This window comes from Thermobia domestica, chromosome 17 (assembly GCF_964235325.1).
Source record: "Thermobia domestica chromosome 17, izTheDome1.hap1.1, whole genome shotgun sequence".
NCBI lineage: Eukaryota > Metazoa > Arthropoda > Insecta > Zygentoma > Lepismatidae > Thermobia > Thermobia domestica.
Genome location: NC_137470.1, coordinates 61,138,518 through 61,210,606, shown reverse-complemented (window position 1 = coordinate 61,210,606; position 72,089 = coordinate 61,138,518).

Genomic DNA, 72,089 nt, shown 5'->3' with positions numbered 1-72,089 from the left:
TTTGGTAAACTTAATTCTTAAAGTTAAAGAAAAGATGGCGAATTCCGATAAATTAGAAAGATTGTTGGTTGAAATTACAAGAAACTGGGCTCATGGGATACTTGTTATGCACTTTTATGCCTTTACCATGTGATGATAAACATCCAACTTCGATAAGTGAGTTTTCCAGTTATATGTTAGGCTTATTATGTCAAATTATTTGCCAAGTAACATCTTCCAATTCCCGTTATTTTATTTGTAGTTTCGTCATGGAAACAAATTTAAAGCAAATTCAATTTCCTTTAACTTACAACCTTGTTCCCTATCTACTCTTACTTTAAAATATCATCAACACTATGCTCATCTCGAGCTATCACAATCTTCGTCAGTTCATCTGTAAAATAGATTAAAGTAATAAGTATTTAAGATTTATCTCATTGAGTAAAGTAGCAATTTCATGAAAACAACCATAGGAAATTACTACATTAATTTTAGAAAATGTGAAAGGTATGTAGTAAGTACAGTATTACTAAATATACAAACAAATATATAGGGAACTATTTTCAATGGCCAGAGAAGCAAAGCTTTTTAAATATATCTTCCAAGAGAAAGAGAGTAAATCACTTTTAATAATAATACTGCACTGTTATTTGTTAAAACGATTCTTTGCTACTTAATATTTCTCAGATTATGTAGATGGAAAAAATGAAACTTCACTCTTGTACTAACTATTCATGTAAGTGGTAAAGTTCTATTATACGTTTGGGTTCCGGGAATTCATTCTTTTTGTATTCTCTTGGGGTGAAAATGTGGAATGTGCATGAGATTTTCGACAGTTCCGTACCTCTGTAGACGGTCTCAGACATTGGCATTTGTAAATCACTGACTGAGGTGTTTGTCACTCGTCGAAGAATGTCTAGCTCCACACCTAGAACCATTCTAATCAGAATAATGTGACACAGAAATATTATTGACGTTTTCAGCAGTACTCTATTATACTTTACCTAATTTACATGTGCATGGTTAATTGAATTTATCATCCTTTATGCTAAATTCTTTGCGAGTCCAACGCCGTACAATACAGTTTATTCCATTTGATTTTTGTTGTATCACTAACATACTATGTAAAGGTAAAGGTGTTACTACTAATATGCACTTTTCTTTAAGTATTTAATTTAACTTCAAGTATAGTATTCTCATCCCTACCCATCATGACATTCAATTCGTCTGCAGAATAAGTAGAGAGAATAACAACTATTTAAAACGTATTAAATTGAATGAAGTAGCATTTGATACAACTATCATTCAGAAAAGTAATCTATTATCTTTAACCCTTTGACAAAACATGTAGTAAATATTATGTTACAAAATATATACACCAATAAATAGGGTACTACGTTTCGTGGATACAAATGTATGCCTTACTAAATGCATTTTCCAGGAGGAAAAATCAATTTTGGTTCTAAATCCTGTTCACTTCTTTATGAAAACTAACCATTTCTATATAATATTCCTCAAATTGTGTTGTTGCGTCTAACGAACATGGAATTGTGTACTAAGTACTCGTTTCACTTGTTAAGCTCTGACGCAACTTTCGCTTCTGAACATCCAATTTCTTCTATCCTCATGTGATAAACGGCTCCAATATGCAAAACATTTGAGCTGTGTTTGAAATATCCCGTAACCGTAATAAGTGTTTCATTAATTTTTAACACAATGTCTTAGATTTTGCAGTTTTCCCCAACATTGTTTCAGAGATTTACCTTAGTTACACGCAGTGCCAACCCGTAACCCAACAAAACGGGTGTGCAATACATTAATTTTCATTCAGCCACTTCTGATACACACTTGAAAAATTGAAATATCTTTGGAAACTGAGGAGTAAGCAATTACGTACCCAGTGGCGTTCCTCTTTGATCGTTTGAATCTATAAAAGCTGAAAATCATCCTACTCCAATATCGGTACACTATCACCATTCAAAAATAGAAGATATGTCTGTAGTTTCGTCCGGAGACTCGAGAGGTCAATAAATTTGACATAGTTACAGTTACGTACTTGAATCTAGTCGCCCGCAAGATTCAATATGAACGTCAGGTACAATATAGAACCAACGCAGGCTATTGCTGGAGACACATGTACGACTCGCGCGGGAAACTTATGTAGCTGAAATTTTATGTTAAGCTGTACGTTGACGTTGTTTTGTACGCCAAAAGTTAAGTTCAATACTCGTATTCGGTAAATATTGCCAGAGAAATGCGTAATTACTGAACAAGGTCTCCAAGCTACATCACGAACCAGTAATGATTCGTCTTGTCTTTTCGGTGCTCTACAACCGCATATGCTAATAGTATACAACTGTGCTGGACGTCTGTACCTCGGCGAGTGAGCTATGATAAAATTTTCCTTTCTGTCGGAACGTCAAATAGAGATAAAATATTTTCAAGTAACTAATAAAAAATGTGTATCCCTTTTTATCGCAGCATTCAGTATGAACATGCGGTATATATAAAAAAAAAGCCACGCAGGCTATTGACGGTGACACAGGTTCGAAATGCGCCGGGAATTATGTAGCTGAAATTTTATGTCAAGCTGTAGGTCGACGTCGTTTAGTACGTCAAAAGTTCTGTATAATATTCGATTAATATTGTACATAAGAAAATGCGTAATTACTGAACATTGTCTTCAAGATCCATCACGTACCAGTAATGTCTCGTCTTGTCTTCTTCGGTGTCCTAGATTCGCATGTGCTAATAATTTACACATGTGCTTGATGATTGCACGTTGACGAGTGAGCTATGTTTCAAACATTCGGTCTGTTCTATACGGGTGTGCAGTAGATTATGCTTAATCCAGCCTTCTCTGATACACACTCGGAAATTCGAAATGTCTTTGGAAACTCAGGACTAACCAATTATATTCCTAGTGGCACTCATCTTTTTGACTGTTTGAATCTATAAATGAACAAAACAATCCTACTCCACATATCGCAACACTATGACCATTTAAAAATGAAAGTTATGTCTGTAGATTTGTTTCGAGGTTCGACGGCTCCATAAGATTTCACCCAGTTACAATTACAGATTTCAGTGTAGTCTATGACAATTTTTGATACTCCATTGATTTTAAATTTTACTTTCTCTCCATTGATTTTAAATTTACTTTCTCTCGGAGCGTTAAATGGGGATACAATTTTTTCAAGCTTGTAAACACAATTAGTATCGCTTTTCCCCGCAAGCTTCAATACGAACATCAGGTATAACATAAAAAGAACAAAGGTTATTATTGGAGACACAGGTTCAACTCATGCTAGGAACTTATGTAGCTGAAATATGTGTTAAGCTGTATGTCGACGTCTTTTTATACGTCAAAAGTTCCGTTGAATATTCGACAATATTGTACATAGAAAAATGCTCGGTTACTGAACAATCTCCAAGCTTCCTCCCGTACCAGCAATGATTCCTGTTGTCTTTTTCGGTGTTCTAGAATCGCATGTGCTAGTAATTTACATATGTGTTCGACGATTGAACCTCGACGGGTGAGCTAAGTTTAAATTTTACTTTCTCCAGGAGCGTTAAATGAAGATAAAATATTTTCAAGCTTCTAAACAAAAATTTGTATCGGATTTGCTCGCAAGATTCAACATGAACAATAGGTGTAATATGAAACCCATGAGGGCTCCTCATTTCCATTATGGTGATGTGTTTAACACATTCGCCCTCATGGTTGGAGACACAGGTTCGACTCGCGCTGAGAACTTATGTAGCTGAAATTTTATTTTGAGCTATAAGTCGACGACCTTTGGTATGCCAAAACTTCATTTCATAATCAGTTAATATTGTACATGAAAAATGCGTCATTTTTGAACAATTTCTTCAAGCTCCCTTACGTACCAGTAATGACTTGTCTTATCTTTTCGGTGTTGTAGAATCGCATTTGCTAGTAATTTACATATGTGCTAGACGATTGCACCTCGTCGAATCAGCTGTGTTTGGAACACTCGGTCCGTTCCAAACGAGTCTCCAATACATCAATTTTTATCCAGCCTTTTCTGATACACACTCGAAAATTTTAAAAGTTTTGGAAACTCAGCAGCAGGAAATTACATACCCAATTGCCCTCATCTCTTTGACTGCTTGAAATTATAAAAGAACAAACCCATTCTACGCAACATATAGCAACACTAACTACATTCAAAAATAGAAATTATGTCTGTAGTTTCATCCGAAGGCTCTAGGGTTCCAGAAAATTTGACACAGTTATAATTACTGAATTGAGTCTAGTCTACGACCAATTTTGACAATTCATTATTTTTAAATTTCGCTGGCTCTTGGGCGACAAATGGAGACAAAGTGTTTTCAAGCCTCTAAACTCAATTCGTATCGCTTTCCCGCAAGCTTCAATATGAACATCTTGTATATTATAAAGCTCACGGAGGTTATTGTTGGAGAAATTTGTTCTTATGCTGGGAACTTATGCAGCTGAAATTTTATGTTAAGCTGTAATTCGATGTCGTTTCTTACCCCAAACGTTCCGCTCAATATTGGGTAAATACTGTACACAGATAATTCGTAATTACAGAAAAATGTCTTCACGCTTCCTCACGTACCAGAAATAATTCGTGTTGTCCTTTTCGGACCTTTGGAATCGTTAATAATGTAGAAAGTATGTCTGCAGTTTTGGCAGCAGGCAGATGGCTCCATAAAATTTGACATAGTTTCAGTTACTGACATGGGTCTATTATATGACAAACTATGACGCTTCATTGTTTTTAAATTTCACTTTATCTCGTTACGTTAAATGGAAAAAAAGAAGCAGGTTATTGTTGGAAAGAAAGGGTCGACTTATGCTAAGAACGTATCAGCTTAAATTTTGTGTTATGCTGTAGCTCCACGTCGTTTTATACGCCAAAGTTCCGTTGATTATTCAGCAGATATTGTACACAGAAATGTGTAATTACTGAACCATGTCTCCAAGCTACATCAGGAAGCAATAATGATTCTTCTTTTATTTTCGGTGCTCTAGAAACGCATGTGCTAATAATTTACAACTGTGCTGGACTAATGCAGGTCGGCGAGTGAGCTATGGTGTAATTTTACTTTTTTTTTTCGGAGCGTCAAATAGAGATAAAATATTTTCAAGTATCTAAAGACAATTTGTATCGCTTTTTATCGCAGCATTCAATATAAAAAGCGATACAAATTGTCTCTAGATACTTGATATCGATTTTTATCGCAGCATTTCAAGTATCTAGAGACATTATACTGCACAATACAAAAGCATGGCAGATGGCAGGCAGATGGCTTCATAAAATTTGACATAGTTTCAGTTACTGACATGAGTCCATTATATGACAAACTATGACACTCCATTGTTTCTAAATTTCACTTTATCTCTTTACGTTAAATGGAATAAAGAACGCTGGTTTTTGTTGGAAACACAGGGTCGAATCATGCTGGGAACTTATGTAGCTTAAATATTGTGTTAAGAAGTAGTTCGACGTCGTTTTATACGCCAAAAGTTGATTATTTGGTAAATGTTGTACAGAGAAATGCGTAACCACTGAAAAATGTTCCAAGCTACATCACTAATCAGTAATGATTCGCCTTGTATTTTTGGTGCTCTAGACCCGCATGTGCTAATAATATAGAACTGTGCTGGACGATGGCACCTCGGTGAGTGAGCTATGATAAAATTTTACTTTCTGTCGGAGCGCCAAATGAAGATAAAATATTTTCAAGGATCTAGAAAAAATTTATATCGCTTTTTATTGCAGCATTAAATATGAACATGCGTTAGAATACAAAAGCCACGCAGGCTATTGGCGGTGACAGAGGTTAGAAATGCGCCAGGAATTATGTAGCAGACATTTTATGTTAAGCTGTAGGTTGACATCGTTTTGTACGTCAAACGTTTATGTAATATTCGATAAATATTGTACATAGGAAAATGCTTAATTAGTGCACAATGTCTTGAAGATCCGGCACGTACCATTAATGACTCGTCTTGTATTTTCTGGTGTTCTCGATTCGCATGTACTGATAATTTTGCACATGCGCTGGACGATTGCTCGTCGTCAAGTGAACTGTGTTTGGAACACTCGGTCCGTTTCATACGAGTCTGTAATACATCAATTTTGATCCAACCTGTTCTGATACACAATCGAAAAATTGACATGTATTTCGTAAGTCAGTCGTAAGAAATTACATACACAGTGGTCCTCACCTCCTTGATTGTTTGAATTTATAAAAGAGCAAAACTATTCTACTCCACATATTGGAACATTATCTCTGTTCTAAAAAACATTATGTCTCTACTTTCGTTCGGAGGCTCGATTCTTCAAGAAAATATGACACAGTTACAGTTAGTGACCTGATTTTAGCCTAGGACCAGTTTTGACACTTCATTATTCTTAAATTTCACTTGGTCTCTGAGCGCTAATTTGAGAAAATGTGTTTTCAAGTTTCTAAGCTCAATTCTTATGGCATTCCCGCAAGCCTCAAAATGAACATCTTGTATATTATGAAACTCACGAACGTTATTACTGGGTAAACTTGTTCTTGTCTTGTGAACTTATGTTCCTGAATTTTTATATTAAACTATAGGTCGACGTCGTTTCGTACGTCAAAAGATCCGTGTAGTACTCTATAAATATTGTACACACACAAATGCGTAATAAGTGAACAATGTCAAACTCATTCACGTACAAGTAATGACTCGTCTTTTTCCTTCATCTAGAAACTCATGTGCTACTAGTTTACACGTGTGCTGGACAATAGCACGTTGAAGAGTGATCAATATTTCAAACACTCGGTCTTTTCCATACGGGTGTCCAATACATATATTTTTATCGACGCTCTGCTACACCCTCGAAAAGTTGAAATGTTGGAAACTCAGGAGTGAACAATTACATAATCAGTGGCGCTCATCTCCTTAACTGTTTGAATTTAAAACAATAAAACCATTCTACTTCACATATCGGAACACTATCACTACTCAAAAATAAACGTTATGAGTGTTGTTTCGTCCGAATACCCGACGGCTTCATAAATTTGTTACCGTTTCATTTAATGACTTTTGTGTAGTCCATGACCAACATTGACGCTCCATTCTTTATGAATTTGGTTTTCTCTCTTTGCGTTAAATGGAGATAAATTGCTTTCACGTTTCTAAACAAAGTACGCATCTCCCCTCTCCGCAAGACTCCATACGAACAACAGGTATAATATAAAACTAACTCAGGCAAATTATTGAGACACAAAATCGACTCGCGCACTGAGTTCTGTAGCTGAAATTTTATGTTAAGCTTTAGGTCGAAGTCATTTTGGACGTCGAAGGTACGGTTCAATATTCGGATAATATTGTACACATAGAAATGCGTAATTTCTGAACAACGTCTTCAAGCTCAATCACGTACCAGTAATTATTCGTCTTTTATATTCGGCCTTCTAGAGCCGCCTTTCCTAATAATTTACACACTTGCTTGACGATTACACCTCGCCGAGTGGGCTATATTTGTGAAGACTTGTTCTGTTCTATACGGGATTGCAATACATTTATTTTGATCGAGCCTCTTCTGAGACAGATTCGAAAAATTGAAGTGTCTTTAGAAACTCGGGAGTAAGGAATTACATACTCACTGGCGCTTATCTCTTTGACTGTTTGATTTTATAATAGAATAAAACCGTCCTACTCCACAAACCGGAATATTATCACCCTTCAAATATAGAAATAACGTTTGTAGTTTCGTCTGAAGGATTGAGGGCTCCACGAAGTTTGACATAGATATAGCTGCTGACTTGAGTCTAGTCTATGACAGTAGTAGTGGCCCCGTTATGCGCGAATGACTCATCCTCACTCTCTTTTATGACCGGGGTGAAAGGTCAATGACCTGGCCCGGGTCAATGACCTAGGGGTACCTAGGACCACCCCCTCTAAATTTTGGCAGGGGTACCTTGGCCCACCCCCTAATTTTTGGCAGGGGTACATAGGACCACCCCCCTTAAATTTTGGAAATTGCCAAATCTAAAAATTTGGTATGGTAGCCTAGGACCACAGTATGTATCTCTATTAGTATTGGGTGTCTATGTCGTTCCCTTTCATGGGTAAAAAATTGCCAAAAATTCAAATTTCGGGGTTTTTTGACCTAATTTATCCCCTTTGATGAGGTGTTATTACCTTATATAGTTATATGGGCGTATACAGAGGTCCATTACCTATCATAAGACATGGGTATATTAATGCACCCCTTGAAAAATTTGGGAGGGGGTACGTTGGCCCACCCCTTAAATTTTGGAAATTGCCCAATTTCAACATTGGGTATTATAGTATAGGACCCTAATATGTATTAGGTTAAATTTGGGCGGTTCACCTAATTCCCTTTTAGGGGTACAAAATTGCCAAAATATAAACGTAAGCAATACGTTATACCACGTGTTTAGTTTTTGGTCGATTTTATCCCCTTTGATGAGGTGTTATTATCCTATATAGTTATATGGTCATGTATAGGGGTCCATTACCTTTCATAAGACATAGGTATATTAATGCACCCCTTGAAAAAATTTGGGAGGGGTACCTTGGCCCACCCCTTAAATTTTGGAAATTGCCAAAACTAAAAATTGGGTGTGGTAGCCTAGGACCATAGTATGTACCTCTATCAGTATTGGTGGTCTATGTCGTTCCCTTTCATGTGTAAAAAAATTGCCAAAAATTCAAATTTCGGGGGTTTTTGACCTAATTTATCCCCTTTGATGAGGTGTTATTACCTTATATGGTTATATGGGCATATACAGGGGTCCATTCCCTTTCATAAGACATAGGTATATTAATGCACCCCTTGAAAAAATTTGGGAGGGGTACCTTGGCCCACCCCTTAAATTTTGGAAATTGCCAAATCTAAAAATTGGGTGTGGTAGCCTAGGACCATAGTATGTACCTCTATCAGTATTGGGGGTCTATGTCGTTCCCTTTCATGTGTAAAAAAATTGCCAAAAATTCAAATTTCGGGGGTTTTTGACCTAATTTATCCCCTTTGATGAGGTGTTATTACCTTATATGGTTATATGGTCATGTATAGGGGTCCATTACCTTTCATAAGATATGGGTATATTTGTGCACTCCTTTAAAAATTTGGGAGGGGTACTTTGGCCCACCCCTTAAATTTTGGAAATTGCCCAATTTAAAACATTTGGTATTATAGTACCGGACCCTAACATGTATCATGATAAATTTGGGTGCTCCACCACGTTTCCTTCTAGGGGTACAAAATTGCCAAAATATAAACGTAAGCAATACGTTATACCACGTGTTTGGGTTTTGGTCGATTTTATCCCCTTTGATGAGGTGTTATTATTCTATATAGTTATATGGTCATGTATAGGGGTCCATTACCTTTCATAAGATATGGGTATATTTGTGCACCCCCGGGAGGGGGTACTTTGGCCCACCCCTTAAATTTTGGAAATTGCCCAATTTAAAACATTTGGTATTATAGTACCGGACCCTAACATGTATTATGATAAATTTGGGTGGTCCACCTCGTTCCTTTTAGGGGTACAAAATTGTCAAAATATAAACGTAAGCAATACGTTGTACCACGTGTTTGGTCTTTTGGCCCAATTTATCCTCTTGGATGAGGTTCTATTACCTTATATGGTTATGTATAGGGGTCTATTCCCTATCATAAGACATAGGTACATTTGTGCACTCCTTTAAAAATTTGGGAGGGGGTACTTTGGCCCACCCCTTAAATTTTAGAAATTGCTCATTTTATATATTTGGTATTATAATACTGGACCCTAACATGTATTATGATAAATTTGGGTGGTCCACCTCGTTCCCTTTTAGGGTACAAAATTGCCAAAATATAAACGTAAGCAATACGTTGTACCACGTTTTTGGTTTTGACCTAAGTTATCCCCTTGGATGAGGTCCTATTACCTTATATGGTTATATGGTTATGTATAGGGGTTTATTCCCTATCATAAGACATAGGTACATTTGTGCACCCCGGGAGGGGTACCTTGGCCCACCTCTTTATTTTGGAAATTGCCCAATTTAAACATTTGGTATAATAGTATAAGACCCTAATATATATATATATATATATATATATATATATATATATATATATATATATATATATATATATACTATAAATTTGGGTGGTCCACCTTGTTCCCTTTCATGAGTAAAAAAAATGCCAAAATATAAAGGTAAGCAATATGTTGTATCACGTGTTTGGTTTTTGGCCCAATTTATCCCGTTTGATGCAGTCTTATTACCGTATATGTTTATATGGTCATGTATATAGGTTCATTTCATAAGACATGAGTACATTGATGCACCCTTTAAAAATTTGGGAGGGGTATCTTGACTCATCCACTCAGTTTTAGAAATTGTTTAATATAAGCATTTGATATCTTCGTACAGGTCTTCAATATGTACCACTATAAATTTGGATGGTCCACATCGTTCCCTTTCATGGATAAAGAACTATCAAGAAAAATCAAATTTCGGAGGTTATTGACTCCTATTTAATACGTTATATGGTTTATTATCTCTATATGTTTATGTTCTCTTTTAAATTTGGGAATTATAAAATAACATAATTTGGTAAACGTTTTCTAGGACCCATTGGTGTTCCTCTTATGACCAAATATTCAAAATTTAAAGGTTATTGACCGGCTTTATTATTAAATGAGTACAGGATTTATTACTTTTTCATAAGACACAGGTGTATTTGTGTACCAATCTTAAATTTTGGGAGGGGTACATTTCTTATTGTCATATCAATAATTGGTAATTGTTTTTTGGGTAAATCATTGTGAAATATTAGTCTGATCACGTGATCAGTTATTGACCTATGATGGGATTAGGAGTCCAGGACATTGGTGCATTTAAACTTTGTAGGATAATTTGAGAATGCGTCATTGGTATTGATTATTACAGCCAAATATAAACGTAAGCAATACGATGTACCACGTGATTGATCTTGACGAGGTAGTGTACAGGGATACATAGCTAACCTTATTGAATCTTATGACTCATAGTCTTAAGGGAATATATGCTACAACACTGGCAAAGTTATTGTTGATGCAATTTGATTGGTTGATCACTATCTTTCGTGCAATCTGATTGGCTGATCACTATCTTTCGTGCAATCTGATTGGTTGCTGATTTTCAAATCTTTGCTGCATTCAGTTTTATTTTAACATTTAAAAAGTTTGAAACTTTGGTTTGACATTTTTTCGTTTGAAATTTTTCGTTTAAAAATTTTTGTTTCGAAATTTTTTGTTTCAAAATTTTGTTTGAATTTTTTTGTTTCAAAATTTTGTTTGAAAATATTTTGTTTAAAATTTTTTGTCTGTAAATTTTTGTTTCAATTTTTTTTTTAAATTTTTCGTTTGAAATTTTTCGTTTCCAAAATTTTTTTTCTGTTTCAAGATTTTTGTTTGAAAAAATTTTTCGTTTCCAAATTTTGTTTCAAATTTTTTGTTTGAAAATTTTTTGTTTGAAATTTTTTTGTTGCAAAATTTTGTTTGAAAATTTTTTGTTTAAAATTTTTTGTTCGAAATTTTTGTTTTGAAATTTTTTGTTTCCAAATTTGTTTTGTTTAAAATTTTTTTGTTTCGAAAGTTTTGTTTGAAATTTTTTGTTTCAAAGTTTGGTTTGACATTTTTTAAAAGTTTGTGCACTCATTAGTAAAGAACCGGAACTGTTAGAACTTAAACCTCTGGCAACATTGTGATGCAATAGTACACGTCAGAACATAGGGTTGTACTTGAAATGAAAAAACAATTCATTCAAATGGATCATTTTATTACACTCCACATACATCCATACCAGATAGTGGTTCTGGATATTGTCGACACAATGTATTTTGAACTTCTTGCACTAGTTTGTCTTTAGTATATAATTTTAATTCCAATTGAAGTCTTTTAAGGTCTATTGCAATATCAATTGGTGGAAACTCAATGTCCATTTGATCACAAATAAACTGTTTATCAATACAGGTATGCACCCACGAACGATGCTGACAACCATCACAATATCTAGATACATGTTGTACAATATGCATAACACATTTTTCAAAATAGTACTTTTTCAGGAATATACTTGTTTTGTTGCACACTTCCACTGCATGTTTCACACACTGAAATACGCTGATGAATTTGTTCCATTCCGTTTGTGTTAGATACACCATGTTGCTAGGGACATGGAATGTACTCTTTTTACGTAACAGCACCATCTTCAATTCGAGGACTGTACGCAGCACCACTTCATGATTTGAGCCTAATGATTTGACTATGGTCACATTTAGCTCATCATGAAAATAATCATTCATTTGGTCGATTCGTGCCATTCTTCACAGGTCAGTTGTACACCAAATTGTTCTGCTTTGCCCAATCGAATCAGTGGTTTAAATGTTCTAGCACTGATACCAATCATCACATGTTTTGTTTGAAATATATTTATTGGATAATAGCTTGCGAAGATGAACTCTTTATCGTTAGAAGTACACATCTTTCCTCCTGAAAAGCACTTGCTCAAATGATTTCGTGGGATGACAGTGTATTGGTTGATTTATAGAACAACAGCTGACGTCATTGGAAATGAATGTGCTGACATTTGAATTTATGGTTTCATCACAGTTGCTGACGTCATGCTGACCAACCAAATTCATACAACTATGTCTGATGTGCTGTCGTTTGAATTCATGATTTCATCACAATTGCTGACGAATCTGGCTGTGTACTAAATTCAAATTGATGACTTTGAGCCAAGAATCCTTTGTAACATAAAGATACAGATCCAGTATTTAAGAAACGCAGCAGTTCTTCTTGTTTTGATGCTTCCATGGGTAAATATCTTGCTGGTAAAATTATATTCTTATCATTTTCAAGCTTCACTACGATTCTTAATCCAAACTTTGTAGGGATCATTTGGCTAGCTAAGATTCTATGAGGTACATTCTGTTGTAAATCAGTAATCTTGGTAAATGATTTCATCACATCACGTGTGTTTAGAAACTGCAGACAAGTAGCCATGATGACGTTATTATGAATACTAACTCGAACGATACTTATATATGATGCAAAACTGATGACGTTGCATTATCGTGTTCTGACGTGTACTATTGCACCACAATGTTGCCAGAGGTTTTAGTTCTAACAGTTCCGGTTCTTTACTAATGAGTGCACAAACTTTTAAAAAATGTCAAACCAAACTTTGAAACAAAAAATTTCAAACAAAACTTTCAAAACAAAAAAAAATTAAACAAAACAAATTTGGAAACAAAAAATTTCAAAACAAAAATTTCGAACAAAAAATTTTAAACAAAAAATTTTCAAACAAAATTTTGCAACAAAAAAATTTCAAACAAAAAAATTTTCAAACAAAAATTTTCAAACAAAAAATTTGAAACAAAATTTGGAAACGAAAAATTTTTTCAAACAAAAATCTTGAAACAGAAAAAAAATTTTGGAAACGAAAAATTTTAAACGAAAAATTTTAAACAAAAAAATTGAAACAAAAATTTACAGACAAAAAATTTTAAACAAAATATTTTCAAACAAAATTTTGAAACAAAAAATTCAAACAAAATTTTGAAACAAAAAATTTCGAAACAAAAATTTTTAAACGAAAAATTTCAAACGAAAAAATGTCAAACCAAAGTTTCAAACTTTTTAAATGTTAAAATAAAACTGAATGCAGCAAAGATTTGAAAATCAGCAACCAATCAGATTGCACGAAAGATAGTGATCAGCCAATCAGATTGCACGAAAGATAGTGATCAACCAATCAAATTGCATCAACAATAACTTTGCCAGTGTTGTAGCATATATTCCCTTAAGACTATGAGTCATAAGATTCAATAAGGTTAGCTATGTATCCCTGTACACTACCTCGTCAAGATCAATCACGTGGTACATCGTATTGCTTACGTTTATATTTGGCTGTAATAATCAATACCAATGACGCATTCTCAAATTATCCTACAAAGTTTAAATGTACCAATGTCCTGGACTCCTAATCCCATCATAGGTCAATAACTGATCACGTGATCAGACTAATATTTCACAATGATTTACCCAAAAAACAATTACCAATTATTGATATGATAATAAGAAATGTACCCCTCCCAAAATTTAAGATTGGTACACAAATACACCTGTGTCTTATGAAAAAGTAATAAATCCTGTACTCATTTAATAATAAAGCCGGTCAATAACCATTAAATTTTGAATATTTGGTCATAAGAGGAACACCAATGGGTCCTAGAAAACGTTTACCAAATTATGTTATTTTATAATTCCCAAATTTAAAAGAGAACATAAACATATAGAGATAATAAACCATATAACGTATTAAATAGGAGTCAATAACCTCCGAAATTTGATTTTTGGTAGTTCTTTATCCATGAAAGGGAACGATGTGGACCATCCAAATTTATAGTGGTACATATTGAAGACCTGTACGAAGATATCAAATGCTTATATTAAACAATTTCTAAAACTGAGTGGATGAGTCAAGATACCCCTCCCAAATTTTTAAAGGGTGCATCAATGTACTCATGTCTTATGAAATGAACCTATATACATGACCATATAAACATATACGGTAATAAGACCGCATCAAACGGGATAAATTGGGCCAAAATCCAAACACGTGATACAACATATTGCTTATCTTTATATTTTGGCATTTCTTTTACTCATGAAAGGGAACAAGGTGGACCACCCAAATTTATAGTAATATATATATATATATATATATATATATATATATATATATATATATATATATATAGGGTCTTATACTATTATACCAAATGTTTAAATTGGGCAATTTCCAAAATAAAGAGGTGGGCCAAGGTACCCCTCCCGGGGTGCATCAATATACCCATGTCTTATAATAGGGAATGGGCCAATATACATAACCATATAATCATATAAGGTAATAGGACCTCATCCAATGGGATAAATTGAGCCAAAAACAAACACGTGGTTGTACTAAAATTTGGCAATTTCGTAGCCCTAAAAGGAACGAGGTGAACCACCCAAATTTATCATAATACATGTTAGGGTCCAGTACTATAATACCAAATATATAAAATGAGCAATTTCTAAAATTTAAGGGGTGGGCCAAGGTACCCCTCCCGGGGTGCACAAATGTACCTATGTCTTATGATAGGGAATAAACCCCTATACATAACCATATAACCATATAAGGTAATAGGACCTCATCCAAGGGGATAACTTAGGTCAAAACCAAAAACGTGGTACAACGTATTGCTTACGTTTATATTTTGACAATTTTGTACCCCTAGAATGAAACGAGGTGGAGCACCCAAATTTATCATAATACATGTTAGGGTCCGGTACTATAATACCAAATGTTTTAAATTGGGCAATTTCCAAAATTTAAGGGGTGGGCCAAAGTACCCCTCCCAAATTTTTAGAGGAGTGCACAAATATACCCATATCTTATGAAAGGTAATGGACCCCTATACATGACCATATAACCATATAAGGTAATAACACCTCATCAAAGGGGATAAGTTAGGTCAAAAACCCCCGAAATTTGAATTTTTGGCAATTTTTTTACACATGAAAGGGAACGACATAGACCCCCAATACTGATAGAGGTACATACTATGGTCCTAGGCTACCACACCCAATTTTTAGATTTGGCAATTTCCAAAATTTAAGGGGTGGGCCAAGGTACCCCTCCCAAATTTTTTCAAGGGGTGCATTAATATACCTATGTCTTATGAAAGGGAATGGACCCCTGTATATGCCCATATAACCATATAAGGTAATAACACCTCATCAAAGGGGATAAATTAGGTCAAAAACCCCCGAAATTTGAATTTTTGGCAATGTTTTTACACATGAAAGGGAACGACATAGACCACCAATACTGATAGAGGTACATACTATGGTCCTAGACTACCACACCCAATTTTTAGTTTTGGCAATTTCCAAAATTTAAGGGGTGGGCCAAGGTACCCCTCCCAAATTTTTTCAAGGGGTGCATTAATATACCTATGTCTTATGAAAGGTAATGGACCCCTATACATGACCATATAACTATATAGGATAATAACTATATAGGATAATAACACCTCATCGAAGGGGATAAAATCGACCAAAAACTAAACACGTGGTATAACGTATTGCTTACGTTTATATTTTGGCAATTTTGTACCCCTAAAAGGGAATGAGGTGAACCGCCCAAATTTAACCTAATACATATTAGGGTCCTATACTATAATACCCAATGTTGAAATTGGGCAATTTCCAAAATTTAAGGGGTGGGCCAACGTACCCCCTCCCAAATTTTTCAAGGGGTGCATTAATATACCCATGTCTTATGATAGGTAATGGACCTCTGTATACGCCCATATAACTATATAAGGTAATAACACCTCATCAAAGGGGATAAATTAGGTCAAAAAAAACCCGAAATTTGAATTTTTGGCAATTTTTTACCCATGAAAGGGAACGACATAGACACCCAATACTAATAGAGGTACATACTGTGGTCCTAGGCTACCATACCAAATTTTTAGATTTGGCAATTTCCAAAATTTAAGGGGGGGTCCTATGTACCCCTGCCAAAATTTAGGGGTGGGCCAAGGTACCCCTGCCAAAATTTAGAGGGGGTGGTCCTAGGTACCCCTAGGTCATTGACCCGGGCCAGGTCATTGACCTTACACCCCGGTCATAAAAGAGAGTGAGGATGAGTCATTCGCGCATAACGGGGCCACTACTACTATGACCAACTCTGAAGCTCCATTGTTTTTAAATTTCTCATTCTTTCGGAGCGTTTAATGAAGATAAAGTGTTTTCAAGTTTCTAATATCAATTCGTATGACTTTCCCCGCAAGCTTCAATTTGAACATCTTGTATATTATAAAACTGACGGAGGTTATTGTTGGAGAAATTTGTTCTTATCATGCTAGGAACTTATTCAGCTGAAATTTTATGTTAAACTTTGTGCTGTCGTTTCTTACCCCAAACGTTCCGCTCAATATTGGGTAGATACTGTACACAGATAAATGGGTAATTACTGAACAATGTCTTCGCGCTTCCTCACGTACTAGTAGTGATTCGTGTTGTCCTTTTTGGACATTTAGAATCGTTAATAATGTAGATAGTTATGTCTGTAGTTTTGCCCGCAGGCAAATGGCTCCATAAAATTTGGCATAGTTTCAATTACTGACGTGAGTCTATTATATGACAGACAATGAAGCTCCATTGTTTTTAAATTTCACTATATCTTGTTTCATTAAATGGAAAAAAGTACGCAGGTTCTTGTTTCAAACACAGCGTCGACTCATGCTGTGAACGTATATAGCTTAAATTTTGTGTTAAGCTGTAAGTCGATGTCGTTTTATACGACAAAAGTTCCGTTGATTATTCGGTAAATATTGTAGAGAGAAATGCGTAATTACTGAACAATGTCTCCAAGCTACTTCACGAAGCAGTGATGACTCGTCTTGTCTTTTTCAGTGTTCTAGACTCGCATATGCTTATATTTTACACGTATGCTGAACAATAGATCGTCGACGGTTATCAATATTTGAAACACTCGGTCTTTTCCATAAGGGTTTCCAATACATTAATTTTTATCGAGGCTCTTCTGTTACACACTCGAAAAGTTGAAATGTTGGAAACTCAGGAGTGAACAATTACATAATCAGTGGCGCTCATCTCCTTAACTGTTTGAATTTAAAAAGAATAAAACCATTCTACTCCACATATCGGAAGACTATCACTACTCAGAAAGAAACGTTATATCTGTTGTTTCGTCCGAATACTCGAGGGCTTTGTAAGTTTGTTACCGTTTCATTTACTGACTTTAGTGTAGTCTATGACCAACATTGACACTCCATTGTTTTTGAATTTCCGTTTCTCTCTTTGCGTTAAATGTAGATAAATTGCTTTCACGATTCTAAACAAAGTTCGCATCTCCTTTCTGCGCTAGATTCAATTTGAACAACACGTATATTACAAAACTCAGCCAGAATATTTTTTGAGACACAGGTTCGACTCGAGCACTTCACTTACGTAGCAGAAATTTTATGTTAAGCTTTAGGTCGACGTCGTTTCGGACGCCAAAAATTCTGTCCAATATTCGGATAATATTGTACACATAAAAATGCGTAATTACTTAACAACTTTTCCAGCTCCCTCACGTACCACTAAAGATTCGTCTATTTTTTTGCTTTTTTCAGAATCACATGTGCTAATAATTTAGACATATGCTGGACGATTGTACCTCGACGAGTGAGCTCTGATTAATTTTCGCTTTAGCTCGGAGTGTTAAATGTAGGTAAAATATTCAACAATCAATATGAACATCAGGTATAATACAGAGCCCATGGAGACTATTCGTTTAGGCAGAGGGCCGACCCGCGCCGGAAACTTGTGTAGCTGGAACTATATATTATGCTGTAGGGCGACGTCGTTTTTAAAGCAAAAGTTCCGTTCAATATTCTGTAAATATTGTTCACAGAAAAATGCGCATTTACTGAACAATGTATTCATGCTCTTTGGAGTACCAGTAGTAATTTCCCTTGAATTTTTCGGTCTTCTAGAATTGCATGTGCTTATAATTTACACATATGCTTGACGATTGCACCTCGTCGAGTGAGTTACGTTTGAATCACTCGGTCATTTCCATGCGTCTGTGCAATTCTTTAATATTCACCAGCCTCCTTTGACACACATTCTAAACATTGAAATAACTTCGGAAACTCAGGAATAAGCTATTACATACCCACTGGCGCACATCTCTTTGTTTGAATTTATAGAAGAACAAATCCATCCTACCCTACATATCGGAACACTATCACTATTCAAAAATAGAAGTTATTTCTGTAATTTCGTCCGGAGGCTAAAATTTGACGCAGTTTCGGTTACTGATTGAGTCTAGTCTATGACAAACTATGAAGCTCCATTGTTTTAAAATTTAACTTCCTTTCGCAGCGTTAGAACGAGATAAAATATTTTCAAGTTTCTTAACAAAATTCATATTGCTTTCCCCAACAAGCTTCAATATGAACATCAGGCGTAATATATAACTCACGCTGGTAATCCTTGGAGACACAGGTTCAAATCATACTTGGAACTTAGGTAACTGAAATTTTATATTAATCTGTAGGTCGACGTCGTTTTGTACGCCAAAAGTTCTGTTCCATATTCGGTAGATTTTTTACACAGAAAAATGCGTAATTTCTGAACAATGTCTTTAAGTTCCCTCACGAACCAGTAATGATTCTTCTTGTCTTTTTCGGTCATTTAGATTCGCAAGCGGTAATAATTTACACATGTCCTGAACGATTGTACCTCGTCAGGTGAGCTATATTTCTAACGCTCGGTGTGTTACATGTGTGTGTGGGATACTTCAATTTTGATCCAGCAACTTCTTAATTACACTCGAAAATTTGAAATGTCTTTGGAAACGCAGGAGTAAGCAATTACATATTCAATGGTGCACATCTCCCCGACTGTTTGAATTTTAAAAAGAACAAAATCATTCTACTCCACATATCGGAACCCAATTTTCACTCAAAAATAAACGTTAGGTCTGTAGTTTCCCTGGACACTCGACATCTCCATGAAATACGACCCAGTTGCAATTACGGACTAGAGTCTAGTCTATGAACAACTTTAACACTCCATTCTTTTAAAATTTCGCTTTATATCTGAGCGTTAAATGGTAAAATTTTTTCAAGTTTCTAAACACAATTTGTATCGCTTTTTCCTGTAAGCTTCAATATGAAGATAAGGTATAATATAAAACCAACGCAGGTTATTGTTTTAAAAATTTGTTCGTCTTATGCTGGGAAATTATATAGCAGAATTTTTTTGTTAATTTCTAGATCGACGTCATTTTCAATCCCATCCCGCAATCTCATCGAAAGTTCCCTAGAATATTCCACAAATGTTGTACACAGAAAAATGCGTAATTACTGAACAATCTTCAAGCTCGCTCACGTACCACTAATGATTCGTCTTGTCTTTTTCGGTCTTCTTGAATCGCATGTTCTAACAATGTACACATGTTGTGGATGACTGCACCTCGGCGAGTGAACTATTTTAAATTCCACTTTCTCTCTCAGCATCAAATGTAGATAAAATATTTTCAAGCTTCTAAAAGCAATTTCTATAGCTTTTTGCCACAACGTCCAATATGGCCATCAGATATAATACAAAACCCATGCAGACTATTGGTATAGTCAGAGGGCCAACTCGCGCTGGGACTTTGTGTAGCTGGAATTTAATGTAAAGCTGCAGGGGGACGTCGATTTGTAAACCAAAAGTTCCGTTCAATATTCGGTAAATATTGCACACAGTAAAATGCGTAATTACTGAACAATGTCTTCACGCTCCCTTAAGTACCGTTATTCATTTGTCTTGATTTTTCGGTCTTCTAGAATTACGTGTGCTAATAATGTACATATGTGCTGGACGATTGCACCTCGTCAAGTGAGCTATGCTTCAATCACTCAGTTTGTTCCTTGCGTCTGTGTAATACTTTAATTTTCATCCAGCCTCTTTTGAAACAAATTATAAAATTTGAAATGTCTTCGGAAACTCAGAAGTAAACAATTACATACCCAGTGACGCTCATCTCTTTGACTGAATTTATAGAAGAACAAATCCAACCACTCCATATATCGGAACACTATCACTATTCAACAATAGAAGTTATGTCTTTAGTTTCGACCGGAGGCTAGAAATCTCCATAAAATTTGACGCAGCTACTAACTTGAGTCTAGTCTATGACAAACTTTAACGCTATTTTTTTCTGCGGGCCGGCACAATAGGCCCCGCACAACACTGCCCTTTAAATTCACTATTTCTCTGCACAGAATTAAAAGAAATTGAGAACATAAGCTTATAAAGCAAATAACTTTCTGTGCTATCAATTCACAAGCATATAACACACTCTCAAAGAAAGCTTTCACTCTCCGATTCACTTTCATAACTTAGTAGCCACAAAAAGAGGAAAGAAAAAGAGCCCGTTTGACTTGCCACTAAGTTAGCTTGCGAGAATTGAATAATCAAGCAATAAAACATTCCTTATTCCACTGATCACTTTGTAATATATAACTGACATATCACCAATATGATTTTATCGATAGACGTCGATAATACACACATCACACTAACAAGAAGAACAACGGTTAACTATTCTCAATAAAGAGAAACCCTGTCGAAACGAAACTACAATCCATAGACTGAACAATCCTCTGGCTGGACAATCTTCCGGTTATACAATACGAATACAAGTAAAGTAGACACTGAACCTACTTTAGCTTGTAGAGTCGGATACGTTGACCACGCCCCCTGTCGCGACTGCAATCTTTTCCTCTAACAGTCTTTCCAACTGTTATTACTTCAATTTTCCACATATTTTTATGATTTTTTCTTCCTTCTTTTTTAACATTTTTTACTTTTTCTTTTCTTTAAAAAGAAGAACATAATAAACCAAACCAATGATTCTCACACATCCTATAGTGACTCTTCAACAAATTGGGGGCCGCGGTTACTCAGTGGTAGAGCGTTCACCTCTGGTGCTTGGGGTCCCGGGTTCGATCCCAGCCCCCGCCAAGTGAACTTTGTGGTGGACAAACACCGTGTGCGTGGGTTTTCTCGGGGTTCTCCCGTTTCCCCCACTTTCTTCATTCCACCATTTCATTCATTACTCATCATCACCGTCTCCTTTAGCCTAACCGGCATAATCGTGGGACGTAAAACTCAAAGATTTCATTTCTTACAACAAATTATGATTAACTCAATCTATTTTACAGTGTTTTTATCCTTTATTAGATTGATTACTCTTGTGTCGCGTCCATATTCGTCGGCCTCATTCCGCACGAAGACGACACGGCACATCCACCAGCCCTATACAAAAAAATTCTGCTCCAGAATTTTTTAATAATAATTGAATCTATAAATACAGAAAAATATCATTAACATACAAAATACAGTTAAGTATCTCATGAATCTACAAAAAAATATAAGTCAAACTACTACATTATATAATATACAAAGATAAAATTAATTATTATATACAATACTCTATTCACAAGAATTTTTGATAATCACGGCCGTGATTAAAATATATGAATAAATATTTACAATTGAGTAGTAGCACTTATATGAAATTTCATTATATACAAATATTTAATATTTATAATTTTCTTTACTATTGTTTCCAATTTTCGCTTCCAGAATTTCATTTGAATTATTAATTCCATTGGATCCGATAAATCTTAATCTCGGAGACGTGACTCTGCATGTAAGAATCAGGAGTATCATTCTCGTCCGAAATTAGAACAGTATTTGGTGTCAATAATCTCCCGACTATAAATGGTCCATTCCATCTATCGCTGAATGATTTAGCAATCTTGTCTTTCAAAGAATATTTCACATGCGATCGAATTAATACTTTGTCGCCTACCTGGAACGCTACTTCTCTTCTTCTTTGCAAAATAAGTCGTTTTCTTCTAATCCAGATTTTTTCCGTATTCTTTATGGCATCCATCCATAAAGCTTTTGTTGACTTTCCGGCAATGTCCCATCGATCTTCTAATGGGTTGTAAGAAGGACGTCTTAAAAATATTTCGATAGGGCACATCTTTAGACCGGAATGCTCGCTAATATTGAGCGTATACTGTAGGTCTGGTATTAGAGACGACCAAAGATGTTGCTTGTCTGCAAACTAAGCTCGAATGGAGGATTTTAACGTTTTGATAAAACGCTCCGCAGCGTTCGCTTCAGGGTGGTATGGACTTAACCATTTCCGGATCCATGGTACAATTTGGACCATAAGCGTTTTTCATGGCACATTGCGTTATTTCTTTTCTATTTGGTCTTTTTCGTCCGTTTTTTTGTCTTCCAAGGCCAGAGGCTATGTAGAAAACATTACGTATGATTTCAGACCGTCCTGCGTCAAGACATAGGAGGTGATGACGTCATAAGTCAAGAATTTCTTTTCTCATTTTCTAAGCCTATGTTCAATATTTTTTGGCGGGCTTATTTTTCTACGTAGAAGATTGAAATTTTGCACAAACATTCAGCCACAGAGTAGTATTTACCAGATTTTTTGTTCCGATGTCAGTGCTAAAACAGGGGGGGAACCAGAGGGGAAAGGGATAAAAAAGGCTTTTTAACCCAAAAAATCCCGTTTTTCATCATTTTCCCGCCTTACATACATGATAGGACCACGTGAGTCATACCGTCTGAAAGGCAGTTCCATTCTAAAGAGAACGACGGTCGAATTATTATCCTAGGGTAATTAGGGATGTCTCAGGGAATTTTTAAAAAATATACTTCTATATAGGGAAAAATGGGGAATTGTCGGTATATATATTTTTGGCGGGCTTATTTTTGAACATATAAGATTGAAATTTCGCACAAACATTCAGTCCACCGAGTAGTGTTTACCAGATTTTTTCTTCCGATGTCAGTGTTAAAACAGGGGGGAACCAGAGGGGCAAATTGTTAAAAAAAGGGATATTTTTACCCCAAAAATCCCGTTTTTCGTCATTTTCCCGCCTCACATACATAGGACGAAGTGAGTCATACCGTCTGAAAGGCAGTTCTATTCTGAAGAGAGCGACGGTCGAATTATTGTTCTAGGGTAATTAGGGCAGTCTCAGTGAATTATTATCCAAATATACTTCTGTATAGGGTAAAAGTGGGGCATGGTAGGGAAATTTTTCTGGTGGGCCTATTTTTTCACGTAGAAGATTGAAATTTTGCACGAACATTCAGTCCACCGTGTAGTATTTACCAGAATTTTTTTTCCGATTTCTGCGTAAAAACAGGGGGTCCAGAGGGGCAAAAGTTGAAAAAAGGGATTTTTAGACTCAAAAATCCTTTTTGGAGAATTTTCCCCCTTTACATACATGATAGAGACACGTGAATCATACCGTCTGAAAGGCAGTTCTGTTCTGAAGAGAATGATGGGCGATACATGACCCTAGGGTAATTAGGGATGTCTCAGGAAATTTTTTCCCTGAGATCATGGCGTTTTGCGGTCGTTTTGGGTATGGTAGGAATTCCTGATAAAATTTCTCCCGCCTTAGTATTCAAGATAGAAACTTGAAATTTCGTACACACATTTAGTTTACCAAGTGCTATTCATCAAATTTTTTGGAGGTCTCTACGTTCACACAGGGGGCGGGGCAGGGGGCCCAAATTTGGACAAAAAAAATCCCATCAAAATTTTCCCTTTGACATCAATTTTCCCTCTCCTGGTATATGGCATGGGCATGGAAGTGATACCATTTGAAAGCCTGCTCTATCCAGAGAGGGTTAAAGTAATATACTTTATCCCCAGTCCGAACAAGAATTTCTTAAAGAATTCTGAAATAAACACAGAAGAATTATCGGTGGAAATAGCTTCTGGATATCCTATACGACTGAAGATATCAGACATTTTGTCCGTTATCGAGGCTGACGATAACTATCTCAATTTCTCTAGCACTATAAAGCGGTTAGCGTTATCAACCCCAATTAATATGTACTTATATGCCTTTGAATTAGGCAATACACCGATAATGTCAAAGTACCAGTGTGATCCGATCCTCTTACTATATTCTGATATCAGTAACCCCATTTTCCTTTTATTCTCTTCCTTTGAAAGCTGACACCTATGGCAACATCTTACAAATTCACTACTACACCTACAAACTCGCTACTTCTTCTTTCATATTTCCCCACGTGAATCTTTTCATTAACTTCTTTAGAGTCCGATATGTACCAACATGACCTCCTACAAGCTTATCATCATGGTAGTACTCTATCAGAACTCTTCGTAGAGCCCTCGGGATAAAGATCTTAAAAGGGTTATGGACTGAATTAGTTTTCTTCATAAGAATCTTTTTGTTTAAAACAAAACCAGAAATGATGTCGCCATTTTCTAATCTCTATATTATTGCTTTCAATTCTGGGTCTTCTCTTTGAAGATCTACGATTGGTTCCTGAATCAGAGGCAACTTCCATCTATGAGCTAATCTCAAGTTGCTATCAAAGGCCGCTAACCCCAAAGGTCCGTCTACTAAACTAAACTCAAAAGGGTCGTAAACTCCTGTGAGAGTGTCAGCTATAACGTTATCTGCAGATCTAACGTGTTTAATCTTAAATGAAAACTGATATAAGGTCTCGACAAGCGGGCCATACTTTAATAGACGCTTTGGGTTGCTAAAAATCCAAATCAGGGCCTTATTATCCGTCAGGACGTCAAATGCTTTAACTAAATTATGTTTAAATCGGGACATAGCTTTTACTAGGCTTATAAACTCTATTTCGTATATGCTTCTATGTTTGTCTGCTTCTGATAATTTTTTACTAAAGAAACAAACATTTTGAAGTTCCCCGTTACTGTTCTCTTGAGACAAACAAGCAGCTATGCTTTTTCCTGATCCGTCCACATTTAATACAAATCGCTTATTTAGATCTGGGGTCTTTAATACAATATTTTCCACCAATATGTATTTTAATTTGTCTAGAATCCTTTGGTGTTCCTGACTCCAGACAAATTTATTCTTAGGAGATTTTAATTTACTGAGAGGTCCCATCAGTTCCTGGAACTCAGGAGAGAATTTCGCATAATAACTGAAAAGCCCCAAGATCTTCATAAGACCTCTCCTATTCCGTGGAGGTGGTATATTTCTAATTGCTGAAACCCTAGCCGGGTCGATTTCCATCTAATCTCCGGTAATAATATAACCTAGATAGTTAATCTTTGTCTGAAAGATCAAACATTTATCCGGAGATATGGTAACGTTAAATTCCCAAAATCTTTCTAATACCTTTAGTATAGTATTTTTGTGTTGTTCAATAGTATCTGAAAATATGAGAACATCATCAAAATATGATCGTACTCCTTCCCCTTCCAAATCTCCAAGTATTTTATGCATCACTCGGTTAAGAATGTTTCTACCAGTTTTAATACCTACTGGGACTCTCGTAAACTGAAAAAGACCCTTTGGCGTAACAATTGTAGTGATGTCACGTGAGCTAGAATCTAGTACAATTTGAATATATGCTTTCTTTAGATCTATCTTTGAATAGAAATGCTTGCCTGATAGGCCAGCTAAACATTCCTCTATGTTCGGAGACAAGAAAGGATCATTTACAATAAGTTCATTACCTTTAACAAATTTCCCTACAATTCGATAACTATTATCCTTATTCTTAACTAAAAAACAACTACTGGCGTAGTTCGAATGGTCAACTTCAATAAAAATACCCTGCCTAACTAATTTTGAAATTTGAGCATCAAATTCTTTCTCTTTATTCTTAGGAACAGGGAACGGATTTTGCTTAAAAGGTTTGTTTTCAGCTAGATGCAATTTGCCTATACAACCCTTAATACATCCGATTCTATTGATAATTACGTCAGAGTACCCAAGAAAGAATCTCTTATCGAACCCATGAAAGAATCTATATCAGGATTCCGAAAACTCCACGATTCTCGATTACAGTTTTCACCTGTATGTTTTCTGGGTTTCTCACCTGCGGGAATCGATCATAATAATAAACTGAATCTCGATTAATTTCCTCCCCAATATATTTCTTATTCTTCTTTAACAAGTCGTGGAATTTCTCTGACTGCTCGACGTTCACGTCAGAAGCTTCCGAGGAACTAGATGGATCATTGTTCTTAACTTTAGAAGTCGCTGTAGGAACTAAGACAGCGTTCTTCTTTTCCTTTTCACACACAACACTACGATCGCGCTTAATCTGTTGTTCATTTGCACCATCCATAATGTTTATCTTCTTCTTTTTATTTTGCTTCTTCTTCTTTTTCGATTGTTTCTGTTTCTTAACTTTGAGATCCTCCTCTGAACGGTTTAAATCTGGAACAGTCTGATAACCGGTGTCACACTTTATATCTTCTTTGGAAATATTCTTATCTCCTATGTCACCAACATTTGTCGAAACCATCGCTAAGTCCACTGAAGATCTACGATGTAAGCAATCTTGATCACTATCCACTGACTTATGCGTAATGGAAGAGGTTTCTGGACAACCCCGATCACTATCCAACCTCCAAATTTGCTGGTCCACACTAATGCTGTCTCTCGATAACTCTCCCTCAATTAAATTTCGTAGCCCAAGAAGCTGCGTAGCATCAGGAACATTTATAGTCAATAAATATTTTTCCAGATGTTGAAGATCGAAGTCACATTGCACACCCTTTTCATTATGACGGATTGAGTACGAATCTGCCCTAATAAACAGAAGATATTCCAGTTGATTTGGTTGATAAGTTCTTCTTTCGAAACTTTCCACCAGTCCATTCTTGTTGACTAAGCTGTTTACCAGATCTAAATCCCTTTCGGAATGATTCAACATAATCCCTGCACACGTTTCTTTCCATTACACAGAACGAACATATGTTTATCGTAATCTACTATCGCCGACGTTAAACGCAGATATGAAGTTAAGACCAGAATGCGGATTGATGGTTCTTTCCTCCACCTTACGAACATGTTCTTCCACATTGCATCTTTTCACTAAGTCTCGATTAACTAAGTTAAAGCTAGAGCCCCCATCGACACAAATATTTGTTAAAATTTTATTTATTTTTCCAATGACGAACGTTGCCACAAATCCGTCCATTTCTGATGGGACACTATTATTCTTTTTAACTGGCGGAACAAATTGATTTCTATTAAATTTCCCAGAAAATCTTGAAGCATCCGAAAACCTAAAACTATTCTTCATGAGATTCGATTGTACATTAGGTAAAGTAGAATTCGGATTACTATTACAATATTCTTTCTTATTTATTGAAGAACCTGTATTCGAACAAGACATTTTCTCTTTGCCTTTGTTATTCCTCAATAATTTAACATACTCCATTTGTTCTCTATTTTGTGAAACATATTGTTCGGATATTTCTAACAATTCCTGTCTATTAGCTGGACAATAATAATTTAACATCCGAAATCGTTGATTCGGATTCATGCCATTTAATATGATACCTACTAGTTGACCTTCATTTAAACCGAGTTAAAAATATCCATAGATATCATTACGGATTTAACATAATCGTTAATTAATTCTGTCAACCCCTGTTTTCTATATAACTTTTCACTTATTTGTGATTGCAAAACTATGGGTGTAATATATCTATACATAATATTATTCCTAAAAAAATCCCAAAGTTATTATTCAATGCTAATGTAACTTCCTTTAATATAATACCATCACACTTAGAAAGAAGTACTGATAGAAACATATTAAATGAATAGCTAGTATCCATTAATATTTCTTCGATTTTAAATAACATATCAAAACTTTGAATGCTATTATATCCACTAATGATCTTAAATTCTGACAGTTTATTCTCTAAATATGTTAAGGATTTATGATAGGTATATTTAGTCATAAGCTTGTGTTCTAAATTAAGATCTGAATACACATGATCTTGTCTATTCACAGGAAAATTATTAATCCTATCACCTTCAGAACTATTCTCGTTTCTATAATTCGGATTACGACCATGCATTCCAAGATTAGGATTATTTAAACCCACTTTCGGAGTCGAACTCAAAGCATTAGAAACTCTTTTATAATAGTTTCCTAGATTAAGATATTTTTTCTGTATACCAACTCGTTCTCAGTTACTACTAGAATAAGTATTCGGAATGTTTCTACTTAAAGGCGGTTCCGAAAAAGTCACTCTAGGATCATTTCTCGCAATATGACTATTGGATGAATTAGCCATACGACTGGCTCTATCTAGACCAACTGAGTTCATCAATGATTGATTATTATTAATAGGAACACTAAACGATCTTACATTAAAACTATTTGCTAATGGAGGAGTCAGCTCCATACTCATGATCAAAACTTGAATTTTGATCTAAACTAGGATAACCAGTAGCATCTACTGTTAAGAAATCTGTATTCGACATATCAATACTAACATATTCTTGTCGAGACTCCATTATTTGATCAGGATTTAAATAAACAATGTTATAAAGAAAAACAAAATAATATAAGAATAGTATACTATTACTAAACATATACAATACTACTATTTTCTACTCAACAATAGTACTAAGATGGAAATCTACTCGACCAAAGCAACAACACTGGAAGGAAAATCGAAATTGTTAAAAAAATATTCCAGTAATTATAATAATACATACAAAATTTTTCAAAAGCTGTAAGAATATTTCTGTCATAAATTCTTAAATTCAATGAAAAAACAATTTTATATTCAATTGAATTAAATTGATTCAGTCACTATAATTTTCAAAAAGGAAATATAAATTTAATTCTTTATTCGAAATTCAAAAAAATTTTTGGTAGAATTATTTTTTTCAATTTTATTTTTTCTTGTTATGTTATTTTGTTAGTGTATCTACATTATTCTAACGCAATAGTGTAAATACACAACCCTAGTTTTGTTAATAAAATTGTTATATAAAATTGCATTTCTTTTGTGGTTATTTATTTTATATATAATATTTCATTTCTTATATATGTTTGTATTTTCTGTGGTATTTGGAAATATCGGAATAATAATTAACTTTCACACTGACGATTATTATTATTCTTTTCATTATTATTATTATTATTATTATTATTACATTGAATGGTATTAGTTGTCGGACTGGAAGCTTTCTGTGGATGCTAGGTGGAAGATGCGTTACAGATTTCATGCAAACCTGCACAAAGCAAGGGTAAACTCTCATCTTGTCTAAGCGGAAGAGACAATGAACGTAGAACATTGAGTTCATCCTGTAGTTCACTGTTTACACAAGTTTCGTCTTTCCTATTGTCTATATCATCTGTGTTTTCATCTTCCCTGACAAGGATCGTATGGAGTTATGATTTACACCTTTGTCTTACGGCATTTCAAATATCCCAAAATCCCTTCTGTCATTCTTATCCATTTTCAGTTCTGAAGTTTCTTCAATGCTCGGTTTCAAAAGCCGTAAGCTTAGACGTTTATTATTTTGATATCATACTCATCAAATTCACCATTTTTGCAGTCAAGTCATTCTTGAAAGGGTTATTTTCAATCTCATCGTAAAACATTCTACCACCGTGCAAAGCCAATAAGTCTTGAAGTGTGTCATTGCAGATGGCATAAAAGGCATATGAGGCATATTTTAGTTGAAAGACTATCATCGTTCGTAAAAGTATATCTCGAGGTGTCTTCTATTAGTTGGAGATACTTCTGAGCTTTGCGCCAACATAAGTATACATTCCTTGTTTCACAATTGGGCATAACTTGCCGTTTTATCAGAATGCGCAGTTTCATAATTTAATTATTCGTCAATTGTCATAAGTTGTTGATTGAGTTGATTTTTAGTTTACCCTCCCTTTCAGCAACGAGATAAATGAGACGCGGACCACCTCATTAACGTGGAATGAGAACCACATGAGCTTCCGCCGGGAATCGAACCCGAATCTCCCACGCCGAAAACGGGTAAGCTAACCGCTTCGCCACGGAGGAGCTCACGTCAATTGTCATGCAAGTCCACTTTTCACATATTTTCAACATCACATACTTTCAAAAGCTCACGCTTTTCGGCATCACGTGTCCACTATACCTATGACAGTCACTTTCATAATTTCATTAATTTCAGTAATGTCACTGTCAACAACAAACGTTTCTACAGTTTGCATTAAAGTCAATGAATATTCGCGGGAAATTGAACTTATGAATCTTCAACCCGGGGAATGGAACATATGTCACTACTTTGTCCCTTAGAGTTCATGCAAACCTGTAGAAAACAAGGTTAACTTTCATCTTGTCTAAGCGGAAGAGACATTGAACGTAGACCATTGAATTCATCCTGTAGTTCAATGTTTACACAACTTTCGTCTTCCCTAATGTCTATATCACCAATGTTTTTATTTTCTTTGAGAAGGATCGTATAGAGTTATGATTTACACATTTGTCTTATGGCATTTTAAATATCCCAGAATACCTTCTTTCATTCTTATCCATTTTTAGTTCTGAAGTTTTTTTCAATGTTCGGTTCCAAAAGCCCCAATCTCGGATGTTTATTATTTTGATAACATACTCATCAAATTCACCCTTTTTGGAGCCATAGCTGACCGTACAAGGGTTATTTTTCTTATCACCGTGAAACTTTCTCCCATCGTAGAAAGGCAATTTGTATTTAAGTGTGTCATTGCAGATGGTATAAAAAATAAGATGAGACATATTTCGTTGAAAGTTTATCACTGTTCGTAATAGCATATCTCCAGGTATATTCTATGAGTTGGAGATACTTCTGAGCTTTGCGATAAAATAAGCATACAGTCCTTGTTTCACAATAGGGCATAACTCGTCATTTTAACCGAATGCGCAGTTTTATAATCAATTTAATTATTCGTCAATTGTCATGCAAGTCCACTTTTCACATACTTTCAAAAGCTCACGCTTTTCGACACCACGTGTTCACTATACGTATGACTGTCACTTTCATTAATTTCATTAATTTCAGTAATGTCACTGTCAACAACAAACGTTTCTACAGTTTACACTAAAATCAATGAATTTTCGCGGGTATTGGAACATATGAATCTTCAACGCGCGGAATGGAACATATGTAAATACTTTGTTCCTCAGATTTCATGCAATCCTGTAGAAAAGAAAAAGTAAAATCTCATCTTGTCTAACCGGAAGAGATAATGAATGTAGACTATTGAGTTAATCCTGTAGTTCACTGTTTACACAACTTTCGTCTTCCCTATTGTTACAATCAGCTGTGTTTTCATCTTCTTTGACAAGGATCGTATAGAGTTATTGTTTACAATTTTGTCTTATGACATTTCAGATATCCTAGAATACCTTCTGTCATTCTTGTCCACTTTTAGTTCCGAAGTTTTTTCAATGTTCGGTTCCAAGAGCCCAAATCTTGAACGTTTATTATTTAAATGTGATACTCATGAAATTCACCCTTTTTGCAGCCAGAACCGACCGTAAAATTGTTATTTTCTTATCACGTAAAACTTTCTCCCATCGTGGAAAGGCAATTGGTCTTGAAGTGTGTCATTGCAGATGGTATAAAAAGCAGATGAGACATATTTTCGTTGAAAGATTATCATCTTTCGTAAAAGCATATCTCGAGGTGTCTTCTATGAGTTGGAGACACTTCTGAGCTTTGTGGGGAATGGAACATATGTCACTACTTTGTTCCTGGATTTCAGGCAAACCTATAGAAAATAAAGGTAAACTCTCATCTTGTCAAAGCGCAAGAGACAATGAACGTAGACCATTGAGTTCATCCTGTAGTTCACTGTTTACACAACTTTCGTCTTCCCTATTGTCTATATCATCTGTGTTTTCATCTTCCTTGAGAAGGGTCGTATAGAGTTATCATTTACACCTTTGTCTTACGGCATTTTAAATATCCCACAATCCCTTCTGTCCTTCTTATCCATTTTCAGTTCAGAAGTTTCTTAAATGCTCGGTTTTAAAAGCCCCAAGCTTGGATGTTTATCATTTTGATATCATACTCTTCAAATTCACCCTTTTTGCAGCCAGAGTCGTTCTTGAAAGGGTTATATTCGATCTCATCGTAAAACATTATACCACCGTGCATAGCCAATAGGTCTTTAAGTGTGCCATTGCAGATGGTATAAAAAGCAAATGAGACATATTTTCGTTGAAAGTTTATCATCTTTCGTAAAAGCATAACTCGAGGTGTCTTCTATGAGTTGAAGATACTTCTGAGCTTTGCGATAAAATAAGTATAAAGTCCTTGTTTCATAATAGGGCATGACTCGTCGTTTTAACCGAATGCGCAGTTACATAATCAGTTTAGTTATTCGTCAATTGTCATGCAAGTCCACATTTCACATACATTCAAAAGCTCACGATTTTCGACATCACGTGGCCACTGTACGTATGAGTGTCACTTTCATTAATTTCACTCACTTTAGTAATGTCACTGTCTACAACAAGCGTTTCTACAGTTTGCACTAAAATCAATGAATTTTCGCGGGGAATGGAACATATGAATCTTCAACGCGCGGAATGGGACATATGCCACTACTTTGTTCCTGAGATTTCAGGCAATCCTGTAGAAAATAAAGGTAAACTCTCATCTTGTCTAAGCGGAAGAGACAATGAACGTAGAACATTGAGTTGATCCTGTAGTTCACTGTTTACACAAGTTTCGTCTTTCCTATTGTCTTTATCATCTGTGTTTTCATCATCCTTGACAAGGATCGTAAAGAGTTGTGATTTACACCTTTGTCTTATGGCATTTCAAATATCCCACAATCCCTTCTGTCATTGTTATTCATTTTTAGTTGTTAAGTTTCTTCTCTGCTCGCTTTCAAGAGCCCCAAGCTTGGACGTTTATTATTTTGATATCATACTCAACAAATTCACCCTTTTTGCTGCCAGAGTCGTTCTTGAAATGGTTATTTTTATTCTCACTGTGAAACTTTCTTCTATCGTGCAAAGGCAATTGGTCTTGAAGTGTGCCATTTCAGATGGTATAAAAACACATAAGACATATTTTTTGAAAGTCTATCATCTTTCGTAAAAGTATATCCCAAGGTGTCTTCTATGAGCTGGAGATACTTCTGAGCTTTGCGCCAAAATAAGTATACATTCTTTGTTTCAAAATAGGGCATAACTCGTCAGTTTAACCGAATGCGCAGTTTCATAATTCATTTAATTATTCGTCAATTGCCATACAAATCCACTTTTCACTCACTTTCAAAAGCTCACGCTTTTCAATATCACGTGGCCACTACAAGTATGACTCATTAATTTCACTTACTTCCGTAATGTCACTGTCAACAGCAAGCGTTTCTACATTTTCCACTAAAATCAATGAATTCTTGCGGGGAATTGAACATATGAATCTTCAGAGGGGGGAATGGAACATATTTCACTACTTTGTTCCTGAGATTTCATGCAAACCTGTGAAATCAATGAAATTTCGCGGGGAATGGAACATATGAATCTTCATTGCGGGGAATGGAACATATTTCACTAATTTGTACCTGAGATTTCCGGCAAACCTGTAGAAAACAAAGGTAAATTCTCATCTTGTCTAAGCGGAAAAGACAATGAACGTAGACCATTGAGTCCATCCTGTAGTTCACAGTTTACACAACTTTCGTCTTCCCTATTTTCTATATCATTTTTGTTTTCATCTTATTTGACAAGGATCGTATAGATTTATGATTTACACCTTTGTCTTAAGGCATTTCAAATATCCCAGAATCCCTTCTGTCATTCTTATCCGTTTTCAAATTTTGAAGTTTCTTCAATGCTCGGTTTCAAGAGCCCCAAGCTTGGACGTTTATTATTTTGATATCATACTGATTAAATTCACCCTTTTTGCAGCCAGAGTCGACCTTGAAAGGGTTATTTTTAATCTCATCGTGAAATATTCTCCCATCGTGCAAAGGCAATTTGTCTTGAAGTGTGGCATTGCAGATGGTATAAAAAGCAGATAAGACATATTTTCAATCAATGAAAGTCTATCATCTGTGGTAGAAGTATATCGCAATATGTCTTCAATGAACTGGAGATTCTTCTAATCTTTGCGCCAAAAAAAATATATATATATTCCTTTTTGTGCAATGGGGTATGAGGTATAACTGGTCATTTAACAGTTTCATAACCAATTTAATTGTTCGTCAATTGTCATACAAGTCCTTCACTTTTCACATACTTTGAAAAGCTCGCGTTCTTCGACGTCATGTAGGCGAATATACGTATCACAGTCACTTTTATTGTTTTCACTCACTTCACTAATATAACTGTCCATAACAAGCGTTTTTCAAGTTTGCACTGAAGTCATTGAATTTTCGACAATGTCTTCCAAAATAGTGAACAAATTTTGTACCATTTCTTCCTTCTGTATACATGGTTCCTGTGTTCAGTTAGTCTGATGCATTTCTTCACCAGTGATTTTTGCAACGTATGCATTATTACGCCGGTTATTTTTGGAGACACAGGTTTGAATCATACTTGGAACTTAGGTCTGAAATTCTATATTAATCTGTAGGTCGACGCGTTTTGGACGCCGAAAATTCCGTTAAATATTCGGTGGATATTGTACATAGAAAAGTGCGTAATTATTTAACAATGTTTTCAAGCCCTTTCACGAACCAGTAATGATAGGTCTTGTTTTTTTCGGTCTTCTCGAATCGGATGTGCTAATAATTTACACATGTGCTGGACGGTTTCACCTCGTCGAGTGAAATATGTTTGATACACTCGGTCTTTTCCATACTTGAGTATAATACGTCAATTTTGATCCAGCCTCTTCTGAATCACAATCGAAAAATTGAAATGTCTTTGAAAACTCTGGAGTAATCAAATACATATTCAGTAGCGCACATCTCTTTGACTGTTTGAATTTATAAAAGAACCAAACCATCGTATTCTACATATCGGAACACTATCACCATTGGAAAATAAAAAATATGTCTGTAGTGCCGTCTGGAGGCTCGAGAGCTCCATAAATTTTCACACAGTTACAGTTACTGACTTGAGACAAATGTATGACCAAATTTCTCGCTCCAGTGTTTATGAATTTCACTTCCTCTCTGAGCGTTAAGTGCAGGTAAGATGTTTTCAGGTTCCTGAACACAATTCGTATCGCTGTTTGCCACAAGCTTAAATATGAAGATCGGGTATAATACAAAACCAACGCAGGTCATTGTTGAAGAGACTTGTTCGTCTCAAGCTGGGAACTCATGTAGCTGAAATTTTATGTTAATCTGTAGGTCGACGTCGTTTTGGACGCCGAAAGTTCCATTCAATACTCTGTAAGTATTGTACACAGATAAATGCGTAAGTTTTGAACAATGTCTACAAGGTCTTTTTTAATGATTCGTCTTGTCCTTTTTGGCCTTCTAGAATCGCGTGTGCGAAAGGTTTATACATGTGCTGGACTTTTTCCCCTTGCCGTGTGAGCTATGTTTAAATTTCACTTTTTTTCGTAGCGCTAGCGGAGATAAAATGTTTTCAACCTTCTAAACATAATTTGTATCGCTTTTCCCCACAACATTCAATATGAACATTAGGGGTAATACAAAATCCCACGCAGGCTATTGGTAGAGACACTAATTCGACTCGCGACGTTGAAATTTTATGTTAAGCTGTAGTTCGACGTCGTTTTCTACGCCAAAATTCAATAATCGATAAATATTGTATATAGCAAAATGTGTAATTGCTGAACAACGTCTTCAAGCTCCCTCGAGTACCAGTAATTATTCGTCTTGTCGTTTTCTTTGTTTTAGAATCGCGTGTGCTAATAATTTACACACTTGTTGGACGATTCCACCTGGACGAGTGAGCTATGTTTAAATTTCACCTTCTCTCGGAGCGTTAAATGGAGATATGTTGTTTTCAATCTTCTAAGCAAAATTTATATCTCTTTTCCCCACAAGATTCACATAGAAATATCACTTACAATATGAAAGCCACTCAGGCTACTAATTTCTACTGTTATTATGTGTTTTACACATTCGCTTTCATTGTTGGAGACACAGGTTTGAGTCTCGCTGGGAAGTTTTGTAGCTGATATTTTATGTTAAGCTATAAGTAGACGTCGTTTTTTTACGCCAATTGTTCCGTTCAATATTCGGTAAATATTGTACAGAGAGAAAGAGCGTAACTACCAAACACTGTCTTCAAGCTTTCTCACGTACCAGTAATGATTCTTTTTGTTTTTCTCTGTCTTCTAGAATCGCATATGTAAATAATTTACGCATGTGCTGGACGATAGAGCAGTGTTTGAAATGTTTGGTAATGGTTTCCTTAATTTTAGATGCAGTCTGTTTGTCTCTTTTAAAAGCCTATAGATTCTTTGTAAGATTGATATTTTTACAGGGTGAGTGAAGCATATGTCGCTTGTCAAAATTTGTCTAGGTTTTAATCCTACGGTCATTTCATAGTAATCTAGTTTACATATATTCATATACATTTGCCATTGTTGTCCTTTATGGTCTTAGTACAGAAGCTGCCTTATCACGTTACACATACTCAGCTGTCGTCCACCATCTTGTTACTCATGATGGTGATCAGATAACAACTCTCTTTACCAAACATCTCCTCATTTATCGTTACATCGATGCATTTGTTGCAACAGATCTCATTACAGCTCAATTTTGTTTTGCAGTTATCTAATTGGTGAAGTTATTCCACACCTTTATGTTGCGAAAATCGGCCTTCTGGTATTCTCTTGCGGTTTTACGTTTAGTTCTTTGTGAAACATACCCTAACAGTAGTAAGTTTTCTGTCATTTTCCATGTATTCTGCATCAAAGTTTATACACGCGCGTTGATTCTTTGAAAAATTGACTTTTGTTACTCTATGACTGAAGCGTTTGTAACTCGCCGAAAACTGCGTAGGCAGTCGAATCACAATAAGGTAATGCAGACATATTATTTACATTTTCAGTAGTTGCCTGTTATACTTTATTAACAACAAGTGAATGTTCAATTCGATTTTTAGCATCCCTCATGCTAAACGCTTCGCTAAACCAGCACTGTGCAATAGAGTACATACCATTTTATGTTTGTTGTGCTAAAGGAACCATATTTTGTAAAAGTAAAAGAGTTACATCTAATTTGCAATCGTGTTTACACATTTATTTTACTTCAAACTATTATCACCACTATTCTTATCCTTAGCCATCATGACATTCAATTCGTTTACGGAATATGTAGAGGAAATAACAAGTATTTAAAGTTTTCCATTAAGCCAAGTAACATTGCTAGAAATATCATTGAGACAACTAACGTATTAACTGTAACCGATAGTATAAAATGTGTAGTAAACATTTGGTTACAAAACATGTAGACACATAGATAAGGTACTATGTTTAATTCCCTCGTAAAAGTAAACTTTATTAAATATATTTTTTCAAGATAAAGGAAAACACTTTTCTTGAAACTAATGTACTTTCCTGTATTAAACCTCATTCATTTATATTTAATAATTCGCAGATCGTGATGTTGCGAATAATGAAACATTGAATTGTGTATTAAGTATTCATATAACTCGTGAATCTCTGCCAAATCTTTATCTTCTAAATAATATAATTTCTTCTATCCTCTAGCGATAAAAGTATGGAATATGTAAAACGATTGAGCTATGCTTGGAACATCCGGGAACCGTAATAATTGACTCCCCCATTTCTGATGTAGATTCCTTGACACTTTCATACGAATGTAGATTCTTTGAAGGACTGACATTTGTCACAAGAAGACTAAAACATATGATTCTCGTCAAAGTTTATGTAGTTCTTCATCCAACAGTTCTTTCGCATCTACTTTTATTTTAAAATATCAACATTTCTCGCCATCATGGCCTTCGTCATTTACTTCTGCAGAATAAGTTAAAAGTAATAAGTATTTAATGTTTATCCCATTGAGCGAAGGTGCAACTTGATGAAAATAATGGGACTACTTTTGTAATAACTATTCAGTAACTGGTATAATTCCAGTAAACGTTTGAGTTCCGAACATTCGCCTTCTTGTATTTCCTTGTAGTAAAAGTCTCGAATGTGCAAGACTCTTGAGATCTTTGACACCTCCATATGCCTGTAGATTCTCTCAAACACTGATCTTTGTGAAACGCCGATTAGAGCAGTCGTCACTCTACCTTCTGAACCTATAGCTATTTTCGTCACAGTAACGTGATACATATATACTTATTAACGTTTTGAGTAGTTGATCATTATACTTTATCTACCAAAAGTTCATGTTTAATTGAATCTTAGCATCCTTCATGAAAAACTCTTGGAAGTCCAAACAATTTACTGGATTTGATGTTTTTTCTCTAGCACTAACACACTTTTGAAAATTAAGACCGTTAGTACCAATTTGCAATTTTATTTACGTAATTAATTTCAGTTCAAAATATTTTTATCAGTATTCTTATCCCTACCCACCCCTAACTTTAATTCGTCGGGAAAAGTACAAAAAATAACATCTACTTAAAATGTATCCTGTTCAATCAAGAAGCATTTAATACAAATATCATTCAGAAATGTAACCTATTAACCTTAACAGAAAGTATAAAATGTGTAGTAGATATAACTAAGTATATGCACAAATAAGTAGGGTACTATATTGAAAGGTTACAAAAGTACACGATGTTAAATGTGTTTTCCAGCGAAAAAATACTTTTGGTTGAAAATGCTGCACTTTTCTTAATTACACACGATGATTTCTATTTCATATTTCTCAGATTGTGTTGTTGAGATTAACGGAACATTGAATTCTGTATTAAGTATTCAAGTAGCTCGTGAAATTCTGCCGAATTTATGTTTTCCGAATATCCACTTTCTTCTACCCTCTTGAGAGAGAAGTTTGGGATATGCAAAATGTATGAGGTATGTTTGAAACAACCCCTAACCGTAGTGATTCCTTCATTTCTGATGTAATGTCTTTGTTACTTCCATACACCTGTAGATATTCTGGAAGGTTGACATTCATCACTCTCTAACTGAAGCATTTGATGCTCGTCGAAACTTGTATAGGTCTTGATTCCACAACCATTTTAATCATAGTAATGTAATGCATATATGTTTTTGGAGGTTTCCATAGTTGTCCATTATGTGTTTATAACAGGCACCGAATTACCACGCTACATATACTCAGCTGCTGACCACCATCTCGTTAGTCATGATCGTAATGAGGTAACAGCTTGCTTTAACCCTCTTTATCAATATTATCATCGTCATCCATTGATTTGTCACATCGTATCTTATGGCTTTTTACCTTTGATTTCACTAACAGGGCTTTCACTATCCTAACCCGCTCTCAGTAGCCCCAGAGCAGATGATTAACAACCTCGTCGATACTAACATACCTCCTTGCGTACTGGAACTGTAATTTACTTCCATCGTCATTTCATTTCTCATGTAGTAATGAATTGCAGAAATCAAAATAGATTTAAATCTTGCAGTTCGTCTCAAACAACCCTAATTGCGAAAATTCCTAAAAATTGTGCTGGATAATTCTTTCCGAATGAACCACAGACGTTGTGCATCATCATTTCCTTTATATCATTAACATTTTTGCATCTGTGACATGTCAAACAAAATAAAATTAAACATTACATAGAAACTTTTAACTTTAAACAGTATAAATTACTGTATTACCACACAACCGTTACCTTTATTATGTAGTGATGTACACAATTAGTTTGCCACTATGAAAGATAGGTTGTAGACAAACAAGTTACAAAATAGTGCATTTTCCAAACTGTGTATGAAACGTTATAACATAAAATAAAGTATAAAATACAGTGTACAGAACGTGATAATTTTTCGTCTCCCTAAACATACTTTGTAATAAAAATTGAACTTTTGTATTGCTTAGTAAAGTAAGTTTCCTGTTACTATCTTATAAGCATTTCTGTTGCCATGACTACGGATGTTTCATTGTTCACACTTTTCGAAGATTGACATTTGTCATCCGCTAATTGAAGCATCTGATGCTCTTTAAACTTTGTCTAGATGCTGATTCTATAGCCCTTTTTAATCATAGTAATGTAATGTGTGTATGCTTATTTAAGTTTCCATAGTTATCCACTATGGCCTTACAACAGACACTGCCTTATTACGTTACACATACTCAGCTGTTGACCACCATCTCATAACACATGATCGTGAACAGGTTATAGCTCTATTTAACCCTCGACGTCACATTTATCATAGCCATCGATTCATTTATTGCATCATATCTTACACCTTTGTTTTAACTAACATTGCTTCCACAGCCAAAACCTGCTCTGATTAGCCTTAGAGCAGAAGATTAACAACGTCGTCGGTACTAACATATCTCCTTGTGTTCTTTACTTCCATCATCATTTCGTTTTTGATATAATAATGTATTGCAGAAAATAATAAAGGTTGAAATCCAGCAATCCGTCTCAAACAACCCTAACTGTAGGAATTCCTAATACTTGTGCTGTGTAATTCTCTCTGAATGAACTATATACCACAGACGTTGAACCTCAAGACGGCATAAATTACTGTATTACCACACAACTCTTGCCGTTTTTATGCAGTGATGTAAACAGTTAACTTACCACTCTGTAAGAAAGATTGTCTACATGGAAGGCATACAACACTGCAATTTTGCAGAATGTCTGAAATTAGCCTCTATAACATAAAGTATAAAATTCACAGTGTACAGCATATGATACTGTCTCGACCATCCCAGTATACCTAAAAGTGAAATTTGAATATTTGGACTACTCAATAATGAATGTTTCCCTGTTACAATTTTAAAAATATTACTATTGACATGACAACCGATGTTTCATTGTTCATATTATGAAACCTACTCATGTGATCACTGCTATGACCAATCATCTTCAGTCAGCTAATTTTCAACACTCTAATGTTAGAGACACATTCCTACAGTATTACAGATCCCCTTCCTTAGGAATATATAGGAAACTTACTTTCGGTTGTCTATATCTTGAAATCAGCAGAACGCATAACCTCCATAAAACAAGTCGATCATTAACTTTTGATTTTTAATAACTTCCTCAATTTATGGTGATCCATAATGTAGTTATTGGGATTTTATATCTCCCGGATGATTACATACACGCACGCAGTAAAGGAACGCACACAATAATAATAATAATAATAATAATAATAATAATAATAATAATAATAATAATAATAATAATAATAATAATAATAATATTCTTCTAATTGTTTCAATACCGTCTTTTAAAAAATAATTTCCTAAATACGATATTATTATAACCTCTTGTGGTAAACAGGGATAAAAGTGCGGTAAAGGAGAGGGTATGCCGTACCCTCACTTCCCGAAAATGTCTGTGGCGTCCACCCACTTTCTAAACAAATACAATGGGCAAAAATAGGCACGGAGGATAGCGTGACGTCGCCCATTTTTGTGTATTACAATTAATATTAAATAATGCAGGAGTGGTTTACCAATTTTAAGGATGGTGATGTCGCATTTGAGACACCCCAAGACGCATTTGAGGAATTGAGACAACAAGTTGGGCAGATGGATCCCAAATGATTTGAATGTGAACTAGAAGGCAACGCGAACAGACACCTATGTTTGCTGTCTTGTCTGAGGAAGGAGAAATTTCCGGACAAAGTGTTTTGAACTTTCTCTCCGTCTTTGCCCGTTATCGAACCCCACCTTTATTCGTACTTTTCGTCTCGGAATCACTCCTCCTTTCCCGTGGTCTCTGATGCTTCCAATGTTGACATCAGGAACTCGTTTCTTTGGATCAGGATCAGTTGTTTATAGAGAACAACTTATCCGTGTATTCACTGGGCATGCACTCGCCAATTATCTCGAAAACTTTTAAGAGCTTTTTTCTTCTTTTTCCCTTTCCCATAAACATTTTCTTCAAGGGATTCAACTAATTATACCTAATTCTTCGGGGGAAAAATATTTACTTCTCATTTTTAGAACATACGCTTCAAATTGTGTCACCTCTCTAGTAGCAGGATGAAACAGGATTGTAGGAACATTGAACACCTTTTTTACTTTTTCATGTATTGAGTTTGAATGGACGATTCTTTGCTTGTGTGTCTCAGTTTGTCATCTGTATTGTCTGAAACAAATAGAAAATGAAATATTAAAATTATAGCAACAACATACTGGAAACAAGAATACAAGGTTGCTTTGTTTTTTTCTGTTTTTCCTAGTTGGTGTAACCCCAGATGACATTAAAGACACGAAGAAGTAATTTTCTATCCGGAAACAATCTTCGTGGTTCTAATATGCATGTTAAAGACGCGGCTCAGCTCCGGCTGACATACTTGTAATGAGTCACAAAGGAAAGAACCAAATCAATACTACGACTTACCTAATTCCAATCGCCACTGTAAAGGTGGGATTTTTTTTTCGCATGGAGCCGGAACATTTGCCGGTCCACGAATGGTCCTATTCCCGGAAACCAGTCTTGGAATTGACGAAAGCACACAGAGAGTTACCACCTAACGATGAGAAACCCGACATTTATACAAAAATGTGTTCAATACGCGCGAGAGGCTCTACATTGTTAGTCGAAACTGCCCGATGAGTTGTAGTGCCAACCACATTCGCAAACGCCGCCAGCAATCTGCAAACAGCTCTAATTGTGTCTGGCGACGGGCTTAAGCAGATGTCATTATTAATTTACTGATTACTACCTAGACTATGGTTACTTACAACTATAGAAAACCTTAGCTGTTGTCCCTGCGGATATGCACTGTCCTCGTACTCACATCATGTTTTCGTAAGAGGAGCTCCGCCATCAAGGCCAACAGTCTTAAGTTCTCTAATGAAACTGCGAACATTGGATTAATTAAGATCTTTCAATCTTAACTTGGTATCCTTCTATGTGATTATACCAAAATTTTGGCTCCAATATTAAGGGTCACTGGAGTTATTCCTTGCAACATACGTTCAGTTTTGTTCCCAAACTTTTCTCCATATTAGTCAGAGCTTTTTTGAAAAATGCAGCGGTTTACTTACGTCCTAAATCAGCTTCAAAAATGCTCAACTATTTTCCAACAGGGTGTTATAGTCTCCAACATAAAAGTATTGGTTTATTCTGAAGTGAACTTGCAGAATTACACTCGACCCTAGATGATGGATATCATCCTCAACGACGCTTCCATAGTCTTCATGTACTTCTCATTAGCTAAATTATCACCGTCATATTATAACTTAATACGAAAACTTTTTAGATACATCAGAAACTAATGCGAAAACTTTATTATTAGTAGACATGAGCTCGGGAACGAAAATTCTACTTAAGATATCCGTTGCTTTATTCGTTGTGATGGTTGAACTAATGTTCCTAAAAAGTTATAAAACAATCATTCAGCTAGCGTTATCCACGGGAACAAGTATAGAATTATATTCGTTGGAGCTGGGCAAGGAACCGACAAGATCATGCATCCAGTGAGTATTAATACGTTTATTATACTGATAACAGTCGTCCCATTTTCCACTGATTTTGCTCTTCTGTATGCTGGCAGATGTCACAGAAGGAAACAAAACCTATTTCATCCTCGGTAACCCTGTCCAAAACTTAACAAGGATGATACATTTCTATTTCGTAAATGGTCCGATGTTTGTCCGTTTCATATAGTTTTGAGGTTCGTGTGATGACAGTAAAACAACGCGTAAATCGCACTCCAAATGTAAAGTAGTCAATGTCAGCAGCAACGAAAATAAAAAATTTAGGAATAAGGTACCTTGGATCAAGTCAGTGTTGTTCCGCACATTTCATTATATATTGAGACATAATCCCAGAATTTCAATGTCACAAATGTAAGCCATCATCATCTGATGAACCGATATATAAAGTTTCGTCAAAAGAAGAAGTTTATTTTATCTGGATATGCAGAGAACATCAACCCAAAGAAGTTTAAAGGAAACGATATATCTGAAGGAAAACCTGCTGTTATAACATTGACGTATACAGATCGGCAAATATTGTCGCTATGTCAGTACTTGGTAAAATACATTCTTCCGTTTATAATCATAACTCACCGTGTTTGTGAGGTCATAACTTCCTATTTCCACCGCCTAGAAAAAGAAGAATATTTTCTTTCAGAGTAACAAAATCAAAACCTACGTTTTGCGCCGGGATGTAAAACAAGTCTGTGATAATGCTAATCACGTCTCGGTAATACATTATGCGAATTCAAAGCAAGTAACTAAGGAAGGAAGCGAAGAACCACCACTGATCAATTCTGTCGTTCTACAAACGCATTGTTCTTCCGAAGTAACTAGAGTAATTTTAAGACCAATTCAAGTGCTGAATCATTATGATAATCATTCCTTCAAAGCCTTGCAACCCTCAGTTTGCGAAAGTTACATGCTGAGTGAAATGGTTTTCGTAATAACAATTAAGTTCATGAAATAAAATACAAATTATTTTTATCCATTTATAAAAACATTTCCTAATTAACTCTTAAGTAATCAAGTGGTTTCTGTGACGTCGCCAGTCCAATCGGTACAAATTAGACAATCATTCGGTTGGCGTTATCAAATCCAACAAAGATATAATTGTATTCGTTGGAGCTGGGTAAAGCACAAACACCTCCATTCCGTGTTTACCATCAACGCCGGGAATGGAACATATGTCATCCCTTTGTTCCTGAGATTTCAGGCAAAGATGAAGAAAAGGAGGTAAATTCTCATATTGTCTAAGCGCAAGGGACAATGAACGTAGACCATCGAGTTCATCCTGTAGTTGACTGTTTTCCCAACTTTTGTCTTCCCTAATGTCTGTATCACAAGTGCGTTCAACTTCTTTGACAAAGGATCGTTTAGTTATGATTTACACATTTGTCTTAAGGCATTTCAAATATCCCAGAATCCATTCTGTCATTCTTAACCATTTTTAGTTCTGAAGTTTCCTCAAAACTAGATTCCCAGAGCCCGAGCTTTTACGTTTATTATTTTGATATCATATTCATCAAACTCGCCCTTTTTGCAGCCAGAGTCGACCTACAAAGGGTTATTTTCATTCCCATCGTGAAACATTCTCCCATCGTGCAAAGGCAATTGGTCTTGAAGTGTGCCATTGCAGATGGTATAAAAAGCAGATGAGACATATTTTCGTTGAGAGTGTATCATCTTTCGTAAAAGTATATCTCAAGATGTCTTCTATAAGTTGGAGATACTTCTGAGCTTTGCACCAAAATAAGTATACATTCTTTGTTTCAAAATAGGGCACGAAATATAACTCGTCATTTTAACCGAATGCGCAGTTTCATAATCAATTTAATTATTCGCCAATTGTCATGAGTAGTTGATTGAGTTGATATTTAGTTTAGCGTCCCTTTCAGCAACGAGGCTATATGAGACGTGGACCTACTGATTAACGTGGAATCAGAACCACATGAGCTCCCGCCGGGACCGAAACCAGGATCTCCCACGCCGAAGACGCGTACGTTAACCGTTTAGCCACGGAGGAGCTCTCATCAATTGTCATGCAAGTCCACTTTTCACATACTTTCAACATCACATACTTTCAAATGCTCACGCTATCCGATATCACGTGTCCACTATACGTATGACTGTCACTTTCATTAATTTCATTAATTTCAGTAATGCCACTGTCAACAACAAGCGTTTCTACAGTTTGCACTAACATCAATGAATTTTCGCGGGGAATGGAACATATGAGTCTTCAACGCGGGGAATGGAACATATGTCACTACTTTGTACCTGAGATTTCAGGCAAGCCTGTAGAAAACAAATGTAAATTCTCATCTTGTCTAAGCGGAAAAAACAATGAACGTAGACCATTGAGTCCATCCTGTAGTTCACTGTTTACACAATTTTCGTCTTCCCTACTTTCTATATCACCTGTGTTTTCATCTTCTTTCACAAGGATCGTATAGAATTATGATTTACACCTTTGTCTTACGGCATTTCAAATATCTCACAATTTCTGCCATTCTTATCCAATTTAGTTCTGAAGCTTCTTCTGTGGTCAGTTTCAATTGCTCCAAGTTTGGACGTTTATTATTTTGATAACATACTCATGAAATTCACACTTTTTGCACCCAGAGTCGACCTTGAAAGGGTTATTTTTATTCTCATTGTAAAACTTTTTCCCATCGTGCAAAGGCAATTGGTCTTGAAGTTTTCCATTGCAGATGGTATAAAAACACATAAGACATGTTTTCTTTGAAAGTCTATCATCTTTCGTAAAAGTATATCTCAAGGTGTCTTCTATGAGCTGGAGAAACTTCTGAGCTTTGCGCCAAAATAAGTATACATTCCTTGTTTCAAAATAGGACATAACTCGTCATTTTAACCGAATGCGCAGTTTCATAACCAACTTAATTGTTCGTCAATTGTCATACAAGTCCTTCACTTTTCACATACTTTGAAAAGCTCGCGTTCTTCGACGTCATGTAGGCGAATATACGTATCACAGTCACTTTTATTGTTTTCACTCACTTCACTAATATAACTGTCCATAACAAGCGTTTTTCAAGTTTGCACTGAAGTCATTGAATTTTCGACAATGTCTTCCAAAATAGTGAACAAATTTTGTACCATTTCTTCCTTCTGTATACATGGTTCCTGTGTTCAGTTAGTCTGATGCATTTCTTCACCAGTGATTTTTGCAACGTATGCATTATTACGCCGGTTATTTTTGGAGACACAGGTTTGAATCATACTTGGAACTTAGGTCTGAAATTTTATATTAATCTGTAGGTCGACGCGTTTTGGACGCCGAAAATTCCGTTAAATATTCTGTGGCTATTGTACACATAAAAATGCGTAATTATTTAACTATGTTTTCAAGTCTTTCACGAACCAGTAACGATTGGTCTTGTTTATTTCGGTCTTCTCGAATCGGATGTGCTAATAATTTACACATGTGCTGGACGGTTTCACCTCGTCGAGTGACCTATGTTTGATACACTCGGTCTTTTCCATACTTGAGTATAACGTCAATTTTGATCCAGCCTCTTCTGAATCACAGTCGAAAAATTAAAATGTCTTTGAAAATTCAGGAGGAAGCAATTACGTATTCAGTAGCGCACATCCTTTTGACTGTTTGAATTTATAAAAGAACCAAACCATCGTATTCTACATTTCGGAACACTATCACCATTGAAAAATAAAAAATATGACTGTAGTGCCGTCTGGAGGCTCGAGAGCTCCATAAAATTTGACACAATTACAGTTACTGACTTGAGACAAATGTATGACCAAATTTCACGCTTCATTGTTTATGAATTTCACTTCCTCTCTGAGCGTTAAGTGCAGGTAAGATGTTTTCAAGTTTCTGAACACAATTCGTATCGCTGTTTGCCACAAGCTTAAATATGAAGATCAGGTATAATACAAAACCAACGCAGGTCATTGTTGAAGAGACTTGTTCGTCTCAAGCTGGGAACTCATGTAGCTGAAATTTTATGTTAATCTTTAGGTCGACGTCGTTTTGGACGCCGAAAGTTCCATTCAATACTCTGTAAGTATTGTACACAGATAAATGCATAATTATTGAACAATGTCTTCAAGGTCGTTTTTAATGATTCGTCTTGTCCTTTTTGGCCTTCTAGAATAGCGTGTGCTAATAATTTATACATGTGCTGGACTTTTTCCCCTTGCCGTGTGAGCTATGTTTAAATTTCACTTTTTCTCGGAGCGTCAAAAGGAGATAAAATGTTTTCAAGCTTCTAAACATAATTTTTATCGCTCTACCCCGCAACATTCGATATGAACATCAGGGATAATACAACACCCACGCAGGCTATTGGTAGAGACACAGGTTCGACTCGCGACGGGAACTTATGTAGCTGAAATTTTATGTTAAGCTGTAGTTCGACGTCGTTTTCTACGCCAAAATTTCTGTTCAATATTAGGTAAATATCGTACACAGCAAAATGTGCAATTGTTGAACAATGTCTTCAAGCTCCCTCGAGTACCAGTAATTATTCGTCTTGTCTTTTTCGTTGTTCTAGAATCGCGTGTGCTAATAATTTACACATGTTCTGACGATTGCACATGAACGAGTGAGCTATGTTTAAATTTTACCTTCTCTGGGAGCGTTAAATAGAGATATGTTGTTTTCAATCTTCTAAACAAAATAGGTATCGGTTTTCCTCACAAGAGTCATATAAAAATATCACTTACAATATAAATGCCACGCAGGCTCGTGATTTCTACTGTTATTATCTGTGTTACGCATTTGCCTTCATTGTTGGTGACACAGGTTTGACTCGTGCTGGGAAGTTTTGTAGCTGAAATTTTATGTTAAGGTGTACGGTAATATACGTTGTTTTGTACGCCAATAGTTCCGTTCAATATTCGGTAGGTATTGAACAGAGAGAAAAGGCGTAATTACTTAACACTGTTTTCAAGCTCTCTCACGTACGGGTTACATGCACAGGACCGACACGGCGTAGGATCGACACGGCATAGGATCGACACGGCGTAGGATCGACACGGCATAGGATCGACACGGCGTAGGATCGACACGGCATAGGATCGACACGGCACAGAACCGAAACGGCACAGGATCGACACGGCATAGGATCGACAGCAGAACTTTCATACGATCGAAATAATAAAAAATACATTATTTTATAATTACGCAATATTAAGTAACAATTATTTTCTCAAGGATATATAGGAGAGAACCGTCATACGATCGAAACGGCATAGGAACGAAACGGCGTAGGATCGACACGGCATAGGACCGAAACGGCACAGGACCGACACGGCACAGGATCGACACGGCACAGGATCGACACGGCACAGGACCGAAACGGCATAGGATCGACACGGCACAGGATCGACACGGCACAGGATCGACATTCTGTAGGGTGGTCAACACTTTCTGAAAATATCAATATCGCATATCCCTCACCTTGAATTTGTGGATATAAAAAATTGTAAGAATAAATAATTCTAAATGGTCTATTTTTTTAAAAAAAAATATATATATATATACAAATTGTATAAAAATATTGTGCGTAATATATCCATGCCGTAATAAATACACCTTTAATTTTGTGATATTAAAAAAAAAATACGCTAAATAACTCCAATAGTTGATTCGAGGTTTTCAATACCGAATAAATAATATTATTTGTCTGATATTTTTATAATGCTGTAATTTTTTATGTATACTAAGTTGAAGTATGTACATGTAACTGCAATTTTAAAAGTGTAGGCTTAGAATTTGCGTTTGGATTTTTTTTTTTTTTTTAAGCGAAGCAATGCATCTATGTTAAGTTGCCTCCTTTCAAATTTCGAATTGAAATCGGAAGCCAATCGTTTGTTTTTCGTTTGTTATTGACTTTTTTGAAGAAAAATAGTAAAAATCGTATCTTTCTTAAAACATAAAGAGATGTTTACAAAATAAAGTTGGTATATGGCCAAATTTACCCTTGTTCCTCCACTTAAAATTTTGATTGAAAATCAAAATCAATTGTTTGATATGTGTATGCTACTAATTATTTTGAAAAAGAATAGTCTGTTTCGAAAAACATAAAGAGTCTTTTCAAGAGAAATGGGTGATGGAATTTCATATTGGCTCCACTTTAAAGTCTCGAATCAAAACCGAAGCCAAGCGTTTCTTATTGGTTGTTTTTAAGAGCAAATCGCTTGTTTCGAAAAAATAGAGAAAGAGATTTACAAAATAAATTTAGAATGTGATCAAATTCAATCTGATTCCTTTACTTACAAATTTCGATTCAAGACCAAAATCAATCGTTTGATATGGATTTGTTGTTGCTTGTTTGGAAGAAAAGTAATTTGATTCGAAAAACATAAGAATATAATTAAGAAATAATGTTGATGAAGGTGATTTGTTTCGGGGCGGTTTGCTTATTTTGAAGAAAAAATCACTTGTTTCAAAACAACCAGTAAAATATATCTATTTCCAGGATACATTTGGTGGTCAACTTCATACTGTTTTTTCTGCTTTTAAATATCGATTCAATACTCAAGCTAATAACATGTTTTCCTTTCTTATTGATTGGTTTGAAGAGGAAATAGTTTGTTTTGAAAATTATTAAGAGTCATTTACAAAATAAGGTTGGGTGGGCCAACTTTTTGGTGGTATTTCAAATTTCGGTTTAAAATCAAACTCAATCATTTATTTTTCGTTCGTTATTGATTGTTTTGAAGAAAAACTAAGAACCATTAAAGAAATTTTTATAGTAAAGGTGGTCACCTTCACAGGGTTCCTGCACTTCAAATTTCGTTCAAAGCATAAAACGGTTCAAATAATAAGAGAAAGACAATCAGTACTCTACGCAAATGTTTAGGGGGTTCAGGGGCTTTAGGAACACAAATTTATATAATATCAAGTGTTTATATATATAAACGTGCTAATATGATAAACGTGCTTAATTTTGCATAATACCTTGCTCAAGGGGGGTTTCAAAGTCCTTAATCCCTTTACTTCAGTACGCGACTAAACATCAATTATAAGTCATTCGTTATCCAAATTGTACTTCTTGTACTGATTCAATCCTTAATTTTAAAGTTCAAAATTATATGAGCACTTATTATGCTATTGGAAAAGAGCACATATTTTATGACAGTGCAAGGTAGTTTCTTGTTTTAACAATTGAAAGAAAGGAAAACACCAATAAAAGTAATAATAATACCTGACACGAATTCCGATAGTAAATCATATTTTATTATCTTATTTGAAACTTTGAGAAAATTGAAGCTCTACACCGAATACAAATTGGATCATAAGCAATGCTTTATAATTGCTTGATAAATTTCAAATTGAGAACAAAGAGAGTGATACTGTTTAAAAGAAAGATTGGATAAAAACAAGAATTTTAGGAATGATCTAAAGAATGGATCAAAGTATTATGATCTTGGCTAATATTAATTTTTGGATCAGTTACCATAAAATATTCGAACGGTCTCTAAATCGAGTTTTCTCCAGATATGTAGTTCTCCAGGTATAAGGAGTAAAAGAAAAATTTCGATTAATTAAATATTTTGGATTTTTTTTTATAACGGGCCACAAAATTTTTGGACGGTCTCTAAATCGACTTTTCATATTTTTTACGCAATAAGCATATCACACTGAGTTAAGTGATATCTTGGGTTGGGTTACACTATATGTAGTTCTCCATATATAAGACATACAATAAAATTATTGATTGAATGAAATATATTGGACTTTTTGGATCAGGGGCTACAAACGTTTGGACGGTCCCTAAATCAAGGTTTCGTATTACTTTCGGAATAAGCACATCATGCTGAGTTAAGTGATAGTTTTGGTTTGGCTGCACTATATGTAGTTCTTCAGATATAAGACGTACAATATTTTTTTTTTTATTGAATGAAATATATTAGATTTTTTGGATCAAGGGCAACAGAATTTTTGAATGGCCCCTAAATCGAGCTTTCGTTGTATTCAGGCACTAAGCACATCATACTGAGTTCAGTCGTAGTTTAGGTTTGGGTACACTATATGTTGTTCTCCAGATATAAAGCCTACAAGAAATTTATTGTCTGAAATATATTGGATCTTTTGATCCAATAATAGTCCTTCATCCTCCATTTATACATTAAGCAAGTAACAGTATAACGTGTACATTACGTGATACACTTTGTATTTTATGGTGTGATGTTTAATAATAAATTATTAACAGAATACCCGTTCTTCGCACGGGGAGAATAGTTTCATTTTGAGCATAAAGGGCAATGGAATCTGAGTATGGATTTAAACTGCATCGGGAGTGTTACTGTTCGTCTGAGTGACTCCAAATACTATTTCATCGACACTAATATCGGTATTATGTTTTATCATTATATATATAGTGTGTAACTTCATTAATGTAATGAACGTCTGGAGGTGATTCCTGGACTCGGAAGAAGAATTTAAATGAAACGAAGTCTTTAGCTTATCATAATTATAACTTCTATGCCAATGGTAACGGATGATCAATCAACGGCTTCCTGTTCAACTTAAGAGTGTGTAAAAATGAGAAAAAAAAATAACTTTGATCCAGAGTAGGTTTATAACGACTGTGCATAAGACAGTCAGGGGCAAAAGATCATGTACGATGAACTAGAGTATAAGGGATTCTTCACATAACAACAGTGATTCCCACAAATTATGTGAATATAATTTGAGCCAAAGTAAGCTAGATTAAAAGATTTCCTCCCCGTAATGCGTAAATCCGTGGAAGATAATAACTACGAGTACAGAAGGAATGAAATTCGACGATACTCAAGGTGTTGCGCGTGTTGCACAAGGAAAGAAAGAAATACAATTTCAAATTATCGATTTATTCTGTTTCGTACAAGGTAGGATAACTGTGAAATACTCAGAGGTACCTTGTACAGTATTTGCGCAATGCAGTATGTGTACACGAGACAGCTATGAAGAATAACAGTTCACAGTCTGATATTGTCGACCGTTGACCGCATTGCAAAGATGACATCGGCGAAGCAAATTTTTCCGCCTGTGATCAAGCACATCTGAAATTTCGTAGATGATTGCCGCAGCTATATTACATCGAGCTACAAGTTCTTCGACTGTCGTGGCCGGAGTTTCATACGTATCCCCGAAATAAAAAATCAAGCAGCGTGAGGCAGAATGAACGAGGTTGTCATAACACAGGTTTTTCTCTCCCAATCTGGGAATGTTTCATTTAGGTAAGTCTGCATATTCCTGTCAAAATGTGCAGGTGTACTATCATACTGAAATCACATCTGCTGTCTTATGTTCAAGGGCACATGTTCTATCAATTTTGGGAGACAATTACGTAAAAATAAAAGATACATACTTCCACACAGGCAGACCGATAATAAATAAGATCCTACCACAAAATTATCCACCACACCACACCAAATTTCTGCTGCTGATCGTTTACTAGAGTTGCATGTGGGTTTTTACGCCATACACATGATAGTTTCAAGACGGTTTTGATCATTCGACGTACGCTGTCTTCAAGTTCAGCTGTCCATATGGGGCTATTTCCTCCGATTTCACGTACGAGAAACCGAAGGGACCCCTCTCTCGAAGTCGAATATGGAGGCGTGGAAAAATACAAGGAAAGTTACTCTCTTTTGAGGGCGACGGTCACGATGTAAACGCCTCACTTCTGGGCTATTGCCCTTTGCTACTCCATAAATGAGTTGCATATCTGCCAGCTCGTGGACAGGGTAATCTTCCATCGCGCAGGCGTGTACAGGTTAACACAATCAATTTTACTTAAACACCAACGTCTACACTTTTACACGACCTTAAATACCTGGACACAACCCTCTACCGTTGAACACAACATTTCCCATCCTGTTATACAGCAATTACACGTGTAACAGTAGAGCATCTGACTATGTATATCACTCGCAAGTTGCGTAGATGCTTATTACAACTCAGCTATGCTAACTGAAGCCATTCCACAATAAAACTTCAGGACAGCCTTCTGTAAGCCACTCGCAATTGGCACACAAGGGACGATAGTTCCGTAGGTATTCCTCCGTGTAGGTATTCCATACAGCTCTAAGGTATGTACATTAGAATGTCGAAAAAAGACTATCCTTTTTTTAAAATGTACTTTCAACGAGCTTCCTTTGAGAAAATTTCTCCGGCAATGATAAAATCAAAATGTAAGTGGTCTACACTAGGATAGTATTTTGGTATATTCACAATAGCAATGAAGTTTTTCATAGCTCAGGGAAAAGTTGAGGTTTGCCAACTCGAAGGAAGGGGAAAACGCCATCAAAAGTATTCCTGGGAGAAGATTCATCTAACGAATAAATCAAGTATACTATTCCAGCGCACTTCTTGGTATCGTTATGCAACGTGTACAACATCCCTTGTTTCCCCACTTTTGTTGCTTCTGTGCACAGAAGTACCATATTCCACGGAATTACATATTACGAGGAAGAAACCGTTTAATGCAGCTTACTTTTGCCCCATATCTATTCACACAATATTTGGAATCCCTGGGTCATGTGGAGAATTCCTTGTACACTCGTTCATCACATATGATCTTTGCATTTTTCGATGTTATATTTATTTACATGCCGCCTGACTGTCCTATGCACAGTCGTTTTAAACCTAATCTGGATCAAAGTTATTTTTCCTTTTTCACACACTCTTGGACAGGAAGCCGTTCATTTATCATCCGTTACCATTAGCCTAGAAGATATAAGTGTGATACGTTAAAGACTTCGTTCCATTTAAAATCTTCTTCCGAGACGTCATTATGTACTGAGACAAAATAGATGAATCACACATGTGTATCTCTCTTTCTTTCGAATTCTGAGTGTTCTTCTAACTTGAACGATGCACTATTATTTTTTAATGTTAAATCTTGTACTTGATTGATCATTTCTTCATTCAACGTTTGATAAAATACTCAAAGGAATACTCCAGTTTCTTTGGAAGTCATCCTTGCATCGTCACTGTACACTAATCGAATCTACGACTAAAAACAATGGACATTCTTCTGCCCGACTTCAATCCGACGTTTTGTTCATGAGTTATGGCGGTTTATACATTTTTCCGACAAATTTTCGGGTGTTACACCCAGGTTGTTGTATAGTTTTTGTTTTATTTCGGTGTCAGGAATCACCTAACGACGTTTGTTATATTAATTAAGTTACACTCTATATATATACGGGCGCCATTTTATGTATTAAAAAAACCAAATTTGTTTAGTAACGTAAATAGCTAAACTATGAAAACGTATTTACTAGAGAAACACTTTTTAGTTCTTGTAATAATTTTCTCTCAAACAAACTGAAGGTAAATATATACCAATAAATCAATACAGCTATATTTTAGAAAATGAAATGAAATCTTTGAGTTTTACGTCCCACGCTTATGCCGGTTCTCTCATTCATTTCTCATAATCAAGGCTGAAGGAGACGGTGATTATGAGAAATGAATGAAATGGTGGAATGAAGAAAGTGGGAGGAAACGGGAGAACCCCGAGAATATCCACGCACACGGCGTTTATCGACCACAAAGTTCACTTGGCGGGAGCAGGGTTTGAACCCGAGACCCTATGCACCAGGGGTGAACGCTCTACCACTGACCCACCGCGGCTCCAGCTATATTTTAGAAATACAATAGGCACTGATTTTTCGAAGACTGCTCTAATACATAGGAACAATCAAATTTGTAAATAGAGAGTTTTCTTTTTAAATAAAACAAACTGAATTGCTTAAACTGCGCTATATCGATTGGTTTCAGCATCTGATTTTTTAAAAATAAATAATTAGCAGCACGAAAAATTCCTATATTATCTTCGAAAATAGACCTACATGTTAATTGCTTTACTGGCTTTATACATTTTTTTTGAAAAAGTGATTGTAGGGGAAGAAGGGCTAGTTGCAACAATTTTCAGGTCTGTTTTTTTACTCGAAAATTATTATAGATATAAAAACTATATTGAGTGTACTAAAAGGTACATGCCTTAACTACATACCAAAAAAAGAGAAGTGCAAAACATCGAACGGCAGTTTTGATAGCATCCACTTTTTGAACTAAGTCCGACTGTTGACACTTGCCCCACCCATGGGGTAAATTGCAACATCATCTGGGGTAAGTTGCAACAATCGGACTTGATTCAGAAATTTAATGCTATCAAATCTACAGCTTGAACGCTTCACTCATTTTCACTGTGGCAGTCAATGTCTATAATCTATAAAGATGTAGTACGGATTTCTCTCGGAACACGACCAATGAGACCACTTCTCACAACATAAACACTGTACCCAGTCTTCTTCTGTATCCTGTTCTTCGTACGGTTCTTCAGAAACCAAACAGACGACTTGAGAATAAATTCTTCTCAGCTGATGATTTTACGTTTTCGGTTGCTTTTAGATGCTTCTTTTTCATTTCGAAAGTACTTTTTTCTAGAGTGTTTGTAAGAATAGCACATCTCTTCCTTTTCCGAGCTGTCAGTTTTCTAGTTCCAGATTTTGGATAGAACCATACATGTTCAGGAGATCATCTGAAGGATTCTACACTATCTTCTTAGATGCATTTGCAGGTGATCCATGAAGCTCACTTTGACCTGCAGTCTGAAGTTCTAACTGAGAAGATGAAAGGAAACAACTACTACTAGGCACTGCAAGCAATAAGCCATCACTGTTGTCCTATAATAATAATAATAATAATAATAATAATAATAATAATAATAATAATAATAATAATAATAATAATAATAATGGAATAATAATAATACTCTTAGTTTTATTACCAACAACAATTGTTCATATAACAATGCTTAACCGCAAAAATTTCTATTTCAATGGCATGTGGCATGTTGCAACAGATGTTGCAAGTTACCCCATCGAAATATTTATATATAAAAGCTTTCCTCCCCACTAAATAGCAGGTAACATGGGAACAGAAATATAATGTCATTGTACTTCAACTGTTATACTATTTGGGTACTACATCTTACTTATTGTTATTACATATATGTAAGGAGTAGTTAGTGCTCTCAAATGGGTCAGGTCGGGTCGGGTCAACTCGCGTCGGGTTGTCGTGTCGGGTCAGTCGGGTCAGCTCAAGTCGGGTTGTCGTGTCGGGTCAGCTCGGGTCGGGTTGTCGGATCGGGGTCAATCGGGTCAGCTCGGGTCGGTTTGTCGGGTCGGGTCAATCGTGTCAGCTCGGGTCGGGTTGTCGGGTCAGGCCAATCGGGTCCGGTTATCGGGTCTGGTCAATAGGGTCAGCTCGGGTCGGGTTGTCGGGTCGGGTTAGTCGGGTCAATCGGGTCAGCTCGGGTCGGGTTGTCGGGTCAGGTCAATCGGATCGGATCACTGGTCGGGTCACTCGGGTCGGGTCGGGTCAGTCAATTCTAGTCACGGGTCGGGTCGGGTCGGTCTTGAACCCGACCCGACCCGTTGAGAGCACTAGGTATAGTAAAGAAAGAAATGGTACCAGGTTATGGGTACGCTGATGATGTAAATTTAATAGGGGATGATGGGAGAACAATTGAAAGAAATGCAAAGGTCTTATTAAACGCTTGCAGGACAAGGGTTTAGAAGTAAATGCAGAGAAAACTAAATACATGGAAGTGAGTTGGGAACGTAATACGGCCAATTATGAATGCGTTAAAATATTAAATAATACTTCTGATAAAGTGGATACTTTCAAATATCTAGGATAACGAAAATCATTTTCACGAAGAAATTAAATGTCAACTAAAACAGGGAATTAGTGTTATTATTCAGTTCAAAATCTCTTGTCGTCGCGAATTCAGTCGAGGAGTTTGAGGCTTAAAATATATAAAACAGTAATCATACCTGTTGTTCTGTATGGTTTCGAAACATGGTCGCTTACTCTGAGGGAAGAACATAGACTGAAAGTATTTGAGAACAAGATGCTCAGACGAATATTCGGACCCAAGAGGAATGGCGGAAACTTCATAACGAGGAACTACATAAATTATACGGCTTACCAAACATTGTTAGGATCATTAACTCTAGGAGGCTTAGGTGGGCAGGACATATAGCCAGGCAGGGGTGAATTCAGGGGGTGGCCCGGGGGAATCTCCCCCCGAAGAAAATTCATCCCCCCCCCCGGAGAAATTAAAAAAAAATTCAGTCACAAAATGTAGAAATTTGCTTTTCTTTTCGTGCACGTGCAGACAAAATCCGATCTCTCAATATACATATAAATGACGCAGACCCATTCTATATAAGTATTAAGCATATAACATGTAAGATAGAATACCAAATAGCAGCGGCGGCTGGTACTAATGTTGCATGGTTGTGCAACCGGACATTTTTTTAATACTTAAAATATTTTTAAGTATTAAAGTAGTGTATCAGTGAAAAATAAACCTTTGATCTTGAGCGCAAAACAGTATTGATGCATTTCTGAAAAAAGTCAATTAAAAAACGGAAAGAAAGAGATGATTTACATTTCCAGTGGCAGCCAACGTTGTCACTGGAAGCAGTAACATTGAGCATATGGCAGCGAGCTCCTATTTCTTAACATGGAGAAGTGGATTTATTCTTGCATCGCTCCTATCTTCCCGTATTGCTCTCTTGCGATTGCATTTTCTCCCGCAACTGGTCAGCTTCTGTAATAGTTACGAATTCCTCCGCTTAGCAGCGCTTGACTCAATTGATAGGGTGAGAGAGATACAGAGAATCTTTATTAAGCCTATTACTAATATTACATATTAATATTAGCAATAATAATAATGATAACTAAATTCATGGCGCAACAGCCTTTAGAAGGCATGGACTTATGGCACTCATTTCTGTGGGGTAATGTGTTTATAGGTCTGCACGGGCTCGGGCTACTATGATAACCGTAATGGGGCTAGCCATACTGAGAGCTTTATACAGTTCTACCTGAGTTAGAGCGGCAACGCCGGAATCTGGTTACAATGAAGGATTTATGGTAGGGACAAGTAAACCCTTAGATCTTTACTTACTATATATATATATATATATATATATATATATATATATATATATATATATATATATATATATATATATATATATAGATAGATAGATAGATAGATAGATATAGATATAGATAGATAGATAGTTAGATAGATATCGAGTGTTGCAAAATAAGTGTTACAACTCTTGAGAGGTGACTCCTGCCACTGAGACAAGAAAAAAAGTTCTCTTGAACTTTCGGCTATCGGACATAGTTTCGGATCTACAAAGCGTGGAAAAATGAGTTTCGGACGCCAATAGTTCGGAAACTAACCAACATAAAGAGGGCGGGTAAAAAATTCACTGAAGAAGTCATACCTGCTCCATTGAATTTTGCATGTTTCACAATCCTACCATGCACGCGCAAGGGTTCCCCAAAGGAACGTAGGGAGTCCCGGATAATCTTCCAAGTGAAACTTGGTCTAAATGGATATGAATTGATAAGCTTGTACCAGGTAACAATAATTCGTTTGTATTAAGTCGATATCTGGAACAAATATAAAATGGCGGACACCATGCCCGTTGTGTGTGGTTGCATAATCGCCAGGTATGGATGCCGGACAACAGTGATGTTCTGAGTATTAACTATAGCGAATTTGTACTCAAATGCTCTAGAAAGACATCTGCAATGTCGGTAGAGCATAACAGTGAAACAGGGTGATTCAAATGTGTGGAAACACTTTACGAAAAATCCCCAGAATGCACTCATACTCAGTAAACGTGAGTTCAAATCGTCGGAAATGTAAGGATTAGCGTCAAGAACATGAAAGCCATTGCCAATTCATCAATAATATTCCCTCAAACTGATGCCATGTGATGTGCACGGTTGCATACCAATAAGGATGCGATAACTGAAGCCAAGTTACTTTACATATATATGATTGTTATTAGTAAGAAGATAAATAAGAAAATAATCAGGCAGTATATTATAAGGAAAGAACATTAATGATCATAACGAAGGATTAGGTATAGAATGCACGATACGTATGATATAGTAATGGGCGTGAATGATGTGGCGAGATGCATATACAGGACAACACGTGGGTGATATTAGTTAGACAAATGAGCTTATCTTTAGCCTAGAGGCTGCTATATTCAATGATGAAAATGAATGAGTCCCATGTTAGTAAATAATGGTAATCACTGTGCTGGAAATGATGGGTGAATGAGAGGAAGATGTTCATGAATGACGTAATCGGCGATGATAAGTAAAGAGGGATCTAACGGTGGTAGATTATAGGAGCGAAAGTGGAGAATGATAGTAACGGTGAGGTGTTGGGTGAAATGCTAAATAACGCATTGTATCCTGAAGTAAAGGATGTCGGTTTTCCAAACGTCTGGTGATATATGTTAGCCGAAGTTTTCCAAGAAAGTATTGTAAGGTCGGAAAGGTAATTTGGCGGAGTGTGCAATTAAAACAGTTATCGTGGAATATGAAAAGAACACGAGAAGCTGACTTCCAACACGTGGCCGAAACGTGTAAGTAGCCAGTAATGAAATTTAATGCATAAATGATATATTTACTCTTAAAACAATTCTAAGCGATATAGCCCAAGACTTATCCTATGTCTGGCGCGTGTTATTTCAAATCATTTTGCTAATATGATAATCTTTGTAAGTCAAACAAAATATCTATTATTATTTTAAACTCTGTTAAACTAACCTTTGTGACACACAGAGTTTGACCCTGGTTTAGCAGATACACAGTAGTGACCAACAGATTCCCTTTTGTTGTATGTATACCTTATGTAAATAAACTATCATCATCATTATATATTTTCTCAATTATTCCATTTTGCAATTGTTAAATAAGATTAACAAAAGGTTGAAAGAACTAATAGCGTTATATTAACAAAGGTTCACCAAGTAGTTTATAAAATAATATCGTCCTTATTTGTAATGGAATTGCAGGGGCTTATCGCCCAGCCTTGTTAGGAAGAAGAAGCATATACAGTTTATTGCATTGCAGATAGCATACCCTACAGGGAAATAAAATCATAGGTCACACTCTATCACTGTACTACCAAACCAAACTAGTAATATTCCAAGACAAGAACCATTGTCTTGTTCTAAAAATAACACTAGACTAGTAAGTGATAACACAATACGTGTACAGAAACCAATACATAGTCATTCAGGGTATAGCCAGCAAGTTTTTCTAGAGGGCCTTCATTTTTACAAACTAAAAACAAATCAAAAGTTTCTTTCAAGATTATGAAAGAATTAATAACACATAGATACATATGTATTTCAGAAGTACATATTATTATTATTATTATTATTATTATTATTATTATTATTATTATATTATTATTATTATTATTATTATTATTATTATTATTATATTATTATTATTATTATTATTATTATTATTATTATTATTATTATTATTATTATTATTATTATTATTATTAATAATAATATTTAGTAGTAGTAGTAGTAGTAGTAGTAGTAGTATAGTAGTAGTAGTAGAAGTAGTATATTTCATATATGCTACATTTCTGAGACTTGAGTCTTGATAGTACGTGAAGTTTAAATCAAAGGTTATGTTACGGACGGCAAATGATGGCTTAACACCAAAAACATATTCTGGCCGGGACCGGAGGTTAGTCTGTTTTATGTTTATTAAACGTGTTTAATAATTACAGCAAATGAAATATGTTTATAATAGAATGTGAAAGAATACAGTTTTAAAAGAATTAAACTACGTCAACATGTTAAAATAATTAAAAGAACCTAATTCATCAGCCACTTTGTACTCTCGTTTGCTTAACTGGATGAACCGAGGCCTAAAGGAAAAGGAGTTTTCTGCCCAAATCTCATAAGCAGTGGGATATTTTAATATTATAGAAACTGACCCTCCTTTCGCTTAGAAGTGTAATTTTCAAGACGCTGAAACATATAGTATTTTATTACTTTTAGTTAAAAGTTCAAATGCCGAGTTTCACGCATCTAGCTTAAACAAATCCTTCCTTAATTTATTTACATATTTTCTGAGTAAGTAATGGGGAAATCGAACATAAAAAAATGTGCTCCCTTTGCTCTTTCCCTTTTATGTGTTCAATTTTCAATTTTCAATTTTCAGTTTTTTTTTTTTAATAGGAAAGCTTATATGCCAAGTTTTATTTTACTAGCTTTAGAAACTTGCGAGATACACTACCCTTTAAAAAAATCTTACCCCACCCTTTTTACGATACTTATTTCCAAAAATTCTTTCTTATGTACTGCTTTCATAAGAAAATTATATTTTATAACTAAAATTTATCGACTCTACTTGTAGTAGTATGCCCAAAAATCACTCATCTTTACTCTTTTATATAAGAGTACAGAAGATAAATACAGTCAAACAAATGGACTTCCATGAACAGTTTCCGATTTCTTATAACTAACTTATTGGTACATTTCCCACAAGCTGTGGTTTTAAATTTACGCTCTGTCAAGGTCCAGGTTTCAAAAAGGAAGTAACTGGAAATACAATAATATTATGTATTTATGTGCATGTGTAATATGTATAAATTTATTGTCTTATTGAAGCTTTTGTAATCTGAAAATAAACTTTTGATTTGCTTTTAATATATAAAAATCAAGCTCCCCTAGAAAAAATTGCAGGCTACACCCCTAAATGACTATGTAGTAATTTCTGCAAAAATGGCACACGACCTAAAATTTAGGTCTAGTGCCTATATTTTTAGGACTTGTGCCGTTTAGAACTTATGAATGTCACCCAATGTATTGCATAGTAAATGTTCTTTGTTCAATTTTAAATTTACTGCGTTCTTTATGTATACCGTTGGTATTTAATGTTCACTCGTGAAATGTCTAGTGAGCTTTTGTCTTAATTAAGTAAACTTTGGTGGATTTTTGTCTTACTCTTAATAAAATTCGCTCCACACAGTATATATTGAAATTCTGAATGTTTTCTTGCTTTCAGAAGTCTGGTAAAATATGCTTTTTAAACATTTTTTCAATTTTTTATTTATTTATTTTTGTTTTAGGAATTTGTCTTGGGATTCTCGTATCTCCATTCGAAAGAAACGAATTTCTTAACTAATTATGTAATTAATTCTTAGAATGAAATAAGTTGTATTATGTAATTCACGTATAAGTGCAGAACAGATAGTGATAATAATAATCTTAGTAGTACAAATATAGTTGTTATTGTTGGAATTAGCTACGTTCGTGACATTGTTGCCAACTAGTTGCTGCATCGTCGCAATTTCGTGGGGTGGTGGCGAATTTCAGAACTAAAGCAAGTGAATGAAAAAGGCACAAGACCTAAACGGCACAAGTCCTAAAAGGCAGAAGTCCTAAACGCCAGAAGTCCTAAAAATCATATCGCGGCACAAGTCCTAAACGGCAGAAATCCTAAAAATCATACCGTGCCACAAGTCCTAAACTGCAGAAGTACTAAAATTCAGGTCTAGTGCCTATATTTTTAGGAGTTCTGCCGTTTAGGACTTCCGGATGACACCCAACACATCATGCTGCCTCAGTGATGGTTTGGTGGGGAGTGAGCTACTCAAGCACAACCCAGCTGTATTTTTGCGAACAAGGTGTTAAAACATCTGCCAAGGTATACCAGAACACAGTGCTAACACCTATAGTGTAACCACTATCTGCTACCATGTTCCCTGGAGAAAGGTGGACCTTCCAACAGGATTCCGCTCCAGGCCACACAGCGAAACCAACTTAGGACTGGCTGGCGCGGAACGTCCCTCACTTCATTTCTACCATTGATTGGCCTTCTAGCAGCCCGGATCTTAACCCGTTGGACTACAAACTTTGGGCAGTACTTCAGGCAAAGGTCTGCCATAAACGGCATCCATCTGTCGACAGTCAGAAACAATCTTGGCCCGAGCAGTGAACAATTTTCCCATGGACAGTTTTGGGTAAGTTACATGTAAAAATGTAACGCGTTACAAGTTACTTTACTTTTTCCTAAAATGTAACGCGTTACTTGCCCCCAAAAAGTAACTGTTACTTTACTTCGAAAGTAACGCGTTACTTTTAGGTCTGAAACTTAGAATATGTGAACAAATGTTATCACTTCAATTTTCCGTACTACTATTACTATCGCTTTTTTTATTATTATTATTATTATTATTATTATTATTATTATTATTATTATTATTATTATTATTATTATTGCCCTTTCTGAATTGCTTTATGTAAATGCAAGGACACATTTTTACTTGACAGCTATAAGTTATGAATATTTTCATATAAGGTAACATTGGCTAAAATGCCATACTGCGTTACTCGTACGGATGGGCTAGGGTAACCAGACGTACTGATTTTCGCAGTACAGTACTGTTTTTCAAAGAGCTGTCCTGCGTGCTGCGAAGATGTCTAGGAAATCGAGAAATATCCTTCTTCTTTAAAATGTCCTGCGAAATGTCCAGAGTTAATTTATTTGCAATATCTTAATGTTTCATTCTTTATTCACAATATTTTGAATCAAACACTCTCTTTTCCTGAATGATGAACCGCTGTGTTTTTTAACACTCCTCAGAAGACTAGGGATGGAGAACAATCAACAAACCATTTTTTACAATACATCGCTTTTACTGAGAAGGCCTTGTTGAGATATCGGTAAAGTAGGAAAGGTTTCTTATTGAACTTATGACAGTGATGCTAACCAAGTTAAATAGAAGTTCCTTTGTGCCGGTCTAAATTTTCTTTCATTTCTTAAAATAATACCACGCTTCGAAATTTATTATTATTATTGTTATTATTATTATTTAGCCCAACACGAACTTTGACTGTACGTTCATAAAATAAACCAATTTGTTATTCATCAAAGCATTTGGAGTTGTGTTTAATTCCTTTAATAATTTTGTTCAGTGCTTCTTCTTAACAAAAATGTTCATTAACTTAAGGTTAACATTAATTGAAATAATGATATGCGTATTGCCGACGCAGTAAGATATCATATACAGTACTATTATACTTGTGTCCTACTTTTCGATTGTTAGAATGTGGTCATCCTACGATGGGCACGAGTGAGTACGAGCGTGTATTCTTTGAAACTCGATTCGACTAAAAACAGACATCTTTGAACGCGATTCGAAAAATTTCCTCCAACTCGACTCGAATTCGGGTCGAGTCGAACCAAATCTGGTTTGTAGTTTCGAGTATTCTCTTCAAGTATCTTGCATAGACAATATAGGTTATCAATGATACTAGTACTACTACTAGTACAACTTTTATTATTATTATTAATAATAATAAATAATAATTATAATTATAATTATAACAACACTGTGTTTAAACATGAAAGAAACGCGGTCTGTGTTTGAATACTAAAAAACTAGTTGATTGCTAACCTCGATAGTCGTGAATTCTAGGAGTCAAGGATATTGTTCACGAGCTTGTGAATTTGGGTTGAGGGTTTAGGTTGAGTATTCGGGCTCGAGCCAAACATTGTTAAAAGTTATAGGGCACTGGCCAAATATCTTCAAAACTGTTCGGCCCGGGTTTACAATTGTAAACAACTTGAGCAGCTGGGCTCACAGCTCACTCACTATGGACCCGAACCGAGAAGTGAGCCGAGCCAACAGCTCACCGAACCATGTCAGCAAGAGCCTTCGGCCCAGATGAGCCGAACCGAGCAGATGGTTCATCCAACCAAGCCAGCTCGAGCCGATGGTTCACCTCAAGCGAACCGGCTCGAGCCATCGGCTCAGTTATTACTTCCCAACTGAGCTTCTTATTAAAAAAGTCTCTTGTGGTCTCGATATCGAGACGAGAAGACATGCGAGCATGTTTCCTCTAGTGAGTAACATTAAAAGTATTCCATATTACTACTTAGCTTACATTTCTCATGGCTTTCGCTTTCTAGTGGAATCAGGCCATGATTTCAAAACGAGTTAAAACGTAATAATAATAATAATAATAATAATAATAATAATAATAATAATAATAATAATAATAATAAATATAAGTATTCCATACATATAGAAATGCTTTTGACCAAGCACACAAGAAATTATATTTTGTCCATTTAGCACTATCATTCTTTTGTCACTCACAATTATTAATATTCATATAGTAAATATCTTATAATTCTTATATTTTGAAATCAATTGACAGGTCTCTGATGCTTTTATGAGAAATAAATATTTGGTTTTATAGATACTACGCAGTGGGGATGATCGTGCGCCGTTTCGGTCCTATGCCGTGTCGATCCTGTGCCGTGTCGATCCTGTGCCGTGTCGATCCTGTGCCGTTTCGTTCCTATGCCGTGTCGATCTTGTGCCGTGTCGATCCTGTGCCGTGTCGATCCTGTGCCGTTTCGTTCCTATGCCGTGTCGGCTCTATGCCGTTTCGATCGTACGTATTCTATGCATATAACTTGCACAGGCATAGAATCGACAGGAGTTTATAATTTGTAAGAGCAAAGATTAAACAGATAATAAAAATATTATTTTTTTAGGCACATGATTAAAAGTTAAATTATTTCAGAGCAGCGGCGTGAGAGCAAAACGGCACAGGATCGACACGGCATAGGATCGACACGGCATAGGACCGAAACGGCACAGGATCGACACGGCACAGGACCGAAACAGGTTTCTGAGCTGAATTGTCGGTCGTATGCCGTGTCGATCCTGTGCCGTGTCGATCCTGTGCCGCATCCCCTCACGTACCAGTAATGATTCTTCTTCTTTCTTTCTCTCTTCTATAATCGCATATGTAAATAATTTACGCATGTGCTGGACGATTGAGCAACGTTTGAAATGTTTGGTAATGGTTTCCTTAACTTTAGATGCAGTCTGTTTGTCTCTTCTAAAAGCCTATAGATTCTTTGTAAGATTGATATTTTTACAGGGTGAGTGAAGCACATGTCGCTTCTCAAAATTTGTCAAGGTTTCAATCCTATAGCCATTTCATAGTAATCTAGTTTAGATATATTCATAGATATTTGCCGTAGTTGTACTTTATGGTCTTAAAACAGAAGCTGCCTTATAACGTTACACATACTCAGTTGTCGTCCACCATCTTGTTACTCCTGATGGTGATCAAATAAGAGCTCTCTTTAACAAACATCAACTCATTTATCGTTACATCGATGCATTTGTTGCAACAGATCTCATTAGAGCAAACTTTGGTTTTAGCAACAGGACTTCGAGGGTAAAAATCCGCCCTAAGTAGCCGCAGAGCAGAAGACTAACAAACTCGCAACAACGTAGCAGTTACAAACATATTTTCTTATGTCCTGTTGATGTGGCTAATAGAACTTCTAATTATGTACTAAGTATTCATCTAATTGGTGAAGTTATTCCACACCTTCATGTTGCAAACATCTGCCTTCAGGTTTCCTCTAGTGGTTTTACGATTAGTTCTGTGTAAAACATACCATAACCATAATAAGTATCCTTCCAATTTCCGTGTATTCTACCTCAAAGTTTATATACGCACGTTGATTCTTTGAAAAATTGACTTTTGTTACTCTATGACTGAAGCGTTTGTAACTCGTCGAAAAATGCATAGGCAGTCGAATCACAATATGGTAATGCAGACATATTATTTACATTTTCAGTAGTTGCCTGTTATACTTTATTAACAACAAGTGAATGTTGAATTCGATTTTTAGCATCCTTCATGCTAAACTCTTCGCTAAACCAGCACCGTGCAATAGAGTACATACCATTTTATGTTTGTTGTGGTAAACGAACCATATTTTGTAAAAGTAAAAGAGTTACATCTAATTTGCAATCGTGTTTACACACTTATTTTACTTCAAACTATTATCACAACTATTCTTATCCTCAGCCATCATGACATTCAATTCGTTTACGGAATATGTAGAGGAAATAACAAGTATTTAAAAAAGTTTTCCATTAAGCCAAGTAACATTGCTAGAAATATTATTCAGAAAACTAATGTATTAACTTTAACCGATAGTATAAAATGTGTAGTAAACATTTGGTTACAAAACATGTAGACAAATAGATAAGGTACTATGTTTAATTCCCTCGTAAAAGTAAACTTTATTAAATATATTTTTTCAAGATAAGGGAAAACACTTTTCTTGAAACTCCTGTACTTTCCTGTATTAAACCTGATTCATTTCTATTTAATAATTCGAAGATCGTGTTGTTGCGAATAATGAAACATTGAATTGTGTATTAAGTATTCATATAACTCGTGAATCTCTGCCAAATCTTTATCTTCTAAACATATAAATTCTTCTATCCTCTTGCGATAAAAGTATGGAATATGTAAAACGATTGAGCTATGTTTGGAACATCCGGGAACCGTAATAATTGATTCCTCTATTATTCCTCTGTTGATAATCCACTACTATAGGACCGATCGTACTCGGTTCAAGATATTACTGAGTAACTAGTATGTGAACTATCCAAATATCTATCTTTCAGAACCCCCGGTACTTGACTAATCATTTTGAGAGAGGCTGTTTGGGAGTACTTGATCAGTTTCCTCCTACTTCTCTAAACATTGTGCAAGTACTGGAGCATTCTTAAACATGGATATTTGGATAGTTCACATACCAGTTCATCAGAGTTGCCTTGAGCCGATTACGATAGCCCGACAGTAGTGCAGCTATAAGCTGTTAAATTTCACTCGTTTCAAGTTTTCGGCACCCTTTAACTCCCAAACTATCCACTTTTGAGCACAGGTCCATATGAACTTTTTTCTTATTTTGATGTGAGGAACCTGTTCCCTAAATATTGTGACATATTTATTAAACACCCTGTATATATGTTCCAACATGGCATTCGTTAAATAACATTATTGTTCGTTTCAATATAAATGTTTATGGTGATTTCCTATTGTCTTTACTTGTGGAAGTGAAATTGGTCAATGCTAGGAGAGTGAATGTTCCTCTTTCTTCTCCCTGAAGTCTTAACAATTTTTCGATTTTCTTGAAATATGATGCGGGTTTTACTTGACGTTACAGACTTGCTCGTACAATTCGCAGTTCAAATCAGTGAAAAAGAAAAACGATGATCGCTTGTTTGAAGAACGCACAGCATCACTAGTTCTGGTAGCTCACAAAGTTAATCGTACCAACCTGTCTTCTAATTCCGAAACCAAGTTTAGGTCTCACTGTATCTAATCTCTGCATCAGGCATAAGTAGAAGGGAAAGATAATTAATAATTATCAAAAGTTACAAAAATCATATGGCAAATACGGAAATTAATACCTTAAAAATATTCATTTTCTCCTGAACGACAGAAAATGGTGGACAATTATAAAATTATACGTGGATCCTGCAATCATTTATTGGTAAAGCTTCGGTGATTTAGGTAGCGAAGGACCCCATTGTACATACAAAGGTAGCAGAAACTTCAAAGGTAAACTTACAGGACACAGTATGTGGTAATTGCTAATACTTATTATATTTTATAAGTATTCGCTTCATTTGACTTGCCTGTTTTCTTTTCTTTACACAGTTCATACAATATTATCTTCATCTAAATAGTTATGCATACCAAGATGTTTTATGCTGAAAAGAATGAGGTCTCGATAACCTCTGCTTATCCCGTCCAGTAGGGCAGAGCGAGAAAAAATGATCTGATCGAGTAGCGATATGGTCAAAATTTGCCGTTTTACTAAATAAACACTTACACAGAAGGAATTTTTAAAAGCAGACTGTATGTTGCTCTACCATGACCTTAAAATTTTGTAATTTTGCTTATTTTGTTAAAAAAAAAAGACTTCGTGGTCTTTGCATAGACTCTGTGTGTGAATCTAAACTGGCCACTAATCACACTAGTATGTTTCGTTTTGTTACCTACAAGACTAGAGGAAGCATTCTGTATTAATGATTTGATGTTTTGATGATATAAATATTTTTGCAGCTCTTAGACAGATACAATTCGATGTATCTGTTGCCCAGGACTCGCCGACGTGGAGGCGGCTGCAAATCGAGTCCCCCCTGGCCCGCCCATCCACCCAACCATTGTGAGCACGATCTTCTCCTGTGTTCTTATTCTAAACTCCTTGAATTCGAATCATGGTAGAGCTCCTCCGTGGCTAAGCGGTTAGCGTACGCGCCTTTGGCGTGGGAGACCCGGGTTCGATTCCCGGCGGGAGCTCATGTGGTTCGGATTCCACGTTAATCAGTAGGTCCACGTCTCATATAGCCTCGCTGCTGAAAGGGACGCTAAACTAAAATCAACTCAACTCGAATCATGGTATTACTTTCGAGCCTTCAGTGTAGCTGAGATGGAACCCTTTCATCTTTCAACTACACATACGGAAGCAACAGATTCCTACACGATATGTAAGAATCATTTAAAATCCTGACTATGACAATGGATTTTAACGTACTCCGAGTCCAGAATCTTTGTTGCATTTGCATGACCTTCGCCAAATATTCCTTCCAGTAAAAAGGAGAGGTAATGGTGCATTCATCCTAGTAAATAAGGCAATCACGTCATTGGAGCTCGAAATTCACTTCCAGCAACTGGAATTGTCTAGTTGCGGTTGGAAATTTTCTCGATCTTTTTTCCAGTTTTAAATTTTGTTGCGTGTCTTTACAAGAATTTCTTCTCCTGCCTCAGAAATCATACAGCAGTAAATTTTCTGGTGGGAAAAAATAGGTTTTGACCAGCAAAACTTTATCAACTATATCATTTTATTTCCTTGGTAGACTTCTTGAATTTCGAATTGAATTCAACACGTGTTGTGCTCCCTGGTATCTTAGGGGTCGTGTTTGTCAAACCAAGCGGGTAAATGTCCTTTTAACACAAACTTCGCAACTGTTTTAAAATAGGTTGAGGGTTTGCTTGTTCCCATATAAAGAACAACCCCAGCCACTAAGTTGAGAGTCCTCGCTTCATCTAATCCTACGGGAGAAAAGATAGTTATATTTTTCGGGACAATATCTGGTGTCGATTGACAAACACATTTTATAAACCATTTTTGAGTTCATTGAAGTTGACGACAAAAATCCAGGACCAGCTATTATCCATGACCACAATGTAAAGTAAAATGGTATTGATACAAATAAAGTATTGGTACATTTTATAAGGTACAAGATTTTATGGGGCGCAGAATTCCGTATCTGAAATGTAATACGAAAAATAATACTAGTGTTGTAGTTTACTCAAAAACATTAACTGCATGACGATTCATATATACGATTCAGTTGAAATACTGGTTCTTCTAAAGTGAACAAGAACATTACAAGTCTAAAACAGCACAGTATTACCTTTAAATAGATATTAAAATAAATAAGTATTATAGAAGAAACAATCTGTATCGAATCCCAACCTCCTAAAGAAGTACGGAAGATAGAAAGTGAAAAAAGAAATTGTGTTCAGCTATTTCGCTAGCACAATTGTAGATAAGATAAGAGTAAAATACATTTCTGAATATAGTCCCAAGAGTGTATGCAAACCCTGTATGTTCTGTATTTGCATGAATTTCCGGCAAAAATTACACTTCAATTCTCTGTCAATAAAAAACTAGAAACAGACCAAAGAGGGAGTAAATGAATGGTAGTCAGCTATTTTGCTCTGATTTCTGAAGATAAAGGCACAAAAAGTACACCTCTGATTGCAATCCTAGGAGTGTGTAAAAGCAATGTATGTTTTGTTATGCATGAATTTCACTTTAGAACTACATTTCTATTATGCATAAATAAAAAAAAAAAAGAGAGAGAGAGAGGAAGAAATGAATGGCAGACTGTTATTTTAAGACCCTTCTGTAACTAAAATAAAAAATCACATTGCTTTTTTAAGAGTGTGTGTGAGCAACGTGTGCTGTTTTTTTTTCTTTTAATCTCGCATAAACTATATTTCTGTGTAAATAAGAATTAATTGTAGAACAAGTCAAACATCAGTGTCAGTCTGCTATTTTACTAGCCCTTATGTAACTAAAGTAACCAATTACATATTTTCAATGCTTCTTTAAGACTGTCTGTGAGAAACGTGTGCTCTGTGTTTCCTTTTAACATCTCGCATTAACTATATTTCTGTCAAAACAAGAATTAATAGTAGAACAACAAGTAAAATAATCAATGTCAGTCAGCGATTTTACGAACGCTTATGTAACTAAAATAACAACTCTCATTTCTCATTCCTTTTTAAGAGTGTGTGTGGGCAACGCATGATATGTGTTTCTTCTCAATATCTCGGATAAATTACATTCCTGTGTTAATAAGAATTAAAAGGAGAATAAATTAAAAATGAATATCAGTTAGCTATTTTACTAG